The following is a 70,843-nucleotide window of genomic DNA, read 5'->3' as shown; positions in this document are numbered from 1 at the left end:
CCTAACGGCCGTCGTGTGTGCTCTCGTTCGGCTTCTCCTGTTGAGACACTGGAATCCGTTGCCCGGTACGTAGTTGCTGGGACACCGGTCTCTTTAAGTCAGAAGCGTAAGCCTGGCTCCTCTCCTTCCTCTTCCCCGGCGGGTAAGAAGGCTTCGCTTTCTTCCTCAGCTCCTCCTTCTGGCTCTGTTGCTCCTTCCCCTCCCGTTTCAGTGCTTGCGCCCCCTGTTCCTGCTATGGAGGTTTCTTTGGCCCCTGCTTCCCTTTCGGTTGCTGCTCTTGCTGGGGTGCGCTCCTCTCTTTCTACTCCCCCTCTTCCTGCTGCTGTCCTTGACTGCTCCTCTCCGTTGTCTCCTCCTCCTCCTCCTCCTCCTCCGGACCCTGCCCGCCCACCTCTGATCTGTTCTCCCGTTTCCTTCCCTCCGTCTTTGCTCAGTTTACCCATGCCCCCTAACCCTGACTTTGCTGACCCTGATCCCGACCCTGATATTCTTTAACGTGCTCTGTTGGTCTTTCGCCTTTGTTTCTTCCTTGTTCTCTGTTTTTGTCCTTTCTCTTCTCGTCGTTGTCCATTCTTCAATGGAACGTTCGAGGTTATTACGCCAATTTCCTCGAACTCCAACTTCTGGTTTCGCGGTTTTCGCCCCTTTGTGTCTGTCTCCAGGAGCCGATGCTTGGTGCTCGTCCTGGTCGTTTTCGTGGCTATTCCTTTCTCTCCCCCCCCCCCAGCCATTGCTGGGGCTTCTAATTCTTCTGCTCTCTTGATTCGGGCTGATGTTCCCTTTGTTCCTTTACTTTTTCCTTCGCCTCTCCATTGTTCTGCTGCTCGTATCTTTGTGGGGAAATGGTACACAGTTTGTTCCATTTATCTCCCCCCGAGTGTCCCGCTCTCTCTTCCTGTTTTGAAACACCTCCTAGACTCCTTGCCGGAGCCTGTGCTCCTGCTGGGTGACTTCAATTGTCGTCATTCTCTTTGGGGTGACGTTCTGACGAATACCCGGGGTCGCCTCCTTGAGCCGTTTCTCCTCTCTTCTTCCCTGTCTCTTCTGAATTCTGGTGAGCCCACTCATTTGGACTCTCGAACTCGCACCCTTTCTTGTCTTGATCTTTCTCTCTGCTCTTCTTCTCTTTACTTAGATTTCACATGGCAGGTTCTTGATGACCTCCATGGAAGTGATCATTTCCCCATCCTTGTTTCCTTTTTCTCTTTTCGCCCTTCCCTCTCTTTCCCTAGGTGGCAGTTTGCTAAGGCGGACTTGACCCTATTTTCCCTCAGTGCTACTCTCTCTGACCTCTCCCTTCTGCCCCTCTCTCGCGCTCTCCTCCTTTTTCATGACACTGTCTTCGACGCTGCCCTCCGCTCTATTCCTCGCTCTTCCTCTCGGGGTCCACGGAAGTGCGTTCCCTGGTGGAATGCGGACTGTGCTCGGGCTGTCCGCTGTAAGCGTGCAGCCTGGAAGAAGCACCGCCATAGGCAGACGACCGATTCTTTTCTTTTCTTTCGGAAAGCGAGTGCGGTGGCCCGTAGGGCCATCCGTACGGCTAAACGTGAATGTTGGGCATCTTATGTCTCGACAATTACGTCCGAAACCCCTCTGGCCCAGATCTGGAAGCGTATCCGCAAGATAGCGGGTAAGTTCGTTCCCGATGTTTCACCGGTCCTTCACCTCCATGATACTCTTGTGGCGGACCCGTTGCAGGTCGCTTCCGAACTGGGTTCCCACTTTTCTTCTGTTAGCTCTGGTCTTCATCTTCCCCAATCTTTCCTTCTTCGTAAACCTGTCCTTGAGTCTCGTCCTTTAGATTTCTGCACTCATCTTCAGCTTCCCTATAATGATCCCTTCTCTCTCTCTGAACTTCGTTCTGCCCTGGCCCTCTGCGGTTCTACGGCGGCGGGCTCCGATGGTATTCATTATGAGATGCTTCGCCATCTCCCTCCGAGCACGTCTCAGTATTTACTGAGTCTGTATAATCGGATCTGGGAGTCGTCGTCAGTCCCTGAGGACTGGCTCGATGCCGTTGTCCTCCCTGTTCGCAAACCGGGGTCTCTGGGTACTTCCCCTAAGGACTTTCGCCCTATTGCTCTCACAAGTTGTGTCTGCAAACTCTTTGAACGTATGGTTAACGTTCGTCTGATGTGGTTCCTGGAACACCATCACCTCCTCTCCCCTTCTCAATTTGGTTTCCGCAAGTGCCGCAGCACGACAGATGTCCTGGTGAACTTGGAGGTCTATATTCGTACTGCTTTTGCTGCGAAGACCTCCGTTGTTGCCGTCCTTTTTGACCTAGAAAAGGCTTACGACACCACTTGGCGTTATCATATCCTATCTCAACTTCATTCTTTTGGCCTTCGTGGTCATCTCCCTCTCTTTCTCCGCAGCTTCCTCTCTCGTCGTTCCTTTCGGGTGCGCCTTGGTACCGCTCTGTCTCCCTCTTTTCAGCAATACGAAGGTGTGCCCCAGGGTAGTGTTCTGAGCACTACTCTTTTTCTGGTTGCCCTCAATGGTCTTCTTTCCTCTCTTCCTTCTGGTGTCTTCTCCGCTCTCTATGTCGATGATCTTACCCTTTGTTGTCAGGGTGATGATTCGCCTCTCCTTCAACGCCGGCTTCAACTTGCGATTGATGCCGTGTCGTCTTGGGCCACAGGTCATGGCTTCAAGTTTTCTACTTCTAAGACTTGTGCCATGACTTTTACGCGGAAACGGGTTGTTCTTCGTCCCTCTTTGTCACTTTATGGTCATCCCCTTGAATACAAAGATTCCGCGAAGCTTTTGGGGTTATTCCTTGACACTCGTTTGTCTTGGTCTCCCCATATCTCTTACCTCCGTGTTGAGTGCTCTAAGTCCCTTACCCTCCTTCGGGTCTTGTCCCATACTTCTTGGGGGGCAGATAGGCGCACTCTCCTTGCTTTACATTCCTCTCTCGTCCTGTCTAAGCTCGATTATGGTTGCCCTGCTTACTCGTCTGCTTCTCCTTCTACTCTTCGCCGTCTTGATGCTTTGCACCATACTGGGTTGCGCCTCAGTTCTGGTGCCTTTCGTTCGACTCCCGTCCTTAGCTTGTATGTTGACACTGGCTTCCTGTCTCTCCAGGACCGCCGTGATCGCTACTGGCTTCGCTATCTTGCGCGGTCCTTGCAACATCCTTCCTCTCGCCTCTGTCGTGCTTTAACTTTTACCCCTCCTGCGGTTCCTGTTCCTCTTCCCCACCTCCCTCTTTCTGTCCGGTTATCTCGCCTCCAGGATTCTCTTTCCATTCGTATTTCTGATGTTTCTCCTCGTGTTGTTCCTTCTTTGCCCCCGTGGAGGGTCCCTCTTCCGCGGTTTTGTACATCCTTGACTCGTATCACTAAAGCTTTTACCCCTCCTACAGTTCTAAAACGCCTTTTCCTCGAGCACTTTTCTTCTCACTCCCGCTCCGTTTCTGTCTTCACCGATGGGTCTAAGTCAGCGGACGGTGTTGGCTACTCTGTTGTTTTTCCTGATCGCACTTATATGTGTCGCTTGCCTCCGGAGACTAGCATCTTTACAGCAGAACTTTATGCTATTCTCTATGCTCTTCGTCTCCTGCTTTCTCGTTGTCAGTCTTCCTTTGTGGTTGTTGTTGACTCTCGTAGTGCCCTCATGGCTCTCGGGTGCTTTAATCCAGTTCATCCGGTAGTTGTCGAGATCCAGCATTGGCTGTTTCTCGTTCACAGTAAATTTAAGTCGGTTGAGTTTTGTTGGGTTCCCAGCCATATTGGCGTGTCTTTAAATGAGCGTGCGGATGCTGCCGCTAAGGAAGCTGTCCGCTCTTGTCCCATCTCTCGTAAAGGCATTCCGTATTCCGACTTTTACCCGGTTATCCATTCCTCAGTCCTTACCCGTTGGCAGGCTTCTTGGTTGTCTGTTACTGGTAACAAGCTACGTACTCTTAAATGTTGTGTTTCCTCGTGGCCGTCCTCCTTCCACCGTAACCGGCGGTGGGAAACAGCTCTGGCGAGGTTGCGTATTGGCCATACTCGCTTAACCCATGGTCACTTGATGGAGCGCCGCCCTGCTCCTTATTGTCCTAGTTGCATTGTCCCTCTTACGGTCGTGCATGTCCTTCTTGAATGTCCTGACTTCCAGGACGAGCGTGTGTCTTGCTTTCCGACCGCCCCTCGCGGTCACCTGTCCCTCGATAGAATTCTTGGTGACTCGGATACTTTTGATATCGTTCGCCTTATGCGTTTTTGTTCTCGTATTGGCATCCTTGGTGATATTTAGCGCCCTCTGATTATTTTGCGTATTTGATGGTGCTACATAGCCTTCCCGGTTTGGTGCCTTCTTTTGATAATTACTTACTTACTTCTCCTGAGGTCTCTTAACGCGTTAGTTTTCCAATTTCCAATGATTTTTGTAATCCTCATTTTGCAATTTATCATTTTGAATATTACTTCTTTATCCAATTTGTCAATTGCTCTTAAAATATTTGATGTACGCCGTGCTGCTGGTTTCCTCAGGTAGTCGTGTGGTCGGTACAGTTCACAGAGCGTTTTGCTGTACAGTAATTAATATCTTCTTGTCACCAACACAGGTGCACTAAGCATCATTGCCACTATAGAGGAGTTTACACTAATCCATTTGCAAGCACAAAAGGTGCTGTTGTGGCTCTATTGCTTGCTAGGAAAATATAAAGTTGTTCATTTCTGCAGTGTTTCCCGCTTGTGTGGACAACCAGGGGCATGAGCCTGAAGAGAAGCAACACAAGCCACAAAATAGGTCACTGTGCTAGTCTTTGAGAATGTAATAAGCATTACGAAACGCTTTCAGGCGTCAGACCAAAAAATAAAAACGATTTTTGGAGAGTTAATTTTTCAATTACAGTACCTTCGACAGTGAAGAAAAACGTAAGAAATATTGAGAAGATTCGTGTTAGAATTATTAATCTTACCCTTTCGGTCATATTGAACAACAAATGTTTACAAGAAAGATTGCTACTAAAATATAAAAATATATTACATATATACTGTAATTATATAATTGTGTGTGTGTGTGTGTAAATCTCGAAAATTAACACGATGAAAAATGTTAGTGTCAGACCATAAAGGAAGGATTGAAACAGGAATTTCCTTAAGTTCGTATTCATTAATACATCTTCAGAACGATGGATTTACAGATTGACTGATAAAGATTAAGCCCCACACAAGAGGTGGCACGGCCATGAATCCGGATTTACAGATCAGTAGGTTGGATATATAGGCAGGAAAGAGGTGAAGTGAGGTGAGGTACAATGTCTTTAATGAGAGAGTGGATATTAATAGGGTATTAATGAGATGGTGGATATTAATGAGATGTTGAATTAATGATTTTGTAATCTGTATTAAAGCAGATACAGGTGTGTTCCTATTGAAATTAATTTTACAATTCGTTATTGAAGAAGCCATCTCCCAATCAATTTGGTGAGAATTTTTGACAAATGAACAAAGCATTAGACAATTATCCGTGTCTTACAGAGTATTTATGTTGCAAAATTCTAAATCTTAAGATGTCTGCCCTACGTAGAACCTATTACAGTCTTTACAAGGTAGTTTTTTTAAAAGACACAATTATCATTACGAGGCCTGTAGTGATAACATCCGACTCATGTAGGCTCCTACACACTCGCTTCTTTCTGCTGAGATCTTCTCTGCTCTTCTTCCATTGACATGGACCTGACAGGGACGTCTGGCATTACATTAGTGACTTGATTCCCCATCAACATTTCCCTCTCTTCCTTCCGCCCTCCTCTCTCCTTCCCTCAGTCGGAGTTTGATTAGGCGGACCAGAATCTTTTTCACTCTCCACGCTGCCTTCCCTGTCCGATGTGTGTTCCTCAGCCAATACTGACTGTTTCTTATCTCTGGCAGATATGTAGTCAAATGTTGTTGGGTTCCCAGCTATATTTGGAGTTACTTCCAATGAACTTTAGGACACTGCCTCTTAGGATGCCATTAGTATGGCATCCTAAGTATGGGGTATGTATGGCGCCACAAACTACTGGTCACAGGATTAGTATGGGGGCCACGAACTACTGTTCACAGGATTAGTATGGGGCCACAAACTACTGTTCACAGGATTAGTATGGGGGCCACAAACTACTGTTCACAGGATTAGTATGGGGGCCACGAACTACTGTTCACAGGATTAGTATGGGGGCCACAAACTACTGTTCTCAGGATTAGTACGGGGCCACAAACTACTGTTCACAGGATTAGTATGGGGGCCACAAACTACTGTTCACAGGATTAGTATGGGGGCCACAAACTACTGTTCACAGGATTAGTATGGAGGCCACAAGCTACTGTTCACAGGATTAGTATGGAGGCCACAAGCTACTGTTCACAGGATTAGTACGGGGCCACAAACTACTGTTCACAGGATTAGTATGGGGGCCATAAACTACTGTTCACAGGATTAGTATGGGGGCCACAAACTACTGTTCACAGGATTAGTATGGAGGCCACAAGCTACTGTTCACAGGATTAGTATGGGGGCCACAAGCTACTGTTCTCAGGATTAGTATGGGGGCCACAAGCTACTGTTCTCAGGATTAGTATGGGGGCCACAAGCTACTGTTCTCAGAATTAGTATGGGGGCCACAAGCTACTGTTCACAGGATTAGTATGGGGGCTACAAGCTACTGTTCTCAGAATTAGTATGGGGGCCACAAGCTACTGTTCACAGGATTAGTATGGGGGCCACAAGCTACTGTTCTCAGAATTAGTATGGGGGCCACAAGCTACTGTTCTCAGAATTAGTATGGGGGCCACAAGCTACTGTTCACAGGATTAGTATGGGGGCCACAAGCTACTGTTCTCAGAATTAGTATGGGGGCCACAAGCTACTGTTCACAGGATTAGTATGGGGGCCACAAGCTACTGTTCTCAGAATTAGTATGGGGGCCACAAGCTACTGTTCTCAGAATTAGTATGGGGGTCACAAGCTACTGTTCACAGGATTAGTATGGGGGCCACAAACTACTGTTCTCAGAATTAGTATGGGGGCCACGAACTACTGTTCACAGGATTAGTATGGGGGCCACGAACTACTGTTCACAGGATTAGTATGGGGGCCACGAACTACTGTTCACAGGATTAGTATGGGGGCCACAAACTACTGTTCACAGGATTAGTATGGGGGCCACAAACTACTGTTCACAGGATTAGTATGGGGGCCACAAACTACTGTTCACAGGATTAGTATGGGGGCCACAAACTACTGTTCACAGGATTAGTATGGGGGCCACAAACTACTGTTCACAGGATTAGTATGGGGGCCACGAACTACTGTTCTCAGGATTAGTATGGGGGCCACAAGCTACTGTTCTCAGAATTAGTATGGGGGCCACAAGCTACTGTTCTCAGAATTAGTATGGAGGCCACAAGCTACTGTTCTCAGAATTAGTATGGGGGCCACAAGCTACTGTTCTCAGGATTAGTATGGAGGCCACAAGCTACTGTTCTCAGAATTAGTATGGGGGCCACAAGCTACTGTTCTCAGAATTAGTATGGGGGCCACAAGCTACTGTTCACAGGATTAGTATGGGGGCCACAAGCTACTGTTCACAGGATTAGTATGGGGGCCACAAGCTACTGTTCTCAGAATTAGTATGGGGGCCACAAGCTACTGTTCACAGGATTAGTATGGGGGCCACAAGCTACTGTTCTCAGAATTAGTATGGGGGCCACAAGCTACTGTTCTCAGGATTAGTATGGGGGCCACAAGCTACTGTTCTCAGAATTAGTATGGGGGCCACAAACTACTGTTCACAGGATTAGTATGGGGGCCACAAACTACTGTTCTCAGGATTAGTATGGGGGCCACGAACTACTGTTCACAGGATTAGTATGGGGGCCACAAACTACTGTTCTCAGGATTAGTATGTTGTCCACAAACTACTGTTCACAGGATTAGTATGGGGGCCACGAACTACTGTTCACAGGATAAGTATGGGGGCCACAAACTACTGTTCACAGGATAAGTATGGGGGCCACAAACTACTGTTCACAGGATTAGTATGGGGGCCACAAGCTACTGTTCTCAGAATTAGTATGGGGGCCACAAACTACTGTTCACAGGATTAGTATGGGGGCCACAAACTACTGTTCTCAGGATTAGTATGGGGTCCACAAACTACTGTTCACAGGATTAGTATGGGGGCCACGAACTACTGTTCTCAGGATTAGTATGGGGGCCACGAACTACTGTTCACAGGATTAGTATGGGGGCCACAAACTACTGTTCACAGGATTAGTATGGGGGCCACGAACTACTGTTCTCAGGATTAGTATGGGGGCCACGAACTACTGTTCACAGGATTAGTATGGGGGCCACGAACTACTGTTCTCAGGATTAGTATGGGGGCCACGAACTACTGTTCTCAGGATTAGTATGGGGGCCACAAACTACTGTTCTCAGGATTAGTATGGGGTCCACAAACTACTGTTCACAGGATTAGTATGGGGGCCACGAACTACTGTTCACAGGATAAGTATGGGGGCCACAAACTAGTGTTCACAGGATAAGTATGGGGGCCACAAACTACTGTTCACAGGATTAGTATGGGGGCCACGAACTACTGTTCACAGGTTTAGTATGGGGGCCACAAGCTACTGTTCACAGGATTAGTATGGGGGCCACAAGCTACTGTTCACAGGATTAGTATGGGGGCCACAAACTACTGTTCACAGGATTAGTATGGGGGCCACAAACTACTGTTCACAGGATAAGTATGGGGGCCACAAACTACTGTTCACAGGATTAGTATGGGGGCCACAAACTACTGTTCACAGGATTAGTATGGGGCCACAAGCTACTGTTCACAGGATTAGTATGGGGTGCATAAACAGTAGGCTTGACACGCGATGAGAGATACTGTTCCCTACATGGAAGTTCTTTTAGAAGAGTGACACTGCCAGGATCAACATGCCGGAACAGTCACTCAGACTCAAAATGTTCTTTGTGGCAAATAAGGAATAACAAAGTTAGACTAAAATACAAACATTCATACTTCTGCGGATTGGAAGAAAACGCTCACAGAGTGGGACTTAATTTATTTTTATAATAATAAATAATAATTAATTATTTATTAAATACAAATAATTAATTAATAATCATAAGTGATTAAGTAATTGATAATCCTTAAATGAAGAAGCATACTAGTTCATTATAACGAATAAATAGATAATTAAAGTGGATCATTAATTATGGTGACTAATAATGATTAGTGAATAACCATAAATTATTATACTGAAATAATATTAATGGATAGCCGTTATAATGATGATTCATACTTACCGAGTGTCCTTGTTATGATGAACATTATATAACAGCAGGATAACAAAAATGTAATAGGTGCTAGCGAGTGATTTGGCCGGGGAGGATTGACTGGGCGCCATGCAATCCGTAACTGTAGCCTGTGTTCACCCAGCAGTAAATATAAGTACCTGGTTGTTAAATCATTTAATGGGTCGTATTGCAAGGGAAATTAAGATTAAGGACTTGTCAGAAAGGCTATACGTGGTAGAGGCTTTACATGAATGTAAGAACTTTTGTATATATAAATCAAAAAATCTATTTCTCCGAGGTGGTGGCGGGTATTCGTGATGGGAAGTGTCGCACCTGACCACACCAACCTTCCCACATTGTGTGTGAGAGAGAGAGAGAGAGAGACATCTGGGGGTTGATATCACACCGAATCTGTCCCCAGAGGCACACGTCAAAAGGATATCATCAGCGGCGTATGCTAGACTGGCCAACATAAGAATTGTATTTAGAAGTTTGTGTAAGGAATCGTTCAGGACCTTGTATACCACTTATGTCACACCAATCCTGGAATATGCAGCTCCAGTCTGGAGTCCGTACCTAGTTGAACACAAGACATAGTTAAAAAAAGATTCAGCGGTATGCCACCAGACTGGTCCCGGAAATGAGAGACATGAGCTATGATGAAACCACCACTTTACAAAATTCTCAGAAGAATTGACAGGGTGGACAAAGACAAACTCTTTAACACGGGTGGAACACGAACAAGGGGACACAGGTGGAAACTGAGTACCCACATGAGCCACAGAGACGTTAGAAGGAACTTTTTCAGTGTCAGAGTGGTTAACGGATGGAATGCATTAGGCAGTGATGTGGTGGAGGCTGACTCCATACACAGTTTTAATTGTAGATATGATAGAGTCCAATAGGCTCAGGAACCTGTACACCAGTTGATTGACAGTTGAGAGGCGGGACCAAAGAGCCAGAGCTCAACCCCCGCAACCACAACTAGGTGAGTACAACTGGTACTCACCTAATTGAGTACAGCATAATAAAGTTGGCCTTCAATCCTCTTTATTGTTAATGGATAATTTAGGTTTTCTTTCTTGCATATCTAAATTTTCAGAATTCTAATAGCTAGAATGCACCACTTGGCTTAGTAAGTAAGGTCCGGTTTACCTAACAAGCCGAGTTTCCTAAAATTATTTCTTTGTCTAATCTTCTTCTTATGGAATGATAAAGCTTTCTATTATATTATATAGGATTTTATTACGCCTTGTCTAGCCAAATTTATTAAATTAATTTAAATGACCTTCCTTAGTTTACCTGAGAACCACCTTCTATTTAGTGGCCACGACGAGGACAGGAAGCCGGCGGCTTGTGAAAGGTTCCTCATTTTTTTTATATTTTTTTTCCAATTGTATTTTGAACTGAAGTAATGTTTTAACATTTATGGCTTGAGCGGGTAGGCGGTTCCATGGGTTTATAACCCTGTGTGTGTGTAGAAGCATCTCGTACAGTGTGACCCATTTGTTGATGAAATTGTATCTGTTGCCTTTCTTACGTCTCACAAGTGACCTTTAAAGAACTGGTCTGGATTAATATCTTCAATTTGGTTCAGTATTTTATAAGTTTGTGCGACACAAACTTTGTGTTTGTGCCCTTGTTACCTAGTTTCTTTCACCCTGATGCCCTGTTACCTAGCAGTAAAATAGGTACCTGGGAGTTAGTCAGCTGTCACGGGCTGCTTCCTGGGGGTGAAGGTCTGGTCGAGGACCGGGCCGCGGGGACACTAAAGCCCCGAAATTATCTCAAGATAACGTCAAGATGGTCGAGGACCGGGCCGCGGGGACACTAAAAAGCCCCGAAATCATCTCAAGATAACCTCAAGATGGTCGAGGACCGGGCCGCGGGGACGCTAAAGCCCCGAAATCATCTCAAGATGACCTCAAGATGGTCGAGGACCGGGCCGCGGGGACACTAAAAGCTCCGAAATCATCTCAAGATAACCTCAAGATGGTCGAGGACCGGGCCGCGGGGACACTAAAAGCTCCGAAATCATCTCAAGATAACCTCAAGAAGACTGACACCCGCCCTGTTATGTCCCATGTGTAGTGTTGTTATCCTTGTGGCACGTGACAGTGGGACCTGACTTAGTTCTGGGAGGAGTTTTGTTGCTCTGCGTTGTGCTTGATCTAAGGCGGGATATGTCCTCTTGAAGATGAGGTCTCCATCTTGAGGTTATCTTGAGATGATTTTGGGGCTTTAGTGTCCCCGCGGCCCGGTCCTCGACCATCTTGAGGTTATCTTGAGATGATTTTGGGGCTTTAGTGTCCCCGCGGCCCGGTCCTCGACCATCTTGAGGTTATCTTGAGATGATTTCGGGGCTTTAGTGTCCCCGCGGCCCGGTCCTCGACCATCTTGAGGTTATCTTGAGATGATTTCGGGGCTTTAGTGTCCCCGCGGCCCGGTCCTCGACCATCTTGAGGTTATCTTGAGATGATTTTGGGGCTTTACTGTCCCCGCGGCCCGGTCCTCGACCAGGCCTCCACGCCCAAGAAGCAGCCCGTGACAGCTGACTAACACCCAGGTACCTATTTTACTGCTAGGTAACAGGAGCATCGGGGTGAAAGAAACTCTGCCCATTGTTTCTCCCCGGCGCCTGGGATAGAACCCGGGACCACATGATCACGCGTCCAGTGTGCTGTCCGCTCAGCCACCGGCTCCTCAAAGTCTCCTTAGTCCTCTGTCTCCATGCTGAGATACAGTACACTAATAAGGGAAGAGAGGCACACCAGAGTACAGTGGAATCAGTGATACAATGGTACAGTGGTACAGTGGAGTACAGTGGTACAATGGAATGAATACAGAGTACAGTAGAATCCCCTCTTCTTCTCCTTGGAGTCAAAGGTTCGCTTGACTATTTCTAGGGTTTGGTTGGCTTTTATTTTCACTGGAGCTCCCACTTGTTGTGCAACGTCTAATGTATGACTCCCGGGTCCTTCTCTTCTGCAATGTGTTGCATGGCAGTGTTGATGATTTTATAGTTGTGATGCATATTGTTATGCCTTACATGCAACGTCTTGCATTTATCAATAGGCGCAATATATCCGCCTCTCTGTGTAGTGTATAACATCGGTATGTAGGTCCTGTCTCCGGATGGTGTGGCCCCCAAGCTGCCTTCACACTATCATGCTAGATTCCTTCGCCTGCGTCCTTCCGCGGCTTTGTCAGTTCTTCCCCTGCTTTGTCGACCCTTCCTCTAGGCTCCCTCGGTGTGTGCCTGCTGCTCGACCCTTCCTCTAGGCTCCCTCGGTGCGTGCCTGCTGCTCGACGCTTCCTCTAGGCTCCCTCGGTGTGTGCCTGCTGCTCGACGCTTCCTCTAGGCTCCCTCGGTGCGTGCCTGCTGCTCGACCCTTCCTCTAGGCTCCCACGGTGTGTGCCTGCTGCTCGACCCTTCCTCTAGGCTCCCACGGTGTGTGCCTGCTGCTCGACCCTTCCTCTAGGCTCCCTCGGTGTGTGCCTGCTGTTCGACCCTTCCTCTAGGCTCCCTCGGTGTGTGCCTGCTGCTCGACCCTTCCTCTAGGCTCCCTCGGTGCGTGCCTGCTGCTCGACCCTTCCTCTAGGCTCCCTCGGTGCGTGCCTGCTGCTCGACCCTTCCTCTAGACTCCCTCGGTGCGTGCCTGCTGCTCGACCCTTCCTCTAGGCTCCCTCGGTGTGTGCCTGCTGCTCGACCCTTCCTCTAGACTCCCTCGGTGCGTGCCTGCTGCTCGACCCTTCCTCTAGACTCCCTCGGTGCGTGCCTGCTGCTCGACCCTTCCTCTAGACTCCCTCGGTGTGTGCCTGCTGCTCGACCCTTCCTCTAGACTCCCTCGGTGCGTGCCTGCTGCTCGACCCTTCCTCTAGGCTCCCTCGGTGTGTGCCTGCTGCTCGACCCTTCCTCTAGGCTCCCTCGGTGCGTGCCTGCTGCTCGACCCTTCCTCTAGGCTCCCTCGGTGTGTGCCTGCTGCTCGACCCTTCCTCTAGGCTCCCTCGGTGCGTGCCTGCTGCTCGACCCTTCCTCTAGGCTCCCTCGGTGTGTGCCTGCTGCTCGACCCTTCCTCTAGACTCCCTCGGTGCGTGCCTGCTGCTCGACCCTTCCTCTAGGCTCCCTCGGTGCGTGCCTGCTGCTCGACCCTTCCTCTAGGCTCCCTCGGTGCGTGCCTGCTGCTCGACCCTTCCTCTAGGCTCCCTCGGTGTGTGCCTGCTGCTCGACCCTTCCTCTAGACTCCCTCGGTGCGTGCCTGCTGCTCGACCCTTCCTCTAGTCTCCCTCGGTGCGTGCCTGCTGCTCGACCCTTCCTCTAGGCTCCCTCGGTGTGTGCCTGCTGCTCGACCCTTCCTCTAGACTCCCTCGGTGCGTGCCTGCTGCTCGACCCTTCCTCTAGGCTCCCTCGGTGTGTGCCTGCTGCTCGACCTTTCCCCAGCTTCCTCGGCACTCACCCGTTGTTAAAACTGTCTAAAGACTGCTCCACTGTCCTGCTCCGCCAGTTGCAGCGCCGCACAGGTTTCTACAAGGAGACTGGTGTTGCAGGCCGCCATCTGGTAAGGAACGTCTGCTTCTACACGAGTGCTTGTGTAGGTCGGCTGGGACAGGCTGTGTGCACAACCGAGCCCTCTCTCAGGTGCTAGGCGAGTGGACAAATAATTAAACATTAAGGCGTGTGGAAACTGGTGGAAGTGCGTGGTCGGGCAGGGCGGGGCACGGGGGCACGGCTGGCCGGGGCGCCCAGTCCTCAGTCACCATCTTGGTCTTGTAAGGAGCTGGTTGGGTCCTTTCCTTCTCGGTTACTGAGGTCAGGCTCGTCCCTACGGCCACCAGTGAGTACTACATCTACACACATGTTATGGTAGTCGTCGTGTTCGCTCACTAGCGGTGCAGGAGCTCACCTGCTGCCGGACTTAACATTCTTGTGAATTAATTCTTGTTTATACCATCCCGCCCCTCGGTGATGCCACCCAGATGGGTTTGTAATTTTGTTGGAAGAGCTTTAAACAAGGCTTAGTCAGTTGAGGTGACGTGAGTCTGGACACTTAGAGCCAACACTTCATATCACACTTTGTTAAGGCAGGATATGTATGTTTGTATCGTGAGAGAAGGGGGTGTGTGTGTGTGGGTGTAGTGGGGGGGGGGGGGTGAGGGTGTGGGTGAGGGAGGGTGAGTGGGTGTGGTGGGCATGTGGAGCAGTCCGTCCTCCTCAGGTTTCCCTGCGTTAAGAAAAGTTAATGTAAAAAAGTGCCCTTATCCTAACCTACCAGAGGACCCCAAAACAGAAAACGGGACAGTACGTCACTTTCGCCAGCCGCTTTCATTTCCCAGTACGACAATTTTTGGCCGTATGTAACGCATACGTGCGAAAAGCGACGTTCTTTGTAGGAGGAGAAGTTGGAGAAAATGAGGTATAGGGTTTAAGACATCAGCCAGTCCAACGGGGGGTGACCTAGTCTAGCTTATCGTGCCCTAACCTAACACATGTAAGATATATAATGTTGTGTATATGGACATGTGTGTGAGGTCACGGCGCAGGTCACGGCGCAGGTCACGGCGCAGGTCACAGCGCAGGTGGTGGACACCAGGGCATGAACCACCACCTGTGTCCACACATGTTGCTTCTACACACATGTGCCCACACACATGTTGCCTCTACACACGTGTGTCCACACATGTTGCCTCTACACACGTGTGTCCACACATGTTGCCTCTACACACGTGTGTCCACACATGTTGCCTCTACACACCTGACAACACTGCATAACATGTGTTTAAGGTGTCAATCTCAAACAACAAAATTGTCTCTCATTATTCTCAAGGTGAGAAAAAGTCGTCACTAAGAAGAAACGAACAAAGAACCACTTAGGTACTAACACTCACCTAGTTGTGCTTACGCGGGTTGACCTTCAGCTCTTTGGTCCCGCCTGGAGTGTAAGTGCACCGCTCTGCCCACCTGGGAATTTAAGGCCTAAAATGTTCTATTTCACTACCCAAATGTGATATATTTTAATTAATCCTAAGCCAATGATGTGCAAACATCATTCAGGAACACCTTGAGTGTTGGAGGAACGCCTTGAGTGTTGGAGGAACACCTTGAGTGTTGGAGGAACACCTTGAGTGTTGGAGGAACGCCTTGAGTGTTGGAGGAACACCTTGAGTGTTGGAGGAACGCCTTGAGTGTTGGAGGAACGCCTTGAGTGTTGGAGGAACGCCTTGAGTGTTGGAGGAACACCTTGAGTGTTGGAGGAACGCCTTGAGTGTTGGAGGAACGCCTTGAGTGTTGGAGGAACGCCTTGAGTGTTGGAGGAACGCCTTGAGTGTTGGAGGAACGCCTTGAGTGTTGGAGGAACGCCTTGAGTGTTGGAGGAACACCTTGAGTGTTGGAGGAACGCCTTGAGTGTTGGAGGAACGCCTTGAGTGTTGGAGGAACGCCTTGAGTGTTGGAGGAACACCTTGAGTGTTGGAGGAACGCCTTGAGTGTTGGAGGAACGCCTTGAGTGTTGGAGGAACGCCTTGAGTGTTGGAGGAACGCCTTGAGTGTTGGAGGAACGCCTTGAGTGTTGGAGGAACGCCTTGAGTGTTGGAGGAACGCCTTGAGTGTTGGAGGAACGCCTTGAGTGTTGGAGGAACGCCTTGAGTGTTGGAGGAACACCTTGAGTGTTGGAGGAACGCCTTGAGTGTTGGAGGAACACCTTGAGTGTTGGAGGAACGCCTTGAGTGTTGGAGGAACGCCTTGAGTGTTGGAGGAACACCTTGAGTGTTGGAGGAACGCCTTGAGTGTTGCAGGAACGCCTTGAGTGTTGGAGGAACGCCTTGAGTGTTGGAGGAACGCCTTGAGTGTTGGAGGAACGCCTTGAGTGTTGGAGGAACGCCTTGAGTGTTGGAGGAACGCCTTGAGTGTTGGAGGAACACCTTGAGTGTTGGAGGAACGCCTTGAGTGTTGGAGGAACGCCTTGAGTGTTGGAGGAACACCTTGAGTGTTGGAGGAACGCCTTGAGTGTTGGAGGAACACCTTGAGTGTTGGAGGAACGCCTTGAGTGTTGGAGGAACGCCTTGAGTGTTGGAGGAACACCTTGAGTGTTGGAGGAACGCCTTGAGTGTTGGAGGAACACCTTGAGTGTTGGAGGAACACCTTGAGTGTTGGAGGAACGCCTTGAGTGTTGGAGGAACACCTTGAGTGTTGGAGGAACGCCTTGAGTGTTGGAGGAACACCTTGAGTGTTGGAGGAACGCCTTGAGTGTTGGAGGAACGCCTTGAGTGTTGGAGGAACGCCTTGAGTGTTGGAGGAACGCCTTGAGTGTTGGAGGAACGCCTTGAGTGTTGGAGGAACGCCTTGAGTGTTGGAGGAACGCCTTGAGTGTTGGAGGAACGCCTTGAGTGTTGGAGGAACGCCTTGAGTGTTGGAGGAACGCCTTGAGTGTTGGAGGAACACCTTGAGTGTTGGAGGAACACCTTGAGTGTTGGAGGAACACCTTGAGTGTTGGAGGAACGCCTTGAGTGTTGGAGGAACACCTTGAGTGTTGGAGGAACGCCTTGAGTGTTGGAGGAACGCCTTGAGTGTTGGAGGAACACCCTGAACATGAGGGGAACACCCTGAACATGAGGGGAACACCCTGAACATGAGAGGAACACCCTGAACATGGGAGGAACACCCTGAACATGAGGGGAACACCCTGAACATGGGAGGAACACCCTGAACATGAGAGGAACACCCTGAACATGGGAGGAACACCCTGAACATGAGAGGAACACCATGAACATGGGAGGAACACCCTGAACATGGGAGGAACACCCTGAACATGGGAGGAACACCCTGAACATGAGAGGAACACCCTGAACATGGGAGGAACACCCTGAACATGGGAGGAACACCATGAACATGAGGGGAACACCATGAACATGAGGGGAACACCCTGAACATGGGAGGAACACCCTGAACATGAGAGGAACACCCTGAACATGAGGGGAACACCATGAACATGAGGGGAACACCCTGAACATGAGGGGAACACCCTGAACATGAGAGGAACACCCTGAACATGGGAGGAACACCCTGAACATGGGAGGAACACCCTGAACATGGGAGGAACACCCTGAACATGAGAGGAACACCATGAACATGAGAGGAACACCCTGAACATGGGAGGAACACCCTGAACATGAGAGGAACACCCTGAACATGAGAGGAACACCCTGAACATGAGAGGAACACCCTGAACATGAGGGGAACACCCTGAACATGAGAGGAACACCATGAACATGAGAGGAACACCATGAACATGAGAGGAACACCATGAACATGAGAGGAACACCATGAACATGAGAGGAACACCCTGAACATGAGAGGAACACCATGAACATGAGAGGAACACCATGAACATGAGAGGAACACCCTGAACAAATATCAGACTGATCAGCATTGATACATACAACATGTCTGGGTGTGTCGTGAAGATGTGTCCAGTGAAGATGTGTCCAGGACACACATTAGTGGCTCACGATACTGGTCCCCGACACATGGCTGGACACATATTTGTTATTGTTTTGTTTCCAGGGGCGTTACTATGTGTCCCTCGACCAGTGTCCAGTGGACTAAATATGTGTACTCCCTTGACACCACGTGTCAACGTACCAAATAAAAACATGTGTCCTCACAGCCCATAATAATATATGTAAATATGTGAAAGTTCTTCATGGTGTGGCCTGGTGGCCTGGTGGGCGGGTGGGTGTGGCCCTGGTGGGCGGGTGGGTGTGGCCCTGGTGGGCGGGTGGGTGGCCTGGTGGGCGGGTGGGCGGGTGGGTGGCCTGGTGGGCGGGTGAGCGGGTGGGAGGCCTGGTGGGCGGGTGGGTGTGGCCCTGGAGCACACCCTGGTTATGTAACCCTTCTTATTACACCCTGTCTGGCTCCCTCCTCACCCTCTCTCTCTCACACACTCTCCCTCCCTCACCTCTCACACTGGTAGGTTGACGTGAGGTGTCAGCTGGACGTGGGGGTCAGTTGGACGTGAGTGTCAGCTGGACTTGAGTGTCAGCTGGACGTGGGGGTTAGTTGGACGTGAGTGTCAGCTGGACTTGAGTGTCAGCTGGACGTGAGTGTCAGCTGGACTTGAGTGTCAGCTGGACTTGAGTGTCAGCTGGACGTGGGGGTCAGTTGGACGTGAGTGTCAGCTGGACTTGAGTGTCAGCTGGACTTGAGTGTCAGCTGGACTTGAGTGTCAGCTGGACGTGGGGGTCAGCTGGACGTGAGTGTCAGCTGGACTTGAGTGTCAGCAGGACTTGAGTGTCAGCTGGACGTGAGTGTCAGCTGGACTTGAGTGTCAGCAGGACTTGAGTGTCAGCAGGACGTGGGGGTCAGCTGGACGTGGGGGTTAGTTGGACGTGAGTGTCAGCTGGACTTGAGTGTCAGCTGGACTTGAGTGTCAGCTGGACGTGTCAGCTGGACTTGAGTGTCAGCTGGACGTGAGTGTCAGCTGGACGTGTCAGCTGGACTTGAGTGTCAGCTGGACTTGAGTGTCAGCTGGACGTGTCAGCTGGACGTGAGTGTCAGCTGGACTTGAGTGTCAGCTGGACGTGAGTGTCAGCTGGACTTGAGTGTCAGCTGGACGTGAGTGTCAGCTGGACTTGAGTGTCAGCTGGACGTGAGTGTCAGCTGGACGTGAGTGTCAGCTGGACTTGAGTGTCAGCTGGACTTGAGTGTCAGCTGGACGTGAGTGTCAGCTGGACTTGAGTGTCAGCTGGACTTGAGTGTCAGCTGGACGTGAGTGTCAGTTGGACGTGAGTGTCAGCTGGACGTGAGTGTCAGCTGGACTTGAGTGTCAGCTGGACGTGAGTGTCAGCTGGACTTGAGTGTCAGCTGGACGTGAGTGTCAGCTGGACTTGAGTGTCAGCTGGACGTGAGTGTCAGCTGGACGTAAGGAACATGTATACTAAAGTGAAAGGCAACATCTAAAAATATTAATGACTCAGCTGGTTGGCAACACTGGCGGTGACCTCATTGGTGTCGGGTGTAAACAGTTTACACTGTCCTGACACTGGTGGTGTAAACAGTTTACACTGTCCTGACACTGGTGGTGTAAACAGTTTACACTGTCCTGACACTGGTGGTGTAAACAGTTTACACTGTCCTGACACTGTTGGTGTGAACAGTTTACACTGTCCTGACACTGGTGGTGTAAACAGTTTACACTGTCATGACACTGGTGGTGTAAACAGTTTACACTGTCATGACACTGGTGGTGTAAACAGTTTACACTGTCATGACACTGGTGGTGTAAACAGTTTACACTGTCCTGACACTGGTGGTGTAAACAGTTTACACTGTCATGATACTGGTGGTGTAAACAGTTTACACTGTCCTGACACTGGTGGTGTAAACAGTTTACACTGGCCTGACACTGGTGGTGTGAACAGTTTACACTGGCCTGACACTGGTGGTGTAAACAGTTTACACTGTCCTGACACTGGTGGTGTAAACAGTTTATACTGTCATGACACTGGTGGTGTAAACAGTTTACACTGTCATGACACTGGTGGTGTAAACAGTTTACACTGGCCTGACACTGGTGGTGTAAACAGTTTACACTGTCGTGACATTGGTGGTGTAAACAGTTTACACTGTCATGACACTGGTGGTGTAAACAGTTTACACTGTCCTGACACTGGTGGTGTAAACAGTTTACACTGTCCTGACACTGGTGGTGTAAACAGTTTACACTGTCCTGACACTGGTGGTGTAAACAGTTTACACTGTCATGACACTGGTGGTGTAAACAGTTTACACTGTCCTGACACTGGTGGTATAAACAGTTTACACTGGCCTGACACTGGTGGTGTAAACAGTTTACACTGACCTGACACTGGTGGTGTAAACAGTTTACACTGTCCTGACACTGGTGGTGTAAACAGTTTACACTGTCCTGACACTGTTGGTGTGAACAGTTTACACTGACCTGACACTGGTGGTGTAAACAGTTTACACTGTCCTGACACTGGTGGTGTAAACAGTTTACACTGTCCTGACACTGGTGGTGTAAACAGTTTACACTGTCCTGACACTGCCCACAGGTGTCCACAGGTGCCCACAGGTACCCACAGGTGCCCACAGGTACCCACAAGTGCCCACAGGTGTTCACAGGTGTCCACAGGTACCCACAGGTGCCCACAGGTGCCCACAGGTGCCCACAGGTGTTCACAGGTGTTCACAGGTGTCCACAGGTACCCACAGGTGCCCACAGGTGCCCACAGGTGTCCACAGGTACCCACAGGTGCCCACAGGTGTTCACAGTTGTCCACAGGTGCCCACAGGTGTTCACAGGTGCCCACAGGTGTCCACAGGTACCCACAGGTGCCCACAGGTGTCCACAGGTGCCCACAGGTGTTCACAGGTGTCCACAGGTGCCCACAGGTGCCCACAGGTGTCCACAGGTACCCACAGGTGCCCACAAGTAGCCACAGGTGTCCACAGGCACTGGACCCAGCGAGTTTGACCTCTAACGAGAGCGGGCAATATGAGCAGCACTGTGATGCCCCGAGGGCCGCCCTCTGGCTCCCTAACAAGCAGTACAGCGTTGTTAGAGGCAGCTCCAGGAAACAGCCAATTAGCCCTCAGGAGGCAGTACATTAGGTCAGGTCACCCTCGAGGTCAAGGGTCAAGTGGTTATGTCGTCACAATCACGTGACCTCCAATGACTCCATACTGCCCCATTAGACCTAGATATAAATAGTAGCCAATCGCTGATTGGCCAATTGTGCAATTGGATTGGCCATTCCTAGAGCATAGGACCATTGGTGTAGTGGTTACAGTGCCTCGTGTGTCAGAGGGTGACTCATCGGCGGGGGTTCGAATCCTGGTCGGGTCAAAATAGTTCTTATGTATATGATTAATGTCTCTCTCTCTCTCTCTCTCTCTCTCTCTCTCTCTCTCTCTCTCTCTCTCTCTCTCTCTCTCTCTCTCTCTCTCTCTCTCTCTCTCTCTCTCTCTCTCTCTGTGTCTCTCTCTCTCTCTGTGTCTCTCTCTCTCTCTGTGTCTCTCTCTCTCTCTGTGTCTCTCTCTCTCTCTCTCTGTGTCTCTCTCTCTCTCTCTCTCTCTCTCTCTCTCTCTCTCTCTCTCTCTCTCTCTCTCTCTCTCTCTCTCTGTGTCTCTCTCTCTCTCTCTCTCTCTCTGTGTCTCTCTCTCTCTCTCTCTGTGTCTCTCTCTCTGTGTGTGTGTCTCTCTCTCTCTCTCTCTCTCTCTCTCTCTCTCTCTCTCTCTCTCTCTCTCTCTCTCTCTCTCTCTCTCTCTGTGTCTCTCTCTCTCTCTCTCTGTGTGTCTCTCTCTCTCTCTCTCTCTCTCTCTCTCTCTCTCTCTCTCTCTCTCTCTCTCTCTCTCTCTCTCTGTGTCTCTCTCTCTCTCTCTCTCTGTGTCTCTCTCTCTGTGTGTCTCTCTCTCTCTCTCTCTCTCTCTCTCTCTCTCTCTCTCTCTCTCTCTCTCTCTCTCTCTCTCTCTCTCTCTCTCTCTCTCTCTCTCTCTGTGTCTCTCTCTCTCTCTCCTCTGTGTCTCTCTCTCTCTCTCTCTGTGTCTCTCTCTCTCTCTCTGTGTCTCTCTCTCTCTCTCTCTCTCTGTGTCTCTCTCTCTCTCTCTCTGTGTCTCTCTCTCTCTCTCTCTCTGTCTCTCTCTCTCTCTCTCTCTGTGTCTCTCTCTCTCTCTCTCTGTGTCTCTCTCTCTCTCTCTCTGTGTCTCTCTCTCTCTCTCTCTCTCTCTCTCTCTCTCTCTCTCTCTCTCTCTCTGTGTCTCTCTCTCTCTCTCTCTCTCTCTCTCTCTCTCTCTCTCTCTCTCTCTCTCTCTCCTCTCTCTCTCTCTCTCTCTCTCTCTCTCTCTCTCTGTGTCTCTCTCTCTCTCTCTCTCTCTCTCTCTCTCTCTCTCTCTCTCTCTCTCTCTCTCTCTCTCTCTCCAGAAGCTTAGGGAAAGCCTCACCCAACTCTTCAAGACTACACATGGGTGTGTGTGGGAGTGACATAGGCCAGGGACGGTTGCAGCGTCGCCCGTGACGGAATATTGGCTCTTATGACGCCGCTGATGTTCTCATGAACACTTTATCTGGGAAGTGTTGGCCACAGAGGCCTTTTGTTGGTAATGTTTTGACCTCTTATGACTGAGAAAGGGGGGGGGGGGGGGAGAGACCCGGGAACAGCCGGGTGTAGTCTCACCATGTGGAATATGAGTGCTTGCGGGGGTTGAGCTCTGGCTCTTTGGTCCCGCCTCTCAACTGTCAATCAACAGGTGTACAGGTTCCTGAGCCTATTGGGCTCTATCATATCTACATTTGAAACTGTGTATGGAGTCAGCCTCCACCACATCACTGCCTAATGCATTCCACCTGTTAACTACTCTGACACTGAAAAAGTTCCTTCTAACGTCTCTGTGGCTCATGTGGGTACTCAGTCTCCACCTGTGTCCCCTTGTTCGCGTCCCACCAGTGTTGAATAGTTTATCTTTGTTTACCCTGTCGATTCCTCTGAGGATTTTGTAGCTTCTGAATGATTCCTTACACAGGTTCCTGAACGCTGTTCTGATGTTAGCCAGCCTCGCATATGCCGCAGACGTTATTCTCTTTATGTGGGCTTCAGGAGACAGGTTTGGTGTGATATCAACTCCTAGATCTTTCTCTCTGTCCGTTTCATGAAGTACTTCATCTCCTATTCTGTATCCTGTGTTTGGCCTCCTATTTCCACCACCTAGTTTCATTACTTTGCATTTACTCGGGTTGAACTTCAACAGCCTTTTGTTGGACCATTCACTCAGTCTGTCTAGGTCATCTTGTAGCCTCCTACTATCGTCCTCTGTTTCAATCCTCCTCATAATTTTTGCATCATCAGCTAACAATGTGGCGTGGGAGCAGTGGGGGTGTGTGTGGGTGTCGGCATTATTAACATCCTGTGATGTGTGGGAGATGTGACTGTCACCCCGTCCTCCCCTACCTCCCCATGTTGGGGGTTGAGGAGGGCGGGGGCCCCATGGTGGGGGTTGAGGGGGGTGGGGGGCACCATGGTGGGGGTTGAGGAGGGTGGGGGGCATCATGGTGGGGGTTGAGGAGGGTGGGGGCACCATGGTGGGGGTTGAGGAGGGTGGGGGGCACCATGGTGGGGGTTGAGGAGGGTGGGGGGCTCCATGGTGGGGGTTGAGGAGGGTGGGGGGCACCATGGTGGGGGTTGAGGAGGGTGGGGGGCACCATGGTGGGGGTTGAGGGGGGTGGGGGCCCCATGGTGGGGGTTGAGGAGGGTGGGGGCACCATGGTGGGGGTTGAGGAGGGTGGGGGGCACCATGGTGGGGGTTGAGGAGGGTGGGGGGCCCCATGGTGGGGGTTGAGGAGGGTGGGGGGCACCATGGTGGGGGTTGAGGAGGGTGGGGGGCACCATGGTGGGGGCTGAGGAGGGTGGGGGGCACCATGGTGGGGGTTGAGGAGGGTGGGGGCCCCATGGTGGGGGTTGAGGAGGGTGGGGGCCCCATGGTGGGGGTTGAGGGGGGTGGGGGCACCATGGTGGGGGATGAGGGGGGTGGGGGCACCATGGTGGGGGTTGAGGGGGGTGGGGGTCCCCATGGTGGGGGTTGAGGAGGGTGGGGGGCACCATGGTGGGGGTTGAGGTGGGTGGGGGGCCCCATGGTGGGGGTTAAGGGCGCCACAGCTGCGGTCAGCGCCCTGATGACGTCACAAAACATAACAACATCACCTTCCGTGTTGACACAAATCCGTTGCTCCCAAGACAATGTTTACACTCTGTTCTGACCACAAATGATCTTGAAAGCTAATGAGTTTGTTTATATTTTACATATTGTAATAATTGTGTGTGTGTCGGGGTGACGTCATAGGTGCCACGCTGGCACTCACTGCTGCTGCCATCTTCAGGCGCCCTCCTTAAGTCTCCGCTCATGTGGCTCCTCCTGCTGTCTTCGTGTGTGTGTGTGTGTGTGTGTGTGTGTGTGTGTGTGTGTGTGTGTGTGTGTGTGTGTGTGTGTGTGTGTGTGCGTGTGTGTGTGTGTGTGTGTGGCTCCCAGGCACGCCCTCCGTGTCCGGCTCCCTGGCACGCCCTCCGTGTCGGGCTCCCAGGCACGCCCTCCGTGTCGGGCTCCCAGGCACGCCCTCCGTGTCCGGCTCCCTGGCACGCCCTCCGTGTCGGGCTCCCAGGCACGCCCTCCGTGTTCGGCTCCCTGGCACGCCCTCCGTGTCGGGCTCCCAGGCACGCCCTCCGTGTCGGGCTCCCAGACACGCCCTCCGTGTCGGGCTCCCAGGCACGCCCTCCGTGTCGGGCTCCCAGGCACGCCCTCCGTGTCGGGCTCCCAGGCACGCCCTCCGTGTCGGGCTCCCAGGCACGCCCTCCGTGTCGGGCTCCCAGGCACGCCCTCCGTGTCGGGCTCCCAGGCACGCCCTCCGTGTCGGGCTCCCAGGCACGCCCTCCGTGTCGGGCTCCCAGGCACGCCCTCCGTGTCGGGCTCCCAGGCACGCCCTCCGTGTCGGGCTCCCAGGCACGCCCTCCGTGTCGGGCTCCCAGGCACGCCCTCCGTGTCGGGCTCCCAGGCACGCCCTCCGTGTCGGGCTCCCAGGCACGCCCTCCGTGTCGGGCTCCCAGGCTGATGACAAATTGGCTTAGCTAAATGATTCAATTCTGATTGGTTCAATTTCTGAGGCTATTGCGGCTCAGGAATTGATATTAATGTTGTGGATATATATAAATATATCGAGTCATGTGTGACAGAGCTGTAAGGACGTGGGTGATGGCGATATACTTCACAGACATGTTTAGAGGGGCGGGCGGGGCCGGCGGGTGGGTGGAAGTGTCTGGTCCGCACATCAACACACGTTTTTATGGCTCTCTGTCGCACACTCGCTCTAGTTGGCGTGTTGAGCCATAACTACGGCAACCACAGGATGATGAACAACCCAGCGGGGTTTTCTTCCTATTGGGGAGTGTTGTACATGCTGCTATGCCGGTGTGCATGCATGAGCCCCTGGAAACACAAACCGAAACTGTTTCTATTTTCCGCTTGTTACAACTTGTAATAAAGTTGTTACATCTTGGCTTACCGTGTTTATGACGTATTAGAAAGTTGTTACAACTTGCTATATTGGTTGTTATAACTGGTTATAGGAGGTGGTCATACTTGTTCGAACGTTGTACCAACGTAGTAGTTTCGGTGTGTGTTTGGCGGTGTGTCCACTCGCAGGATGAGTGACGCTGCCTAATAAACTCGTCCCTCGGGGCAGAATTAATTTTTTTTATTCTTTCATTACTATGAGGTTAATTTTTAGTGATGATAAAACATATAATTACTCGTATGCCATTGTATATACATGACAGAAAATACCAGGTCAGAGCCTTTTGTTGTAAGCACTGGGATGAGACCTCTGAACTGTCCCAGGGCAGAATCACGAAGCAGTTACGCAAACACTTACGAACCTGTACATCTTTTCTCAATCTTTGGCGGTTTTGTTTACAATTATTAAACAGTTAATGAGCTCGGAAGCACCAGGAGGCTGTTTATAACCATAACAACAGTTGATTGGCAAGTTTTCATGCTTGTAAACTGTTTAATAAATGTAAACAAAGCCGGCAAAGATTGAGAAAAGATGCACACGTTCGTAAGTTCTTGCGTAACTGCTTCGTGAATCTGGCCCCTGAAGATTGCTGAAGGAATGGTCTTCTTTAAAATAACTGGATCAGTTCCACTGGGGCTGGATGAGGACTCTTAAGGTAGATAGATGCTCAGTAAAAGTATCTTACTGTCTGGCGTTGCTCATTAATGAAGGACTATGAATCCTCTCTAGAAATTGTCCCAAGTGTCCTGGAGGAATCTTGACCAGTTTGCTGGATGTAACTTATGACATATTCACACACACACGCACCAAAATACTGTCGGGCAGAGAGCAAAGTCAGACACCTTGCGGAGGACTGTGACGTCTCGAGGCACCCCATGGCCAACCTCTCCTTCTACAAAGAACGTCGCTTTTCGCACGTATGCGTTACTTACGGCCAAATATTATCGTGCTAGAAAATGGCAGCGGCTGGCGCAAGTGACTTACTGTCCCGTTTTCCTGTTTAAGGTCCTCTGGAAGGTTTGGAGAGGACACTAAATTGACCGTTTTTTTGACGTTGGGAAACCTGAGGAGGACGGACTGCCATGGCAGCTTATAAATGGTTGTTGGGTTGATGGTTGAGGCGTCTGGTAGAACACATCTTGAGTCATTCATGACTGGATGGTTTGATGGAATTATTTAACAATTGGGAAGGTTGATGACCAGGGGCCAGATTCACGAAGCAGTTACGCAAGCACTTACGAACCTATACATCTATTCTCAATCTTTGGCGGCTTTGTTTACAATTATTAAACAATTAATGAGCTCGGAAGCACCAGGAGGCTGTTTATAACAATAACAACAGTTGATTGGCAAGTTTTCATGCTTGTAAACTGTTTAATAAATGTAACCAAAGCCGTCAAAGATTGAGGAAAGATGTGTACACGTTCGTAAGTGCTTGCGTAACTGCTTCGTGAATCTGGCTCCAGCCTCGTCTGTTAATTTAACAGTTTCAGTTCTATTAGCCGGAATTCCCCGAGATTGTGGCACTGCATGCACCAAATTGTAATGTTTTACTTATTGAATTTGTTGTATGTCTTGGTTTAATGTTATTACCATTTTGATGTGTTTATAAAGCAAAGTACAAATCATCATTCTGTTATGTTTGTGATTATCTCACCGAGTTACATCTCAATTAGAACTATTATACAGTAATTTTTTATGTGATATTTACATTAAATAATGGAGTAAATTAAATAATTCTAGGGGAGCGATGCTAGCTGCCCCCAAGCCCCGTTATAGGGCACATGCAGGATTAATATCCCTGCCATACACACACCGTAACTACGACGTTGGTACAACGTTCGAACAAGTTTTAACACCTCCTATAACCAGTTATAACAACCAATATAGCAAGTTGTAACAACGGTCTAATACGTCATAGATACGTTAAGCCAAGATGTAACAACTTTATTACAGGTTGTAACAAGCGGAAAATAGAGACAGTTTTCGGTTTGTGTTTCCAGGGATATATTGGCTTCATATCCTGAGAGCGTGCTCTTCTATAGCCAGAGTAACACGTGCTGAAACAATTTCCTGTTATAAAACAGTCTAATGCATTCATATATAAACTTGAAAATTTAACTTTGCTCAAAGTTAAGTTTAAAACCAAAAGTAATATACAAGATGAAGAACTAGATCCTTATCACACATAAGTCTATGTTACGTGATAAAATGACACAGAACTTTGTATGTTTTCATATGTAAAAATAATTTGATGTAGGAAGAAGTTAGTTACGGACGTATTAATTATTTGTGCAACTTTTGTGATATAGTTAACTAAATGTTATATTTCTTTGCAGACATGAAGGTGTGGGCAGCTGTGGTGGTGTTGATGGTGGCGGCCACCTGGGCCAGCACTGAAGCGAAGGTACTTCTGATTGACATTATTTGTAGAATTGTAGGCTTATCTTCTTGTTCTGTAACGTTAACATTAGCTTATTACAACTTTCATGTCTCGTGTTTTATCTAGGCTAGGTTTCACCTAGTCTAGCCTTATCTAGCCTAGGTTTCACCTAGCCTAGCCTTATCTAGCCTAGGTTTCACCTAGCCTAGCCTTATCTAGCCTAGGTTTCACCTAGCCTAGCCTTATCTAGCCTAGGTTTCACCTAGCCTAGCCTTATCTAGCCTAGGTTTCACCTAGGCTATTTATGTAGCCTAGGTGGGAATATTTTACACCTGTTTGAGGATGCACATTAAGTGTATACATTATCTTCACCTAATTGGAATGTAAAGAATGGGCTTCAGTTTGTTAGACATGGAAGTACTGGTCTGTACAATATGTATTATAATGCCCTTCTTCCGGTGTATTCCTTGCTGCTCTGGTCTCCATATATGTGCTTCGGGTTTTCACCTTCTCAGGTTTCTTAGAGTTTCTTTCGGGTCATAATTTATACTTGGTCTCATTTGAGTTGTTTTCTGCTCCAGCAGTTAAAAGACTTGGTTTGTGACTCATTGGGTCTCCGGGCTGCATCTTGGGGCATTTTGGGTTTCCTGGTGTTGAAGGCTGTTTGGACTCTTTGGTCAACCATGGGGCTCTTTGGTCTTTTGGTTGGTCTATGGCACTTGGGACATTCTCTGGTTAGATGGGGGGGGGGGAGGCTGAGGCTGAGTTTTGTGTTTTGGGCTCCCGCGTTTTTGCCTGCCCTCGAAGACTGTCTGGTTTGGGCACCTAGCTGGTTGGTTTGTCTGCTAGCCAGGGTTCAAGGCTTTATCCAGGTTGTCTTGCTTGAACCTGGTCTGGGCCGCTAGTAAGGTGTTCCTTCCATGCTGCTGCTGGTCTTGGCTGGTGTATCATTTCTCTTTTGTAAGGGGCGCCCGGTCTCCTCATTGCCTTGCCGAGTGGTTGTGTGACGGACTGCTTTGGCTGTATGGCCTTTATTCCCCGTTTCTCTGAGGACCCTTTGGGCACTGTCCCTGTTTGTGGTTCTGTTGACCAGACCACACACTAGAAGGTGAAGGGACGACGACGTTTCGGTCCGTCCTGGACCATTCTCACAATCGACTTGAGAATTGTGCAGGACGGACCGAAACGTCGTCGTCCTTTCACCTTCTAGTGTGTGGTCTGGTCAACATACTTTAGCCACGTTATTGTGACTCATCGCCTATGGTTCTATTATCGCCGCTGCTCTCAACAGTATTCAGGGTTTGTTCCTCTTGTGGTTCAGAGTCTGGCACCCATATTTTACTTGCGTGGTGTGTCGATTGTACTCATGGCTGGTCCGTTCTTGTGTAGGCATCTTTGATGGGGTGGATGGTCATTCATGCATCCTTGCATATATTTTTTAAACTATTCGGTCATCCGCAGGTGTTCTTCTTTATTTCATTGTCGCCTCTTCATATGGCACAGTGACTATAGATTTGACTTTTTCGTCTGGTCGATACCTGGTTGAACAGGTATCTGTCTCCGGATACCCATCCGGATATCCGTCTCCGGATACCCGTCCGGATATCCGTCTCCAGATACCTGTCCGGATATCCGTCTCCGAAACAGTTATTTTCCTGAGCTTTCTTGTTCTAATCTGTCCTCCTGAAGTAATCACTTCAATGCCACTACAGAATTAGTGCAATTATTTTCTCCTTATCCATGGTATGGTTAGGTTCAGTTCAAGTTAAGATTAAGATAGTTTAGATTTTGTTAAGTTTTGTTACATTTAATATGGTGTTGTTGTTGTTTTTTGATTTAACTACTCAGAACGAAGTGTCCATGTAGCACGGGCTATGGTGAGCCCGTAACAATATGGTGTACTATTCCCAAACATGTGAAATATGAAAATCAAAAACTATTTGAGTATGCCCTAGAATTTTAATTACAGAAAATTATATTCTTCAAGCCATTTCAGAGAAAATGAGTTAAGCATACACTTAAACAAAAAAATCCAAAGATATATATGTGACTAAACTTGTGTGTGGTGCAGTAGATTATTAGTATCGCTGATTATCTTATGAATTATAAATATTACAATACATGAAAATTACAGTATATTTGATTATTTATTTATATACAATAATAAAAACAATAAATATATATACATTTATATTTATATACAATAAATATATATTTATTTATATACAATAATATTTATATTTATATACAATAAAAAACATGACCTTGAGATATATTTATATACAATAAAAAACATGACCTTGAGAAGAAGTATAGGTTAGGAATTGTCTCCAAAGAATTCTCAAAGAATTACTCATTATTGCTGTCTAAGATAATTAGACGAGCCAAAACTAAATACTATGAAGATAAATTTACCCAAATAAAGAGCAACATTAAACAAACTTGGAGCACAATTTCTCAAATATTGGGATCAAAGAAGTCTTTAAATAACAAACCGACTCTCCTGTCTAATAACGATGGTCAGCTTTCAGCCTCTGATTCTGCTACTGAGTTCAATAGGTTCTTCTCTTCCATTGGTTCATCCCTTGCAAATGATATTCCATCTTCCAGTACAGACATTAATGACTATCTTTCAGGTAACTATCCACAGTCTCTGTACCTAAAGCCTATTAATTCCACTGACGTCAATGAGATAATCCTTTCCCTTCAAACCAAGTCTGGTGCCCTTGAGGAGATACCAACTTTAATTTACAAAAAAGCCTCCAGATCTTTAGCCCCTGCTATTGCTTTGCTCTTCAACAAGTCACTTGAACTCCAAACCTTCCCAGATATTCTAAAAAAAGCGAGAGTAACGCCTGTCCACAAATGTGGTAATCTCACAGATGTTAACAACTACAGACCTATATCTATCCTGCCAAACTTGTCAAAAATTTTTGAAAAACTAATCTATAAGCAGCTTTACTCATATCTAGCCAAACTCAATATACTTAGCCCTTGCCAATATGGCTTCAGACCCCAAAAAAGCACTAACGATGCACTTATTAGTATGCTTAACTCGATTCATACAGCTCTTGATAAAAATGAGTTCTCTGTTGGGTTGTTTGTGGACCTGCGTAAAGCTTTTGACACTGTCAACCACCAAAACCTTCTTCTTAAATTACATCATTATGGAGTCAGAGGACACTCCCTACAATACCTCAAATCCTACCTTACTGACAGGCTCCAATATGTTTCTGTGAATAATACAATTTCTCCCACCCTACCCATCAACATTGGTGTTCCCCAGGGCAGCATACTTGGCCCTCTCCTCTTTCTCATCTACATTAATGACCTTCCAAATGCCTCCCAACACCTCAAACCAATTCTATTTGCTGACGACACAACCTTCATTTACTCCAGTCCTGATCCCCTTGCTCTAAATGCCACAGTAAATACTGAGCTAAATAAAGTCCATCTGTGGCTAACTGCCAACAAACTCACCCTTAACATTGACAAAACCTTTTATATTCTGTTTGGCAATAAATCCTCTAATCAAATAAATCTCAAAATAAACAATACCCAAATTTGTAACAAATTAGATGGCAAATTCCTTGGCATTCTCATTGACCACAAGTTTAATTTCCAGGGACACATTCTAAACATATCAAAAAAAGTTTCAAAAACTGTGGGCATTCTTTCTAAGATCAGATATTATGTACCACGCCCTGCCCTGGTGACTCTCTATTACTCCCTTATCTATCCATATCTCAACTATGGTATTTGTGCTTGGGGCTCTACTACCCAAAATCACTTACGTCCTCTAATTACTCAACACAAAGCTGCTATTAGGACAATATCCAATTCTGGCCCCAGACACCACTCGGTACCCCTACTTAAATCTCTGAATATGTTAGACATTAAGTCACTGCACATTCTCTCATGTGTATTATACATATATAAAACGCTAAACTATAATGCCAATCCTGATCTCAAAAGCTTCATAGAAGGTTGTATCAGAACCCATGAGCATCACACCAGAAATAAATACAGTTTTGATATTCCTAGAGTACGACTTAATCAAACTAGAAATGCTCTACAAATCAAGGGGCCCAGAATGTGGAATGACCTTCCCAACCATGTTAAAGACTGTACCTCTCAACCAGTTTAAGTTAAAAGCGAAGCTATACCTAATAAATTCCCTGTAACCTACCTTACCCTTCTATTGTCAACCAATGTCTGTTTTTTTCTTTAAAGAGCGCTGTTTGTCGACATAATTGTATTTGTGCTGCTTTTTCATCTATGTTTTCATTTCTTGTTTTCATTCTACTCATTATGCTCATTTAGTATTAAGCTTGTCATTTAAGTTTATCATGCCCGAAACGCTTTGCGTAATAGTGGCTTTAGGCATTGTATGTACTAGCTATACCTATAAGTCAACCAATCCTTGTAAATATTTATTGTATGTATGTACCTTACCTAAATAAAATTGTATTGTATTGTATTGTATTGTATTGTATACAAGAAGGTACATGGGTTTGTGAGAGTACAGACTACAGAACATTGTTACTCTTATATTCTTGGATATAAGCCGGACCAACTGGGCTGTGGTGGGTGTGTGGGCCTGCGGGCCGCTCCAAGCAACAGCCTGGTGGACCAAACTCTCACAAGTCAAGCCTGGCCTCGGGCCGGGCTTGGGCAGTAGAAGAACTCCCAGAACCCCATCAACCAGGTATATGTGGGCCTGCGGGCCGCTCCAAGCAACAGCCTGGTGGACCAAACTCTCACAAGTCAAGCCTGGCCTCGGGCCGGGCTTGGGCAGTAGAAGAACTCCCAGAACCCCATCAACCAGGTATATGTGGGCCTGCGGACCGCTCCAAGCAACAGCCTGGTGGACCAAACTCTCACAAGTCAAGCCTGGCCTCGGGCCGGGCTTGGGCAGTAGAAGAACTCCCAGAACCCCATCAACCAGGTATATGTGGGCCTGCGGGCCGCTCCAAGCAACAGCCTGGTGGACCAAACTCTCACAAGTCAAGCCTGGCCTCGGGCCGGGCTTGGGGAGTAGAAGAACTCCCAGAACCCCATCAACCAGGTATATGTGGGCCTGCGGGCCGCTCCAAGCAACAGCCAGGTGGACCAAACTCTCACAAGTCAAGCCTGGCCTCGGGCCGGGCTTGGGGAGTAGAAGAACTCCCAGAACCCCATCAACCAGGTATATGTGGGCCTGCGGGCCGCTCCAAGCAACAGCCTGGTGGACCAAACTCTCACAAGTCAAGCCTGGCCTCGGGCCGGGCTTGGGGAGTAGAAGAACTCCCAGAACCCCATCAACCAGGTATATGTGGGCCTGCGGGCCGCTCCAAGCAACAGCCTGGTGGACCAAACTCTCACAAGTCAAGCCTGGCCTCGGGCCGGGCTTGGGCAGTAGAAGAACTCCCAGAACCCCATCAACCAGGTATATGTGGGCCTGCGGGCCGCTCCAAGCAACAGCCTGGTGGACCAAACTCTCACAAGTCAAGCCTGGCCTCGGGCCGGGCTTGGGCAGTAGAAGAACTCCCAGAACCCCATCAACCAGGTATATGTGGGCCTGCGGGCCGCTCCAAGCAACAGCCTGGTGGACCAAACTCTCACAAGTCAAGCCTGGCCTCGGGCCGGGCTTGGGGAGTAGAAGAACTCCCAGAACCCCATCAACCAGGTATATGTGGGCCTGCGGGCCGCTCCAAGCAACAGCCTGGTGGACCAAACTCTCACAAGTCAAGCCTGGCCTCGGGCCGGGCTTGGGCAGTAGAACAACTCCCAGAACCCCATCAACCAGGTATATGTGGGCCTGCGGGCCGCTCCAAGCAACAGCCTGGTGGACCAAACTCTCACAAGTCAAGCCTGGCCTCGGGCCGGGCTTGGGCAGTAGAACAACTCCCAGAACCCCATCAACCAGGTATATGTGGGCCTGCGGGCCGCTCCAAGCAACAGCCTGGTGGACCAAACTCTCACAAGTCCAGCCTGGCCTCGGGCCGGGCTTGGGCAGTAGAACAACTCCCAGAACCCCATCAACCAGGTATATGTGGGCCTGCGGGCCGCTCCAAGCAACAGCCTGGTGGACCAAACTCTCACAAGTCAAGCCTGGCCTCGGGCCAGGCTTGGGCAGTAGAACAACTCCCAGAACCCCATCAACCAGGTATATGTGGGCCTGCGGGCCGCTCCAAGCAACAGCCTGGTGGACCAAACTCTCACAAGTCAAGCCTGGCCTCGGGCCGGGCTTGGGCAGTAGAAGAACTCCCAGAACCCCATCAACCAGGTATATGTGGGCCTGCGGGCCGCTCCAAGCAACAGCCTGGTGGACCAAACTCTCACAAGTCAAGCCTGGCCTCGGGCCGGGCTTGGGGAGTAGAAGAACTCCCAGAACCCCATCAACCAGGTATATGTGGGCCTGCGGGCCGCTCCAAGCAACAGCCTGGTGGACCAAACTCTCACAAGTCAAGCCTGGCCTCGGGCCGGGCTTGGGCAGTAGAACAACTCCCAGAACCCCATCAACCAGGTATATGTGGGCCTGCGGGCCGCTCCAAGCAACAGCCTGGTGGACCAAACTCTCACAAGTCAAGCCTGGCCTCGGGCCGGGCTTGGGCAGTAGAACAACTCCCAGAACCCCATCAACCAGGTATATGTGGGCCTGCGGGCCGCTCCAAGCAACAGCCTGGTGGACCAAACTCTCACAAGTCCAGCCTGGCCTCGGGCCGGGCTTGGGCAGTAGAACAACTCCCAGAACCCCATCAACCAGGTATATGTGGGCCTGCGGGCCGCTCCAAGCAACAGCCTGGTGGACCAAACTCTCACAAGTCAAGCCTGGCCTCGGGCCGGGCTTGGGCAGTAGAACAACTCCCAGAACCCCATCAACCAGGTATATGTGGGCCTGCGGGCCGCTCCAAGCAACAGCCTGGTGGACCAAACTCTCACAAGTCAAGCCTGGCCTCGGGCCGGGCTTGGGCAGTAGAACAACTCCATGCACCCCATCAACCAGGTATATGTGGGCCTGCGGGCCGCTCCAAGCAACAGCCTGGTGGACCAAACTCTCACAAGTCAAGCCTGGCCTCGGGCCGGGCTTGGGCAGTAGAACAACTCCCAGAACCCCATCAACCAGGTATATGTGGGCCTGCGGGCCGCTCCAAGCAACAGCCTGGTGGACCAAACTCTCACAAGTCAAGCCTGGCCTCGGGCCGGGCTTGGGCAGTAGAACAACTCCCAGAACCCCATCAACCAGGTATATGTGGGCCTGCGGGCCGCTCCAAGCAAGAGCCTGGTGGACCAAACTCTCACAAGTCAAGCCTGGCCTCGGGCCGGGCTTGGGCAGTAGAAGAACTCCCAGAACCCCATCAACCAGGTATATGTGGGCCTGCGGGCCGCTCCAAGCAACAGCCTGGTGGACCAAACTCTCACAAGTCAAGCCTGGCCTCGGGCCGGGCTTGGGCAGTAGAACAACTCCATGCACCCCATCAACCAGGTATATGTGGGCCTGCGGGCCGCTCCAAGCAACAGCCTGGTGGACCAAACTCTCACAAGTCAAGCCTGGCCTCGGGCCGGGCTTGGGAAGTAGAACAACTCCCAGAACCCCATCAACCAGGTATATGTGGGCCTGCGGGCCGCTCCAAGCAACAGCCTGGTGGACCAAACTCTCACAAGTCAAGCCTGGCCTCGGGCCGGGCTTGGGCAGTAGAACAACTCCCAGAACCCCATCAACCAGGTATATGTGGGCCTGCGGGCCGCTCCAAGCAAGAGCCTGGTGGACCAAACTCTCACAAGTCAAGCCTGGCCTCGGGCCGGGCTTGGGCAGTAGAAGAACTCCCAGAACCCCATCAACCAGGTATATGTGGGCCTGCGGGCCGCTCCAAGCAACAGCCTGGTGGACCAAACTCTCACAAGTCAAGCCTGGCCTCGGGCCGGGCTTGGGCAGTAGAACAACTCCATGCACCCCATCAACCAGGTATCAACCAGGTATCAAAGCTGTATCAAAGCCTGGAGACTTCATCCTCAGAAGCATAGCTGCTCTAGAGAGAGTGCAACACCAGACAACAAAAATCATGCCAGAGGTAAGTCAACTGTGGCACCAGGAGCGGCTGAGGGCCACAGGGCTAACAACACTGTTAACCAGGCATGAGATGGGAGATCTCATTGAAACTTATAGAATACTGAACAATTTGCTGAATGTTGACCCGGAGAATGTCTTCAAAAGGTTAGATGTAACACTAACAAGGAGCAGCAGTTACAAGCTCAACAAGCCACAATCTTGGACTGAGAACACCAGATGCTTTTCCACACACAGGCTTATTAACCCATGGAACCGCCTACCCGCCACAGCCTTAAATGCCGAGACTGTTGAATTTCAAAATCCAACTTGAAAATATTAAAAAGGCAAATAGGGGCACCTTCAACAAGCCGCCGGCTTCCTGTCCTTGTCAAAGCCACTAGTAATAGTGGCCCTCAGGTAAATTCAGGCAATTCTTGCAAAACCACTAACAAGCACTCTGGTTCGGCCAGGTACGGTATGATAACTGAAATGCTTTGCGTAATACTGTAATGTATTCATTAATACAGTATATGTAACTCTTGTTCCTACAATTGTACATTACTCTTATGTTCCTTGTACACACATTATTTTAAAAAAAGATTATTATTAATAATATGAGTAACAATACAGAATTTAAATGATTATTTTTCCACAGGAGCATCTGCACAAGAAAGCTCATTCTGACCCACAGAAGAAACATATTGTCCAGATTGAGGAAAAGCTTCAACAGTTGCTTGAACTAGAAGCAGAGGTAGGTACAAAAAAGAATAATATATATACAGTATTGAGCTTATGAAATTCCATTTTATACCTTGAGAAGTCCAGATGTGACCCAGGAGATAATTGCTGTTTGTAGCAGGGGAAGGTGGCCAGGTAGCAGGGGAAGGTGGCCAGGTAGCAGGGGAAGGTGGCCAGGTAGCAGGGGAAGGTGGCCAGGTAGCAGGGGAAGGTGGCCAGGTAGCAGGGGAAGGTGGCCAGGTAGCAGGGGAAGGTGGCCAGGTAGCAGGGGAAGGTGGCCAGGTAGCAGGGGAAGGTGGCCAGGTAGCAGGGGAAGGTGGCCAGGTAGCAGGGGAAGGTGGCCAGGTAGCAGGGGAAGGTGGCCAGGTAGCAGGGGAAGGTGGCCAGGTAGCAGGGGAAGGTGGCCAGGCAGCAGGGGAAGGTGGCCAGGCAGCAGGGGATGGTGGCCAGACAGCAGGGGGAAGGTGGCCAGGTAGCAGGGGAAGGTGGCCAGGTAGCAGAGGAAGGTGGCCAGGTAGCAGGGGAAGGTGGCCAGGTAGCAGGGGAAGGTGGCCAGGTAGCAGGGGAAGGTGGCCAGGCAGCAGGGGAAGGTGGCCAGGTAGCAGGGGAAGGTGGCCAGGTAGCAGGGGAAGGTGGCCAGGTAGCAGGGGAAGGTGGCCAGGCAGCAGGGGAAGGTGGCCAGGCAGCAGGAGGAGGTGGCCAGGCAGCAGGTAAAGGTGGTTAGGCAGCAGGGGAAGGTGGCCAGGCAGCAGGAAGAAGGTGGCCAGGGAGCAGGGGAAGGTGGCCAGGCAGCAGGGGAAGGTGGCCAGGCAGCAGGGGAGGTGGCCAGGCAGCAGGGGAGGTGGCCAGGCAGCAGGGGCAGGTGGCCAGGTAGCAGGGGAAGGTGGCCAGGTAGCAGGGCAAGGTGGCCAGGCAGCAGGGGAGGTGGCCAGGCAGCAGGGGAGGTGGCCAGGCAGCAGGGGAGGTGGCCAGGCAGCAGGGGAAGGTGGCCAGGTAGCAGGGGAAGGTGGCCAGGCAGCATGGGAAGGTGGCCAGGTAGCAGGGGAAAGGTGGCCAGGCAGCAGGGGAAGGTGGCCAGGCAGCAGGGGAAGGTGGCCAGGCAGCAGGGGGAGGTGGCCAGGCAGCAGGGGGAGGTGGCCAGGCAGCAGGGGGAAGGTGGCCAGGCAGCAGGGGAAGGTGGCCAGGCAGCAGGGGAAGGTGGCCAGGCAGCAGGGGAAGGTGGCCAGGCAGCAGGGGGAGGTGGCCAGGTAGCAGAGGAAGGTGGCCAGGCAGCAGGGGGAAGGTGGCCAGGCAGCAGGGGAAGGTGGCCAGGCAGCAGGGGAAGGTGGCCAGGCAGCAGGGGAAGGTGGCCAGGTAGCAGGGGGAAGGTGGCCAGGCAGCAGGGGGAAGGTGGCCAGGCAGCAGGGGGAAGGTGGCCAGGCAGCAGGGGAAGGTGGCCAGGTAGCAGGGGAAGGTGGCCAGGCAGCAGGGGGAAGGTGGCCAGGCAGCAGGGGAAGGTGGCCAGGCAGCAGGGGAAGGTGGCCAGGCAGCAGGGGGAAGGTGGCCAGGCAGCAGGGGAGGTGGCCAGGCAGCAGGGGAGGTGGCCAGGCAGCAGGGGAAGGTGGCCAGGTAGCAGGGGAAGGTGGTTAGGCAGCAGGGGAAAGTGGCCAGGTAGCAGGGGAAGGTGGCCAGGCAGCAGGGGGAAGGTGGCCAGGCAGCAGGGGGAGGTGGCCAGGCAGCAGGGGAAGGTGGCCAGGTAGCAGGGGAAGGTGGCCAGGCAGCAGGGGAAGGTGGCCAGGCAGCAGGGGAAGGTGGCCAGGCAGCAGGGAAAGGTGGCCAGGTAGCAGGGGGAGGTGGCCCTATCACGGGGTAGGTGGCCAGGCAGCAGGGGGAAGGTGGCCAGGCAGCAGGGGGAGGTGGCCAGGCAGCAGGGGGAGGTGGCCAGGCAGCAGGGGAAGGTGGCCAGGCAGCAGGGGAAGGTGGCCAGGAAGCAGGGGGAAGGTGGCCAGGCAGCAGGGGGAGGTGGCCAGGCAGCAGGGGAAGGTGGCCAGGAAGCAGGGGAAGGTGGCCAGCAAGCAGGAAGTGGTGATATTTAAGACTTTTGATGAAACTATCTTGCTGAGGTTTTTAATAATATCTCTTATCATCAGCTAAAGTCGGAAATTGCTGAAGTTGCCGAGGCAGTGGAGGAGGACGAGGAAGGTTCTGAGGAGAATGAAATAGAGGAGGAAGAGGAAGGGGAGCCAGCAGAGGATGAACCTGTAGAGGTTGATGAACCTGTAGAGGAAGATGGAGATGAACCTGTAGAGGAAGATGGAGATGAACCTTTAGTTGAAGAGAATCCCTTAGAAGAGACAGATGAAGAAGTAAATGCATTCTATGGAGGTAATGCTACTATACATATTTTTATTGTAATAAAGAAGTGCTCTGAAATAGGTAATTTTGGGATAGCTTAGTAATTCCCCTAGTGTGAGCTGTGTACCTGCAGAAGTTTTGGATTGTTCTCTATACCTAAAAATGCCATATAGCAGTCAATGCACCACTTGTCAACAGACTTATGGCAGTTTGTGTCCTGCATGGGTTAAACATCTGCAGGAATTTTAGCTACGTTGTACAAACAATGTCTGCACATTTCCCCAGAATAAAAAAATCAACCACTGAGCAGTGTTGGTTCAAAGCAAGCCTGGTGGATGCAGATACAAAGCAGTCCTTGTGGCACTAGTAAAACACTCGCCCGACGCTTTGCAAGCATTTTGGCCTGGGTTCGTATCCTGGCTGGGGAGGATTGACCAGGCGCCAGTCCTTAACTGTAGCCTCTGTTCACCCAGCAGTGAATGGGTACCTGGATGTTAAATGATTTGGCGGGTTGTATTCCAGGGAAAAATTAGGATTAAGGACCTGCTCGAAATGCTATGCATGCTAGTATCTTTACAAGAATGAAAACACTCTTGTATGGTATATATATATAAAAAGCAAAAACAAATAAGGTTATCTGACCACAGCATCAGAGTTCTCAACACAGCTCAGCTCTCTTTGCCTCTGTAAACCAAACCGAACTGTATCTAATGTGACCCATTATAATGGGGCAATCTTAGTAAAGCTTTTTTGCTAAGATTAAAAAAGATATTAAAACTTTCTTCGTATCTCTTTATTCAGGATATTTCTGATTTCTGAAATTATTTTGTCATTGTTTTCTGTACATGTTGTCTGCATAATCTAAGTGGGTCCTAACAAGAGCAAGATATAGTTGCAGAATAACATTAGATGTCTTATTGCTGACACTTCTGGGTAGAATCTCAATATGTCTTATCTTGTTATTTTGTATTGACAGATCCTTGTGCAGATATGTACTGCGGTGCTGGTCGCACGTGTGTTATAAATGATGCCGGTGAAGGCGAGTGCCGATGTGTTAATGTGTGCAGCGATGAGACTGATCCACGAAGAAGGGTGAGTTCTGAGTTGTGATCTCACAGGAGTGGTGAGTAATGAATCACAGTTTGCAAGTATATATTTGAGGTACTTGATAAATATATAGCGTGGAAACCATATTTTAAAAATTTCTTGTGGAACTATCCATCCTTGAGGGAATGTTTTTATATAAGAATTTCAGGCTATATTCAAGAGTTAAGGAAATTCTTGAAATAACTATTAATAAAGTGTGTCAATTTTGTTATTGTGTAATTAAGCCAAATGTCTGAGGGTCGCAATGAGGAAATAATTTGTGGGAAGACTGAGAGTAGAAAACAAGGCAGCACAATTAAGAGAAACACAAACTTAAAAACAATGAGAGGTTTTATCTTGTATTTAGTAATAACCTTATTTATGGGATTTACTCTCATTAATGCATAATTTTGCTAATGTCTGTCAAGTTGTACACCTCAACGTCGTGTAGCACCATTCATACTGTATTGTGACTCCACTGCTATTTTAGTGATACCATCTATCCTCACAAACTTTCATTACATATCTCTATACTTGTGTTGTTCTTGGAGTGGCCTCAGATACTGGGTTCAGTATTCTGCAAATTTCACTTCACCTGCTATAAGTGCCATTACCCAAGGGTTTGCATAAGCAGAAATATTAGGGTCTCAGAGAAATTCCTCATCCGGTCACTGGCAATAAGTCACAGGGACCCTCCCCTTTAAACAATTGAAACAATTGATTGGCAAGATTAGTTACTGCTTTTTCCTTTACCCAAATCTGCCTTTATTGCTTTTATATGCACCTTGAATTATATATTAAGCTGCAATTCAGGAGATTTACCAGTGGTAGCATGACTAGTTTTCTGTTGATTATAAAAAATCTACAAAAGTTTTGTGTTAATAGAACCTCTTGTAAACTAATGTAGCCCTTCGTTTAAGGATCTTACTGCTCTCTCAGCAGGCCTATTGTAGGAGGATTATATGGAGCAGGTGTTACATGTTTTATTCCATTTCCCTAAACAATGACTCTATTTCACCAGACACAAAATAAAGAATTATTCTAAGAAGAAGAAAGAAGTCTGGCAATCTAAAATTACAGAATATTCTCCTTAACAATTCACTTGCTACAGATGATGCTGAACATCCCAAAATTTAGTTTATGAATCTGCAGTCACTAAATAATGTTTATTATCCGTAGGTCCAGCCTAATCTACAGGAACCTAACATAAGTACAGTAAAACTAAATGCCACAAATCACACTAAACCCTAACTCCTCTCAGTTTGCATTAACCAGATTCAGACCAAGTCATAGTTATATTTCTATAGATTAAAAGTAATTACATAAAAATATGTAAGTCATAGTTACAGGTGTTTTAACAACTGGTGATTTATGAAAAACTAAATATTGTCTCCTTATAGGTGTGCAGTAATCACAATGAGACCTGGATGTCCGATTGTGAGCTCTACCGCCAACGTTGTCTCTGCCAAGAGGGTGATGAAAGCTGTCGCAAACCAGAATATACCCACGCTCACATTAACTATTATGGAGAATGTCAAGACCTTCCTGTAAGTATTTGTGCATTTATAATTTAATAAAGTTTAGACATTTGTAGCAGAGAGCAAAGTTGTGAGCGAGATAATGGTTATTGCTATAGATATGAGTACCCTTTGCATATATTGTATAGTACGCTCATACCCCATTTAATGTGACAGATGAATTCCTTGATACTAGTGTGTTAAATGAATTAGCACTACACTGGGTCGTTATTGCATAGTCCCATTGGAGGTGCCTTACCCACATCATAATTTATTATTAACACCTAAAATATTTGGTGTTTATTGAATTGGGAGAGATGAGAGTTACTAGAGGGAAGATGGGCCAAGTTGTGACCCATTATGAAAAACATGAACCAAGTTCACAATTTTGCCCAGAGTAGTTTTTTGTAGCAGGAGATTGTATAAATAACAGTTCTCTTCATTTCAATGCTGTGGTCAAAATCTGAGTAATTTCAGTAAATAGATCCAGGGGTATCAATGATTTTATTGATGTCTTTTGTCGAAACTCTGATGGAAAGTGTTTTTTTTGGTACATGTTCGTTTTTAGAGTTAGTTTAGTTCATTTATTATGCACCCCATACCCATCTTGTGGGCGGTAGTGGAAAGGGTTACAGAGGCACATAATGGGCTCAGGGACTGAACCCCACAATTCATTTAGCTAAGCAAGTTACAATCTTGATGAGCTAGTTACAAAATTTAATATAAGTCATCACATCAACAATGGGTTCGAGATCGACCACAAGTACAGGTTCTAAATTAAGCAACTGACATATGTGGAGAGCTAGTGTCACAATTGATATGTTTGTCCTGCACACCGCCCCCCCATCCAGTGGGCAGCGGTGGATAGGTTACAATCACTTAGTTACTACCTACAGTTAGCAAACTGGGGATATTTGGCTAAAATTTCTGGTAGCAGATCATTTTGAATGAAATATTGACACATCGCTGGAACATTGGTTATAGAATTGTCTCTAAATTCACGTATCTTTTCGCACTCCATCACATAGTGACGGAGGGTGTGCGAATAATTTTGTTGACACAGTTTACATTTGCTCAGGTCTACATCAGCAGATAATGAGAATTCCCAGAGATACTTGTAACCGAGTCTAAGCCGAGCAGTAGTAACATCTAGATGTCTGCTGATTTTTAGAGTCATTACCATATTCAGTGAAATGCTGCTGCTCAAGCTCTACCTTCATTGGTAAGAATGATGTAGTTCCTGCACATTATCTATCATAATGTGCTTCTCACAGTTCCAACTTGAAAATGGCCCATGGATCAACTCTTGATTCCCAGCACCGCCTTGAGTCATGCAGGAGTACCGACATCACGGAGCTTCTTGAGACCTCCTGTCAAATTCCAGTTTACTAAATCTTCCTCCTAGAAGTTGTCCAGTAGCTCCTCTACATTGTCTCTCAAGTACTGCTTTGAGTAATGTCCCTTCTGGTGGCTTAAAACACACCAATATAGGACCAATATGTGACATGACCTGTCACGTCTTTCCCTAGGTGGCTAGTGACAGCAGGCAGAGTTTCTGCCATACAGCTCGGGCACCGACTAAGTCATGCCATGGGCACTCTTGGTTGGTCAAACTGGACACACCACAGCATCCGACCAATCAGAATTTCCAAAACCAGGAGACATCATGTCACCATTGCATTGTTCTTGTGGTCCAGTATTCACATTAAACATTGTGGCCTATGGTCCAATGTTCACAATACACACACTGTTGCAATTGGCACAGTGTTTGCATCAGGCAATGTGGCCAGTAGTTCAGTGTTCACATTACACATTCTGGCCAGAGTCAAAATGTTCATATTAAGCATTATGGCTAGTGTCCAGCATTCATATTAGGCATTGTGGCCACTGGCACAATGTTCACATTAAGCATTGTGGCCATGGTCTAGTGTTCACATTATCGCTTGTTGGCCATTGTTCACATTAGGCATTGTGGCCAGTGGTCCAGTGTTCACTTTAGGCACTTGTGTAGTAATTGGATCAGCAGTAATTTACTAATGTGTGTTTGTGTCTTGGGAATAAAATTGGGAATTAAAGTCAGGCTGCATTCACTGCTTATTTATTTTTCCGTAGGGCACGGTTTTGCTGCATATCACAATGAATTAGACAAAATGTCTGCTTTGTAAATATTGAACACATTATTATTTTTCTTTAGCCAGTGTCTTCTTGTTTATTTGGTAGGCATGTGAAGAATCAGAGCTGGAAGACTTCCCTCGGCGCATGAGTGAGTGGCTCTTCAACATCATGCGTGACATGGCCGACCGCGAAACTCTAAGTGAACACTACATTCGTTTAGAGCGGGAGGCTGAAGAGGATGCCACTAAGCAGTGGACATATGCAGTGGTGTGGAAATGGTGCGAGCTGGATTCTCATCCAAAGGACAGGTGAGAAATATTGATGTGAACCTAGTATTAATATACTATATTGGCCAGGTGAATACATTGATAAAACTATTGCATAAAGATTATATTTGTAACTTAAAATAATCTAAACTAGAGGATTTACACCATTGTCATCAGTAGAATTCTGGTCATGCTCTTTTGTCAGTTAGTTGTCTAGTTTGGCCTGGAAGGTCAAACTGGACAAGGTTGTGACGAGAGTTTATGCATCAACCATCAACCAGGTATCAATAATGCCTCACGCTGCTCCCAACAGAGTGGTTTGCAAAGACACCCTTGCACTACACAAGATTGGTTACATACCAAGTACAGGAAAGCAAGCAAAAGGTGTACATGAGTTTGTTGTCTTCAAGCACATATAAAGAAGAGATTGTCAGTGAAAATCTGTGTGTTTCTGGTGTGTTGAATGCAAAGTTGCCTTGTGCTTTGTGGTAATCACTGCTTCAGTGAGTATCACACATTCGTGAAGTGTCTTGTTCCCAGTTCCAGAAGCCCAGTTGTCTTAGGTTGTGTGGAAGAAGGTTAGGTTTAGCCAGTGTGCGATCTATCCACAGGCCCTCGTGTCAGCAAGTTTGCACCTCTGTATTGTTTGCTACTATATTTTGGGCAGATATTCAGACTCCTGACTTTTTGCATCCTAATTAAGTGCTTGAAGCATGTCATGTAGAAAACATTCCTCACCAATGCTGAGCTTAGGTTACAGTGGATCAGTTGATCCAGCACTGATTCCCTTCAGGGTTACTGGCTGAGCCTTCTCTTCTCTGGTAAGTCATTCTTACGTTCCCTGTGATTAATTAGCTTGGGGAAGCCACCAGAGGAAGCCTTCCCAGAAATCCAGAATTGAATGTAGTGTAATACATAATTGTGGGTGGTCCCCCTCTTTGTGTCTACCCATTCCTACACAAACATCTTCCCAGAGTCTTTGGGGGTTGTTTTGTGCAGCACAAGTCTGACTAGTGCCATCGACCTGGAACCCAGGAGTTGCTGGGACTGTCATCTGGCGAGCGAGTGATGCTAACCCAGCAATTGGTTTTGGACGAGTACATACTGTAGTTAGTATCAGGGTTACCAATATGTTCCATGCCATTGCTTGCTTTGGGGCACCTCTACCTTTCTGGTGGGTTATGTTTCTGTATGGATTCACGTATGTATACCCCAGACTCCCCATGCCTCCATTGAGGGGGCCAGATTCAGGTACTGGTCTCCAGTAGGCACTCATGATTCATAAGAGCCTTGTGGGGCACATAAGGCTTGGGGTATTTAGGTGGGTAGTTTGGGGATCCACTGAAGGGAGCCCCTCTCAGAAAAAAACATAATGTGAGGCCCTTAGCTATGACTTTCTTGATGTGTCTAAATTTGGAGCCACTTGATGAGAGTAAGGCATCCATAGGTCTATCATACATTATGTGTGTGTGTATGTCTATCTATCTATATGTCTATCTATAATATTATATTTCTTTTTCTTGATTTACTTATTACATATTGTAAGACTGCCTGAAGACTTGTTGTCTATTACAACTAATTAATTACTGTATTAGCCTTTTTTGTTTAAACATAAAAGATTAACTTAAGAAGAAAAATCATTCCCAAGTTAAAGGATTAATTGAAGAACAAAAACTAGGATGAGAGACCTGAATACTTTTAAAAGTTAAATGCTTATATATATATATATATATTTGTCTTTATGTATTTAGCTTTGTCTCGCGTCACGAACTGTTCCCCATCCGAGCCCCGCTTGTCACTCTGGAGCACTGCATTAGCCAGTTCCTAGACTCATGTGATCCAGATGATGACCACCGCATCACCTTTAAGGAATGGGCTAACTGTACAAAGCTCTCTGAGGTAAGAAACATTTTAATGTTGTATGGGCAGTGTTATTTATTTTTAGACAAAATGCTTCCTGTAATGTTTTATAGGGATAGATTGCATCCTGCCACCTGGTGGGTTGTTCATTTTTAGCCAAGGTAAAATGCCGAGGGAGCCGGTCGGCCGAGCGGACAGTACACTGGACTTGTGATCCTGTGGTTCCGGGTTCAATCCTGGGCGCCGGCAAGATAGAATGGGCAGAGTTTCTTTCACCCTATGCCCCTGTTACCTAGCAGTAAAATAGGTACCTGGGTGTTAGTCAACTGTCACGGGCTGCTTCCTGGGGGGTGGAGGCCTGGTCGAGGACCGGGCTGCGGGGACACTAAAGCCCCTAAATCATCTCAAGATAACCTCAAGATAACTTTGCTAACCTCTGTTTTGTCATACTGCATCTGGAAAGGCTTTTGAGTTTATGACTCTCAAAATTTTAGATGGGATTAAGTATTATTCACTGTCTCTTCAAGGACAGTTTGAAAAGTTCCCACTGTACTGGAGTGGACTGTTGATCTGCTCTGACTGTGCTAGATTTTAACCAGAGTTGAAAAGTATCTTAGGCCTTAGGAAACATCATAGTGGGATAGCTTAGACATCACAGGAAAGATGTTAATGTTGAAAGCTTAAGATTGGTGTAAGAGCAGACTTTATTACTGAAGTTATGTAATATATTAAGAGATGAGGTAAGAAAGATTATGGCAAGCAGTGAATGTAATGCTGTAAACTTAGTGTTGGAAGAGACTGAAAGTTAAGGAGGTTGCTTATAAGATGGATAGATTTTAGCCCTAAACAATTGTTGTGCATGTGTTCATATACAGTATTAAACACTTTAACTTTTAAAATGAACAAATCCACAAGGGCCGTGACGAGGATTTGAACCTGCGTTCGAGAGCATCCCAGACACTGCCTTAATCGACTTGAGCAACGACATAGTCAACTCCTCCTTCAGTTTCAACTCCTTTTGACCATGTCGTAGCTCAGTCGATTAAGGCAGCGTCTGGGATGCCCTCGGACGCAGGTTCGAATCCTCGTTACGGCCCTTGTGGATTTCTTAATTTTAATAACTTCTTTATAATAACTTTAATAACTTTTTATACTACAATTGACTTTGGTCTTTTATACTCGCAGGAGGACTTTGAGAAGCTTGAGGACATGTGTGAGAACATCCGTGATGACTAACATGTTAATCGTGGTGTCAGAAAGACTTCTGTTGTTGGAGTCTATGAAAACGTTAACATAATGCTTTAATCCATATGTAACAGATGCAATTAAGAAACCAAGTGACTGATTGTATTTAAATGCCTCAATAAAATTTAAGCGATATAAGAAGCATAGTTTTCAGTTGATATTTAGCTCTGTGCAATTGAAGTAAACATGTGAATGACAGTTGAGGTGGTGATGATGTGACTGGTTTGATATTAACTGAAATTTGTCACTAATTGTTTGATTAGCATAATATTTTTAATGTAAGGAAATAATAAAGGGTCACTTAACTATGTAAAACAATTTGTTTCAAAAATGTAATATAAAATAGGAAATTCTTTTCTATCAATCTTATTGGATGCATTTTTCTGTGTTCTTTTCCGAGATAATTTAGATTTATGCTTCAGTATAAGTTAGGAATTATATCATGAGTACAGATACGTAGAAATATCGTAAGTAAAGCCTACTGCAAAGTATGTAAAGTTATTTTTTTTTTATAATACTGTACTCTTACTGTATTACTTAGATTATACTACTTAATAATAAAGCAACTTTGTACAAAGTTGCTACACACTGCCATATGTTGTACATGACTGTATGTTATACTGCCAGGTAACGGGCCAGTATGATGCTTTATATTTAATGATTTTCTACTTCACTGAAATCTTTGGCTAGTTTTTATTGAATTTATTTTTATGTTGTAGCTCAGTTCTTGTGCTGAAATAAAATGAATAAATAGGCAATTTTCATATGGTAACTGTTACCCTATGAAGAATATAAATTTATATATTTAACATCTTTGATATATTATTTTCCTTTTAACTTAAAGTAAAATGCCTGACAATCTATGTGGCATTCAGAAATGATTACGAAACTGCTTTGTTTGAACTTATTACCTGTCTTGTCATTAAGTAATACTGAAGCTGTACATAAGACAATACATGAATCTATAAAATGTTCTTAGGAGAATTGAGCTGGGGACACGTCTTCTTAATTAAACTCCTTAGTGAAGGGCACAATTGGTCTCAATCGAGGGGGACCTATTGACTGCTACCATCTCCACTGGCCTCATGGAAACTTCTTGTTAAATTATCCCCATTATTCTTGAGGATTTTTTCCAAATGAAGTTTAAACTGAAGTACAGTATATCCCAGAATTAGCTATCTATTTCTATGAAATTAGATGACTATTAAAAACCTACATAGTTTCATGATTTTACCCAAATATGACAAATTTTGTACACCTTGCTGCTCGATTTGGATAATACATTTAGGTCCAGCATTTAGAGCATGCTGGATCTGACTGTGATGAGCTTTTTTCATCAGAATTCAAGAATCTATGAACTGTTGGCTTTGATATGTTGAGTTTTTGACTGGCTTCCCTAACTGACACTGTTGGTTTATCCTCTAACCAATGTTGTTCTTCTTCTATGCTCTAACATTGTTCTTGAGCATCCTTTACCCATGCCGTCATCCCCATGGGTAGAGGGTAGAGATCCTCTACCCATGGGTAGAGATCCAGTTGTTTTACATTTGTTCACAAGTTCATGAATTGCTTTATAGGATTGATTCTATGAAAGTTCATGAATTGCTTTATAGGATTGATTCTATGAAATTTCCTTGTAAATCTTTCTCTGATTTCATTAAATTGCAATCCTCTGATACGAGACGTCACAACAAAGGTGCGCTTTGTGTATTCATTTTTAGGGTTAGGTTTTGAAGAGATGAAATAATTTACAAATGTTTAGTTATAACACATTAAACATGATAAACGTCAATAAACCAAGTTTTTAACAAATTCGTGATTGAATTTTAATAGGTAATTCTTGGACACCCTGTATAGTATTTTCTTGGCATTTATGGCTTCAAAGGGTAGGTAATTCCATGGGTTAATTACCCTATGAGTGAAAAGTATCTCCTGTTTTCAACCTTCATTGTAGCTTGTTGAGCTTGAAGCTGTTGCCCCTTGTGTGAGTTACACTTGACCTTTCAAAGCAGAAATCTGGATTAATTTCTTCCAGTTTGTTCAATATTTTTAAGGTCTCCAAGAAGATCAGTGCTGTACTGTCATGTCTGATTTCTAGTGTTTAGTGTCCTGAAACCTTCAACTTTTCCTGGTATGGGAATTTACTTAATTCTTGGATATTTTTGTTTCACTTCATTTAACTTTTTCCAAGGAAGTTAGTTAATAGATGACAAGTGAAGATGAAATTTAAAAGTTTTGGAAGCAGGAGCAGTGTGAACCAGATTATTACAGTGTGTGTTGATTTGTCAGAAGAAGAGTTTTATGTCAAGAGGACACAGGGTCCAGGGTCCAGGGACCCTGGTCCATGGTCCAGGGACCATAGGATTAAGGACTTGCCCGAAACGCTACGCGTACTAGTGGCTGTACAAGAATGTAACAACTCTTGTATATATCTCAAAAAAAAAAAAAAAAAGGGTATTAGTGAGATTATTGAGACTAATGCTAGCATTAGCATGTCATTGAGATGTAAGTCTCATCCTAACCACATACTCAGACTTTTTTTTTTTTGAGATATATACAAGAGTTGTTACATTCTTGTACAGCCACTAGTACGCGTAGCGTTTCGGGCAAGTCCTTAATCCTATGGTCCCTGGAATACGATCCCCTGCCGCGAAGAATCGTTTTTTCATCCAAGTACACATTTTACTGTTGCGTTAAACAGAGGCTACAGTTAAGGAATTGCGCCCAGTAAATCCTCCCCGGCCAGGATACGAACCCATGACATAGCGCTCGTGGAACGCCAGGCGAGTGTCTTACCACTACACCACGGAGACTGCTAAAGCAGTCTCCGTGGTGTAGTGGTAAGCAAAGCACCCAGGAAAGTGCGAAAGACTTTGAGTAAATCTTTACATAAATTTCACAAATGTAGTACATAAGTGTGGATTTTTATCCTATGTTATTATTATATCTGTGAAAAGGACATTACCATTACTTATTATTGTTAAATTTCCTAAATAATAATAATAATAATAATAATAATAATATTTTATTTAGGTAAGGTACTGTACATACATACAAGTATAAAGATCTCAAAGTTAAATTGAATAGTGTTATTCAAATTCACATACTGTACTGTATTTAACTTCATTAAATTTATAACCGTATACATTAACTTAATGAAAAATGAATAAGTCCAAAAAAATTTAATATTCATTAACTTTTATTATATGTTTACAGTCATCTCGTTAGCCTCCTTCGTTTGGCTATGTCCACCATACCTCACCAACAGCCAGTTAAAGATGCTACTAAATTTATAGCAAAATATCTAGAAAATCAAATAGTACATGAAAAGATGGCATAGCCACACCCATATGTTAAGTGTCATTAGTGTTGAATTGAAATTGAAATAAGTTTATTGAGGTAAAATCCACACAAAGGGATGAGGTTGCTCTAAGCTATTCTCACCCCGTTCAGTACATCGTGTTAATACATACATAGACACACATCACAAACAATAAACATATTACCAAACATTCTGAGAGATAAACATCTACATTTGCTTCATTTTTTTTTTTTTATTATTTTCTACCACAGACGTGGCCACACATTTACAATGCTAATCGGCATATATACATTTTTTTCTGTTCTCCATGGACAGGGTTAGAGAAGTGTTAAACATATAGTTCAAGGGTTTATTGAACACTCAACCACAGAAGGTGATTCGGTGCTTTTCATAAAATTTAGTGTTGGACAAGCTGCTTCAGAGCGCGACCTTGAGACTAACTGCCGATGGCACCGCCACCAGCCTAGCGTCTCCCAGCACTACGCATGTTGCTCAGGCCCTGTGACCCCAGGAGAGTGTTAAGAAGTTCAGAGTTGCGCTTCTGGGCAGTTCCTGTGGTTGTCTGGTGGTAGTTTGAGGGCAGAGGCAGCAGCACCAATGACACAGAACCCTCCTCCGGCTGCTGTAACATACAGTATGCACAATTTATAAATAAATAAATAAATAAATGTTTATTTAGGTAAGGTACATACATACAAGAGATTTTACAAAGTTTGTTGGATTAATAGATAGAGCTAGTACATACAATGCCTAAAGCCACTATTACACAAAGCGTTTCGGGCAGGAAAACGATTTACTTTCAAACACAGTACATAGTTACAAAGTAAGGCTTGAGGAATTGCAAGAAAGCTATCCATCAGATGAGATTAGGCAAGTTGCATTCAGTTCAGTTGTATTCAGGCAAACAACTCTGCAAATAATTAATTCTAAATAAACAGTTCACTTAAAATTAAAACTAGCTCAAACCCCCTTGGCAAATGCATCCCGTTCTCATTAACAAATGCCAAATGCTCCCTAATCCAGCCTCCAAACCTCGTTTATGAATGAATAACAGTTTACACACGACTCACAACTGATGACATTCAACCACTTCCGGAACAAGTGCTTCACTGACGACTGGTGTTCGAACCCCAACGCTGTAAATGCTTCACCCACGTACTACAAACACAAATAATCACCAAAGAGAACCTAAACACCTAACCTAACCTATGCCTATATATGCACAATATACTAACATATTATAATGATAATTTATATTCAACATTCCCGTTTTAAATGAACAGCATGTAAAAATTTATGACTGCGTCTGTGGGGTCGACCGCTGGATGTAATGGACTTGAGTCATAGACGGGTTGAATACCAATAATTGCTAACAGAATCTAGTTACTTAACCTAAGTTATGTTTAACTGTTCAACACATTCTAGCATATAATATTACCTTATAGCATTCTAGCATATAATATATATATACTTTCTATACATTATATATATATATATATATATATATATATATATATATATATATATATATATATATATATATATATATATATATATATATATATATATATATATATATATATATATATATATATATATATATATATATTCTATACATTATATATAATATATATATACTTTCTATACACCTTATATACATTCTAGCATATAATATTACCTTATAGCTGAGACAAAAAAAAATTGAATATGAAGCACTTTACGTTAAAATTGACAAATGTGTCTTTAGGTTGGGCCGCCGCCTGGATGAACCTAGCCTGAGGACAGCTTGTGTAGTTGCAACCCGTTCTCGCACTTTCTTACAGTCAATATTGACTTATTTTAAATACGGGTACATGTGGCATACTAAACATACTAGTTTACCTTGAAAAGCTTCATAGAAAACACCGACCTTCCTGAGGTCGGTGTTTTCTATGAAGCTTTTCAAGGGAAACTAGTATGTTTAGTATGTCACATGTGCACGTATTTAATAAGCCAATATTGACTATACGAAAGTGCGAGAACGGGTTGCTATATGGCTGCCAAATGTTTTACGGGCTATTCATGCCCATGCTACCTCCTGTGTGGCTTAGTCAATCTGCCAACAGTTGGTGTCACGGCTCTCCTGATTACCAGCTACTTAGCGCGCAAGTTAATCTGGCGCTGATAAACCACCAACCAACGAAAATGGTAGAGGGGAAGTTATTAATGGTGTAGATGAGCTACTATGGGGCTCTACCAGCAAGGGGCATGTCATTACATTCAAGGCTGGTTCTCTAGGGAAGCCCTTGGTGGCTTCCTGAAGCTAACAAACTTGACTTCTCGAATAATCCATTGCATTTGACATCAAAATCTCCGACGGACAGATAAAAGGTTACTCTAAATTATAGTGGCTTGCAGACATTCACGTTTTCTTTGTGTGTAGGTCGTTAGGTTGGGATATTACCTTAAATTAGTTATATGTTCGAACGTTTTAGAACACCGTTTTCTCCCTACGATCCCCTGCCGCGAAGAATCGTTTTTTCATCCAAGTACACATTTTACTGTTGCGTTAAACAGAGGCTACAGTTAAGGAATTGCGCCCAGTAAATCCTCCCCGGCCAGGATACGAACCCATGACATAGCGCTCGCGGAACGCCAGGCTAGTGTCTTACCACTACACCACGGAGACTGCATAAAGGAAATGGGTTTATTTAACAACCTTGAGGTTACCTTGAGATTTCGGGGCTTAGCATCCCCGCGGCCCGGTCCTCGACAACAAGGAAGATGGAAAACATTGGGCAAACCTGAGTGGAAGTGAATGGTAACTACAGGTGTCCTCAGGACCAAGGGACCTCCATCACCCCCCAAGCCTCAGTTCAACCCGTCCTCTTAAAAATAACGTCACTTTCCGCTCGTATGTGCGCTATGGCCAAATTTGGACGTAATTTAAAATGAAATCGACTCAGAAAAGTGACGTACTACTGTCCCGTTTTCTGTTTGAGTCGTCCGGCTTACTCGGTAAGGTTAGGAGAGGAAACTTTCTGTAACACTGTAAAAGTGTTTGAGTTAGTTTATTTAAAATATATATAGAGTACATGAGTCACAGACAAGGATCTGAGAGGCGCCAGTTGTCTGCCTGAGATCTCACACCTCAAAGCGTTAATGACCTCAAGTGACCTGAGGTCAGATCATGAGAATTTCACCTTGCTTCCGCTAAGCTCTTAATTGTAGTCTGGTAGCCTTCAAACAAGCCGACGTTTAAGGAGTGGCTTGGTAGTGCCGGAGGCTATCTACTTGTGGGCGGAGTTAGCTACTAGGTTCCCCAATATAAACTCGGAGAGCTATCCACCAGGAAGCATTAACAGACAGAACAGCAGACGAGAGCAGAGACGTCCCTATCAGGGAGGCTGTCGGCCGGCAAGGGCGGGAGTCTCTGTCAACTACAGACCCCCCCCCCTTCTCTATTCAACTTAGACTCAGTCCTCGGTGAGTGAACATTAAGGTGACTTGGTCGTGTTTACGTATGTTGTGTGATGATCAGGGGCAGTCAAGTTGTAGGGTTCTCGAATTCTTGGATAATGACTCTCTTTAACATTTTAATTGAATTGCTACATTATGATACTTCATGTGAAATATAATTATGAATTTATTATTTAAATTGTGTTTAACTTTGTTCCCTAGAGCTTTGAGTTGAGGTGAGAAAGCCTCGGTGGTTACTAGATTCAAGATATTAATGAGTACTTGTTTGGAGTTGATACATGGTACAGAGGGAACATACTAATAATGAACTCATGATAACATCCTTGGAGAATTTTGTGATACAGGCAAGTTCCATTCCTTGTCTTGTATGTAATGATCATGAATGGATGGTGGCAGCATTTCGTCTTCTACTATCTACTCTTCTACTTCTACTATCTACTCTTCTCCTTCTACCTATCTACACCTCTCCCTCCACCCTTCTCTAAACTCTCACTTTCAGCTAATGACCCTCTTCGCTCCTCCCACCTCCCTACCTCTTACCCCAAACCCTCACTAATTACTTCACTATTCATTTCTTTCCTTTCGTTTTCTCTTATACGTTTGTGGCAATGATTCTGTATTCTAGAGTTCTCTCTAAAGTTCCGGGTAGCTGATCCAGTTACGGCACCTTGTAGTCTTAGCACCTAGGTAGTCAAATACCTAGGTTACAAGGTGTTGAACGAGAGAGGTTGCCTTAGGAACTCTGGAGGTGCTCTAGAATAGTTAGCTAACTGGGGACGGGATAACGGACTAGAGAGAGCTGTTTCCCCCGGCCTCGTTAGTTAACTGGGGGGTGGAATAATGGACAAGATAGAGCTATTTCCCCTACCCCCCGTTACAATGGTGGCAGCGGTGGGATGCAATGTTTAAGGTATTGGTGTTCTTTTGAACATTGTTCAGTCCCACGTGTCTTTTTGCCGCTCAGGCGCTATCAGGGAGATCTTGACAGGTGTTTTACTTTCGCGATTTAGCGAGTTTTTTCAGGCTAGGAGATAGTGATTCTCTAGTGTTGTGGTTTAGTGATTTTGTGAGTTTTGTGGTGTTCAGGGAATGTTCACCAGAACTTGCGTGTATAGTGATTTATGTTAGTAATAAGATTTGGCGATTTGGGAACTTAGCGGTGTTGGTAGTGCAGGTCAGCTGAGTGTGACAGGTGACCTCGCATGTCCCACGGGGACACCCAGCCACCGCTGGTCTCCAGGTCAGTGGGGGAGTGGCAGGTGTAGTTTTTAAGTGGTGGTTCTGCTCAGATTATTGCGATCGACTGTTTTACTCCATTTGAACGCAATAACCCGAGGTGTACTGGTATTGTACAGCATGCTAGGGGGAGGCTTAGTATGTCAGTAGACTTCACGTTGGGGACGCTCGACGTTAGATAGTCTGGTCACAGGGGTGGCAACAGTTTGGAGTTGTTGACCGGCGGAGAAGCTAGGAAAACACTCTGGGTCACGTAGGTGGCTGTAGGTTAAGGGTGGGAGTAACGGTTAATTATGTACTTAAGATTAGGAAAGGTACAGTTAAGTGAGGCTAGTGTTTGTCTATTAGTATTGATTTTTTTGTGTGTGACAAGTTAAAAGTAGTGATGCCCTTATTCTCTCTTCTCTAACTTTACTCTGTTACTGTTTTATGTTCCACCAAGTCAATCATTCAGAGTTAATTGGATTATTAAAAAAAAAAAAAATTGAAGTGTAGTTGTTGCCAGGAGGAGAGCGTTATGATATAACTGTGTAACCCTATACAAACTACAGGGTCACACAACAGCATGGAACACGGGTATTGTCGCCTTTATGTTCAATTCACAGGTGGGAGCCAGAGGAGAGGCGCGACGCATATACAGAAGAGGGAGACGGCTGCTGTGTACCACACTCAGGGGCGTTTATCACCACCACCACGACCAGCCCACTACCTGGAGGTCATGGCTCCACCACCATCACCACCCCAGGGGACCCCAAGATGCAGCCCTCTCGGTCGGTCAACATTGGTCTACCCATTGGACCCCAAGACGGACGGACCCCAGTGGACCCCAAGACTAACGGACCCCCAGTGGACCCCAGGTCGTTCTGCAGACGACCCCAGACGACCCAGTAAAGATGGAAGAGGAGCAACAACGACTCCAGTCTGTCCCACCAACATCGGTCTACCCAGGACGGACCCCAATGTACCCCAGGTCGCTTGTCAAAGACCCATGGGAGGAGGAAGAGAAGAAAGAAGAGAGAAGAAGGAAGAGAGAAGAAAGAAGAAAGAAGAAAGAAGAAGAAGAACATAAGACAAGCTGAGTGAGACACGATGCCTCGTGTCCCTTGCTGGTGTCAGCATCATTGCATGGAGCGTAATTGCAAGACAGGATCGTTTGCCTTAACTGGCCGCCCCTCCTGCAAGCAGGTAGCTCTGTTGAGTGATTCTTCCTGTGTCATGCGGACTTGATGTGGCTGTCAGAAGTAGCTCTCTGAAGGAGGCGTGCTGGAGCAACAGGGAGGAAGAAGAGTAGGATGGGATTTCTACTGTTGGCAACTATATGAAGGTCTCGAAACTTGTAGTCCCTATAGCTGTGAAGAACCCCAATATACGTCTCTCATGGTGACTGACGTAGGGCCAATTACAGATCAGCTGGGACAACCGAATTCCACGGTCCTGTGCGCAGTTCAAGTAGTAACGGCTTTCGGGTTGACCAAGTGTTGTTGTGCGTTAACGACGGAGAAGCGACGGAGGCAGTTGTGTTGAAGAAATGTGGTACAGGATTATCTACAAGACCAAGCAGTGACGTCGCCCAGCCAGAGACAATGGACGTCTGTCTACATATTTCATTTTTTTAGAGTAGGATGATGTATATTTGTTTAGCTAGGATGTATTTTTTTTTTTCGTTAATAAAGTTGTTGCACACAGCTAGCTTGCTTTAGCAGTGTTGCAAAAACTTTATTTCGGGGAGAAGGGGAGATGTAACACTGTAAAAGTGTTTGAGTTAGTTTATTTAAAATATATATAGAGTACATGAGTCACAGACAAGGATCTGAGAGGCGCCAGTTGTCTGCCTGAGATCTCACACCTCAAAGCGTTAATGACCTCAAGTGACCTGAGGTCAGATCATGAGAATTTCACCTTGCTTCCGCTAAGCTCTTAATTGTAGTCTGGTAGCCTTCAAACAAGCCGACGTTTAAGGAGTGGCTTGGTAGTGCCGGAGGCTATCTACTTGTGGGCGGAGTTAGCTACTAGGTTCCCCAATATAAACTCGGAGAGCTATCCACCAGGAAGCATTAACAGACAGAACAGCAGACGAGAGCAGAGACGTCCCTATCAGGGAGGCTGTCGGCCGGCAAGGGCGGGAGTCTCTGTCAACTACAGACCCCCCCCCCTTCTCTATTCAACTTAGACTCAGTCCTCGGTGAGTGAACATTAAGGTGACTTGGTCGTGTTTACGTATGTTGTGTGATGATCAGGGGCAGTCAAGTTGTAGGGTTCTCGAATTCTTGGATAATGACTCTCTTTAACATTTTAATTGAATTGCTACATTATGATACTTCATGTGAAATATAATTATGAATTTATTATTTAAATTGTGTTTAACTTTGTTCCCTAGAGCTTTGAGTTGAGGTGAGAAAGCCTCGGTGGTTACTAGATTCAAGATATTAATGAGTACTTGTTTGGAGTTGATACATGGTACAGAGGGAACATACTAATAATGAACTCATGATAACATCCTTGGAGAATTTTGTGATACAGGCAAGTTCCATTCCTTGTCTTGTATGTAATGATCATGAATGGATGGTGGCAGCATTTCGTCTTCTACTATCTACTCTTCTACTTCTACTATCTACTCTTCTCCTTCTACCTATCTACACCTCTCCCTCCACCCTTCTCTAAACTCTCACTTTCAGCTAATGACCCTCTTCGCTCCTCCCACCTCCCTACCTCTTACCCCAAACCCTCACTAATTACTTCACTATTCATTTCTTTCCTTTCGTTTTCTCTTATACGTTTGTGGCAATGATTCTGTATTCTAGAGTTCTCTCTAAAGTTCCGGGTAGCTGATCCAGTTACGGCACCTTGTAGTCTTAGCACCTAGGTAGTCAAATACCTAGGTTACAAGGTGTTGAACGAGAGAGGTTGCCTTAGGAACTCTGGAGGTGCTCTAGAATAGTTAGCTAACTGGGGACGGGATAACGGACTAGAGAGAGCTGTTTCCCCCGGCCTCGTTAGTTAACTGGGGGGTGGAATAATGGACAAGATAGAGCTATTTCCCCTACCCCCCGTTACATTTCAATTAACATTTTGAAACTTTATGAGAATTTCCTGCCCACCAGAGGACCCTTAACTTACTGTTGGAAAAAAAATCCCAAATTTATTTTCAAATTACATCCATTTTCGGCCATTCTGGTAAACGGCCAAAAGCGACGTTGTTTTTAAGAGGACAGGTTTAACCCCGTGACAAGCAGCCCAAGACAGTAACTAAAGCCATGAACATTTCCACGACCCCCCCCTCCCCCCCAGCAGTCCCCGTGGCGTAGTGGTCAGACTCTCGCCTGGCGTTTCGTGAGCGCTTTGTCCTGGGTTCAGATTCAGATTCAGATTCAGATGTTTATTCAGGTAAGGTATATACATACAAGTGATGTTACATTAATGGATTGATATATAGATAGAGCTAGTACATACAATGCCTAAAGCCACTATTACGCAATGCGTTTCGGGCAAGGGTTCGTATCCTGGCCGGGGAGGATTAAATGTAGCCTGTTTACCCAACAGGACCTGAGGACCCAACATAACCTAAGGACCTGCCCGAAACGCTGCGCGTACTAGTGGCTTTACAAGATTGTAAATACTGTACTATTCAATGTATTCTCACAAACCCAATGTACCTTCTTGTATATATATATATAAAAAAATAAATAAAATAACAGTAAAATGGGTTAAACGACTTGGCGGGTCGTATTCCAGGGAACATAGGATTTAGGACTTGCCTGAAACCAGACATGACAGGGCGGATCTCATCGTAATTTAAAGTATTAAATAATTTGGAGGATATTAATCCAGATAATTTCTTTAAAAGGTCAGATTTAACACAAACAAGGAGCAACGGTTTCAAGCTCATCAAGCCACAAATTAGGACGAAAAACAGATGTTTTTTAACCCACAAGGTGAAAAAGCTATGGAACTGCTTACCCGCCGACGCCATAAATGCTAAGACATTACTGCAGTTCAAAATTAATCTGCATAAAATCATCAGCAAAAATGGTGGGGTGGGGGAAGGACTTTAACAAACCGCCGGCTTCCTGCCCCTATCGAGGCCACTAGAGAGATGGTGACTAATGTAAATTCAGGCAAATATTTCATTCAAAAGTCCAAGAATGAAGTAGGTAATTTTTTTACCACCTCTCCCAGTACTTTACTATCTTCAAGTACAACTATATCAATAACATGTCTTAATATCACTACTTTATATTAATACAGTAATGACATACACGGACATTTTGTCATTATTTACTTGTCAATACACTTATTTCTTGTTCAAGACTGAATGCATCAACTGTACCTTAAAATTCACTGCCAATTGTGTTTAAGACTTGACCGAAACATTGACTTTAGTCATTATATATACTAACTCTATCTATAAATCTATCAATTTTTGTATAGCCTCTTGTATGTATGTACTTTACCTGAATAAACATTTATTTATTGAGTATTATTTATTACTTGTGTCGCTTGTGTTAGTGAAGAGAATGTACGGGCCCACAGCGGCTTGTAATGCTGTACATAACACAGCTGTTGTTACAACATCAATTACAAAATGCTTGTAAACCAATACAATAAATACAAATAAAAGTGACACCTACTGAAACATAGTTAACTTTAACATAGTTAATAATTAATAATTAATTAATTAAGGTATAAGGACTCGCAGAGCAACTTCCCAACATTTACAAGGGGTTCCGGGAAGCCTATTACTTTCAAAAATCCGTAAACGCTATATGCGTGCTAGAGGCTTTACAAGCTGTAAAATAATCATCATTTCTATATACTCTCTTAACCCACAATGTACCTTATTGTATATAAATAAATAAATAAATACGTCACCTCTTCCAGCCAGAGTGGGTGCGCTGACGCCATGGTCGCCAGCAGCAGAGTCGCCACCATCAAGGAACGAACACTCACGGAGCACATTCTTGCTGGCTGTCGGAAGAACAACATTGATCACTTCTGCGACATTCCTCTCATTATTGTGTTGAAAGAAAGTGGCTGCTATCTTGTGTTTCTCTTACTCTATGTGCACGTGTATTAATAAGTATAAAGTCGCTATATTTCAAGACGTTATCAAATAGTATCTTTAACACTACTGCCCACAACATGGGTATGGGGTGCATAATAAATGAACCGAGTAAAATATAAAGAAATTTACAAAGTACAGAGATATGGAACGGGGCTCGTCCCCCCCCTCCCCAGAGAGCCATGTAGGATGGTGTGTGTGTGTGTGTGTGTGTGGGTGTGTGTGTGTGTGTGTGTGTGTGTGTGTGTGTGTGTGTGTGTGTGTGTGTGTGTGTGTGGGTGTGTGTGTGTGTGTGTGTGTGTGTGTGTGTGTGTGTGTGTGTGTGTGGGTGTGTGTGTGTGTGTGTGTGTGTGTGTGTGTGTGTGTGTGTGTGTGTGTGTGTGTGTGTGTGTGGGTGTGTGTGTGTGTGTGTGTGTGTGTGTGTGTGTGTGTGTGTGTGTGTGTGTGTGTGTGTGTGTGTGTACTCACCTAGTTGTGCTTGTGGGGGTTGAGCTCTGCTCTTTCGGTCCGCCTCTCAACTGTCAATCAATCAACTGGTACTAACTACTAACTAATATTTTTTCACACACACACGAGAAGCATGCCGTAACAGCTGTCTAGCTCCCAGGTACCTATTTACTACTAGGTAACAGGGGCATCAGGGCGAAAGAAACTTTGCCCATTTGTTTCTGCCATCAGCCGGGATAGAACCTGGACCCTAGGATTACGAGTCCAAAGCGCTGTCCACTCAGCTATCAGGCCCACTCCTAGCGTGTGTGTGTGTGTGTGTCTCAGAACTTTGATACTCGCCTGAGGTTGGTCTGAAATGTGAGAAAAAATTCTATTGCATCTTGCATATATACCCAGAATCTCTCTTAGCCCCACCCACCTGCCTCGCCCTTGTCTGAGGCTATGGCGCGCGCACACACACACACACACACACACACACACACACACACACACACACACACACACACACACACACACACACACACACACACACACACACACCAAAGAGCCAGAGCTCAACCCCCGCAAACACAACTAGGTGAGTACACACACTCACACTCAGGAACCTGTACACCTGTTGATTGACGGTTGAGAGGCGGGACCAAAGAGCCAGAGCTCAACCCCCGCAAGCACAACTAGGTGAGTACACACACACACACACATACATCTTTAAAGAATTCTGATAAAGAAAGAGATCCAGGGGTGGTTCTAGATAGAAAACTATCACCTGAGGACCACATAAAGAATATTGTGCGAGGAGCCTATGCCACGCTTTCTAACTTCAGAATTGCTTTTAAATACATGGATGGCGATATACTAAAGAAATTGTTCACGACTTTTGTTAGGCCAAAGCTAGAATATGCAGCGGTTGTGTGGTGCCCATATCTTAAGAAGCACATCAACAAACTGGAAAAGGTGCAAAGACATGCTACTAAGTGGCTCCCAGAACTGAAGGGCAAGAGCTACGAGGAGAGGTTAGAGACATTAAATATGCCAAAACTAGAAGACAGAAGAAAAAGAGGTGATATGATCACTACATACAAAATAGTAACAGGAATTGATAAAATCGATAGGGAAGATTTCCTGAGACCTGGAACTTTAAGAACAAGAGGTCATAGACTTAAACTAACTTAACAAAGATGCCGAAGAAATATAAGAAAATTCACTTTCGCAAACAGAGTGGTAGACGGTTGGAACAAGTTAGGTGAGAAGGTGGTGGAGGCCAAGACCGTCAGTAGTTTCAAAGCGTTATATGACAAAGAGTGCTGGGAAGACGGGACACCACGAGCGTAGCTCTCATCCTGTAACTACACTTAGGTAATTACCTGTTGATTGACAGTTGAGAGGCGGGATCAAAGAGCCAGAGCTCTTTGTTGTGAGTCATGTGTTATTTACGTATCATCAACATAGCTCAATAGACCCAACAATAACAATGAACCAGGAAGAGAATGGACATGAGTAAACACTTTAACAAAGAAATACAAGAAATTATATGACAATCAATTCAAAAAGTACATAATATTCTGTAAATAGAAAAATTAAGAAAAGAGTAACACAAAAATATCTTATTAAAGCGGAGAATGTGAAAATGTAATTAATGTACTGTAATATTATATAAACTTTCTTAATTATAAATGTACAACCATTTAGGGAATAAAGCTTCTAATTTGACTGTGGTGACAGGTCCGTCGACAGCGCCATCTATTGATTGAGGGCAAAACCAGAAAGTGGCCACGTGACGCAGATCATCACACAGTTTCTTTACCGCTTACTTTAATTGTTGTCCTCGCTGGTGGTCAGCGTTGGTCTGTACACTTCTTCCCGAGAGTACAGTGGAGACACTTGTTGGAGCTCTCTGCCCCTCGCTCATCCTTAGGCTTTTATTCTCCAGCAACCGTTTGAATCCTATTTTAACATGTGTATTTTAGTCCTTCGTAATGGTAAGTTGTTGCTGCTGATATTTATACAAGATGTATGATGTGCTGGGTACAATATACTTCAGTTAACTAGTCAGCCTACATATGTTGCGTACATATGGTTGGTTCCTCAATCGACATACCTTTGTAATTACTCCCTCCTTTCTGGCCCGTTGTCGTCGTGAGGTGGCATGGTGATGCTCCACGGGGTCAGTCTTGTACTTTCTGGAGTCTTGTGCTCCTGCTGCTGTCTTCACCAATATTGCCAAATATCTTTTTTTTCCCCGTTTCATTTCCTCCCTCTTTCTAATTGTCATTTCCTGCCGACCTTTTGCCAGTGATGATGATAATTAACTTCTTGTTTTGACGCCAGATTGTTTGGCGAGGCATTTCCACCTGTAGAACTGGTCCCCAACCTCGCGAGGACGCGTTTGTCAAGACTTCTTTAGTCGCTACCTGATCTTGGTGGACTGACTGTTCTTAAGGTGGCATGAGTATACTCGTGATACACCTCTAAGGGGGGGGGGGGGGGGCAGCCGGCAAGATCGGCAACATGTCTTGTGTCCTGTCCTATAACTGAGGCTCCATGGTTGGTACAGGGACACATTTGTGAACGAAGGTATTACCTCTTGGTTTTCATGTTGCTGAATACTGTGCCGCTTATGACTTCTCAGCCTCGTTGGGTACACGATAAAGGCCCCAAGTTGGACTGTTGGAAGACTGGGCTCTGTAGCCCCGCTACATTGGGCCCAGACCTAGCTCCTCCTGACTGCTCCCCTCCCTCTAGGCTTGGGTCGAGCCACAAGGTTGCTGGGCCCCCTCCCCAGCAGTAACCACCTCGTCCCCTGGCATGGCTCGCTGACTACAGTGCCTTTTTAACCCCTCTGGGGGATGTCGATGCCGTCCTCGCCATGGCCACACTCGCACGATCCCTTCCAATACTAATACATACAGTGCTTTGTTTGGGCCTGCTTCATGGGCTAAATACGTGATCTCCTTAATCTGAAATCTACACCTGAAGATTTCTCCCTCTATAAATACCTTGTTGATTCAGTATATGCCTTACTTTTAACCCCACCTATTTTGGTAAGTGTCGTTACTGCTGCTTCTCGGAATGCAGCTACCTGCTTAACCGCGTTAGACTCCTTCAGGTCTCCAGAAACTTTTTTTTTTTTTTTTTTTAAATGCCAGTGTAGGCACTGTTCTCCCGCACCACGTTGAAATTACTGTTTGGTACCCAACACTACCATGAGGATATTAAACATATCCTCTAAGTCCAAGGCCATACCGTTCTCAAGGGGGACAAGTTTACTGGACCCCTCGTGGTCATAAGCCGCTTGATTGTGAAAATAGTCTTAGATAGTAGGACCCTTCCACCTTTTATTCTTGCTAGTGTTGGGTGCTCCCTTAAAGAGTACATGCATTCTACTAGACATTGTAATAAGTGCTGGAAGTTTGGGCATGGTGCCCTAAAATGTTGAGTCTTGTCTCTGTCCCGCGTGGGGGGAGGGGGCAATGACCACTCAACGACAGATTACTCTTCTCCCCAGGCTTGCTGCCTAAATGGCGTTGAGGCCCACCCTACCTTCTGCACATGTATAGACAAGCTTGAAGCCTTCCTCAATTTGAAACGTCGGGATAGTTTGACTTTTCCTGAAGCGAGATGCTAAGTCCGCCGTCTCCACCCTTTCACTGGCGTATTTTATGCTTACGTGTGGCATTCTACCTCCCCTTTCTTCCCACCTTCCTCAGTCCCGCAACCGTTTCAAAGCCTTGGACCCGGACACTCGACCACCACCTTCCCTGTTCACTTGCCGTGTCCCAAAGGGTCTCCCTCTTGGTTTTCCATCTGGGGTGGGGCCTACCCAGTCTGCCATGTTTCCTATGTCTTTATTGCCAACCCTCCCTCCCCAGTCTCTTGGCCCTTCATGCAGCCTGTCTGTCCATCCTCCCAGCAACCTTCGTTTGCCTCCGTTCTTCTCCTGTTAAGACCATTGAGTCTGTAGCCCAGTACGTTGTTGCTGGAACACCTGTCAGTCGGAAATGTAAGCCTGGCCCATAGGACAAGCCTCGCATACGGATAAACGAGAGTTGAGATTTTCACCATTACATCCAATACTCCTGTCACAGATCTGGAAAAATATCCACAAGATTGCAAAGCTTGTTAAAGATGTCTTGCCGGTTCTCCACCTCCCCTGTACTCTTGTGGCAGACCCAGTGAAGGTCACGACTGAACTGGGTTCCCACTTTTCTGTTGGCTCTGGTTATCATCTTCCTTGATCCTTCTTCATAAACCAGTTCTTGAATATCGTCCCCTAGATTTCCACACTAGTCTCTGCCTTCCCTATAACGATCCCTTCTCTCTGAACTTGTCTGCCCTGGCCCTCTGTGGATCTACGGCAGCAGGCTGTGATGACATTCATGATGCTTTGCCATCTCCCTCCTTGCACATCTCTGTATTTACCGAGTCTGTATAAAAAAAAGGTTAGTCCTCGCCAGTTTCTGAAGACTGGCTCGATGCTGTTGTACTCCCTATTCGGAAACAGAGCTCTCGGGACAGTCCCTAAGGACTTCAGGTCTATTGCCCTCAAGAGTTCAGGCAAGAACTTGTGGTAAATGTTCGCCTGATGTGGTTCTTGGCACCCCATCACCCTCCCCCCCTCTCCTGCTCAATTTGGCTTTCGCAAGTGCCGCAGCAGGACTGATGTCCTGGTGAACTTGGAGGTCTATATTCGTACTGCTTTTGCTGCAAAGACCTCTGTTGTTGCTGTCCTTTTTGACTTGGAAAAGGCTAAAGACTATTTGAAGGTATCGTATTCTGTCCCAACTTCGTTCTTTTGGCCTTCATGGTAATCTCCCTCTTCCTCCAAAGCTCCCTCTCGTTGTTCCTTTAGTCGGGCTTGGTGCCGCTTTCTGCCTCTTCGGGAACACGAAGGTGTACCCAAAGGTAATATTCTGAGAAGTACTTTTTTGTTGCTGCCCTTAATGGTCTTCTTTCCTCCCTTCCTTCTGGCATCTTCTCCGCTCTTTGACTATCTTGCTCTTTGTTATCGAGGTGGTGATTTGCCTCTTCAACGGCATCTTCAACTAGATTGATGCCATGTCATCTTGGCCACCAGTCATGGCTTAAAGGTCTCTGCAATTAAGACTTGTTCTATGACTTTTACAAAGAAGCGTGTCGTTCTTCGTCCTTCTTTGTCGCCGAATGGTCATCACCTTGTGTACAGCTTCCACGAAGCTATTGGTTTATCTTTGACACTAGTTTGTCTCGGTCGCCCCCCATATCTATTACCTTAGTTAAATGCTTTGAGGCTCTTAACCTACTTTAGATTGTCCACTATTTGAGTGGATAGGCACATGCTCCTCTTTGCATTCCTCTCGTCCTGTCTAAACTAGAGTATGGTTACCCTGCATACTTTTCTACGTTCCCTTCTAATCTTCCCCGTCTTGATCCTTTGCACCATATTGGGTTGTGCCTCGCCTCTAGTGCGTTTCGTTAAAATCCTACCCTCGGCTTGTACGTAGATACTGGCTTCCTGTCTCTCTAGGACAAGAGATAGCGTCCATCTTCACTACCTTGTGCGCTCCTTGAAACGCCCTCACTCTAGACTGTCGTGCTTTGACTTTCCCCCCCCCCTTTTCCTGTAGTTAATGTTCCCTTAATCGCCTCCCTCTTTCTGTCCGGTTGTCTCGCTTGCAACATTCTTTTAGTTAGTACTAATATTTCTCCTCGCTGTTCTGTCCTTACCCCTGTGGAGCGTTCCCCTTCCTCAATTTTGCAAATCCTTTGCCCAAATAGCGAGCTTTTACTTGGTTCTGAAACGCCTTTTCCTTTACCACTCTTCCTCACATTCCCGCTACGTTTCCATCGTCACCGATGGGTCTAAATGTGTACACGGTGTAGGCTTAGTTTTTCATGACCATACCTATGTGTTGCCTGCCCCTGGAGACAATCATCTTCACGGCAGGATTTTCTCTGCTTAGTCTCCTGCTTTCACTGTCGATCCTCCTTTGTGGTTGTAGTTGACTCGGTGCCCTCATGGCTCTAGTCCTTTAATCCAGTCTCTCCAGTGGTAGAAATTAAACATTGGCTGTCTTATATCTAGTAGATTTGTTTTGCTGGGTTCCCAGCCATATTGGCGTCTTCCTTAGCGGCAGCGTACGGACGCTGCTGCTAGGGAAGCTATCCGCACTTGTACCATCTCCCGTAAAGGTATTCCTTGTTCACTTTCATAGTTATTCGTTCCTCCATCCTTGCCCATTGGCAAAGTTGTTGGTCTTGTTACTGGCAACAAACTGCGTACTCTTTAGTCGGTGTCCTTCCTACCACTGTAACCGGCGGTGGGCAACGGCTCTGGCAAGGTTGGGTATTGGACATACGGGCTTAGCTCTCACTCGCTTAATGGAGCACTGTCTTGCTCCTTATTGTCCTCTCTGCATTGTCACGCTTGGTTGTGCCTATGCTTGTTGAATGTCTCGACTTCCAGGACGAGCGTGTCTTTTCTGACTATCTTCCCCCCCCCCCCCCCCCCTTTGCATTTGCTTATCCCTTGTTAGAATTCTTGGTGAACTAGGTTTTTTATTGTTTGCCTTGCGCGTTTGTTCTTGAATTGGCATCCTCGGTGATATTTGGCGCCTCTGATTATCTCGTGCACTTGGTGCTACATGGCCTCCCTGGCTTGGTGCCGCCTTGATAATTACTTGGTAATTACATTAATTCCATCATATTTATTCTATGCAGCCTAAAAGGTTCAGTAGTCAATTAATTTAAAGGGGAATGTTGGTATGTGTATAGATTAAGTGCGGGGTATGAGGGAGCGATTTAATCGCTCCCTCATACCCGGATAATTCGGGGGATAATTCTACAATGTAGAAAAGCTAGATACTGATGATCCAATCTGGTTAAAAGGCTAATGGCACAGATTTGTCTTGATTTCATGTCATGATTGTAATGTTTTTTTTTTTTTTTTTTTTTTTTTAACAGGATCATCCTTGGCTGGTATTCGTGGACTCCTGGAGAGTAAAGTACAAAATCTTTTGCAAAGACAAAGTTCTTTAAACTTCAAAGAGTCTAGGGGATTTTTAGAACCAGACAAGCTACTCCAAACCGGGGAAAATTTTAAAAGTATTGTAAGATTTATTAGTCCTGAACGCATACTGAAAGACGGGAATATTTCAGAGCATTGCCTACAGACGCAAATTGATGAGGTTGAGAATGGTCGTCTCACGACAAAGAATGACTTGAATAAAATTAATCCTGCAGATAATTGCTCCAAATATAAAGCGTGTTCTTCAAGCTCTTGTGTTTGTACAGATAATTTACCAGATCACAAAGATGGTGACCTCGAGGATATAAGTGGCCAGGAGAGACGATACGAGTGCCAGAGTGAGCCAGTACTTGACAAAACTGGGAAAAACGGTGACCAGGTTTGGCAAGATGCAGAGTCGTCTCGGAACGACGCGTCTAGGTGTTGGCTGGAGTCCGTTTCGGGCCTCGACCCTGACGACTGGCATGATGATGACGAAGACGCGTACGGTGAAGTTGAAGTGCGTGATAGTTTGGTTCCTGGACAGAACACGAGCATAAATGTGCTGTTACATACCGGGGCCACTGGACGCCGTGCTGTGAACAGTCCTGGGGCCGCCGGGGGCGGTGCCGGGGGCGGTGCCGGGAGCGGTGCTGGAGGCGGTGCCGGGGGCGGTGCTGGAGGCGGTGCCGGGAGCGGTGCTGGAGGCGGTGCCGGGAGCGGTGCTGGAGGCGGTGCCGGGAGCGGTGCTGGAGGCGGTGCCGGGAGCGGTGCCGGGAGCGGTGCTGGAGGCGGTGCCGGGAGCGGTGCTGGAGGCGGTGCCGGGGGCGGTGCCGGGGGCGGTGCCGGGGGCGGTGCCGGGGGCGGTGCCGGGAGCGGTGCCGGGGGCGGTGCCGGGAGCGGTGCCGGGGGCGGTGCCGGGAGCGGTGCTGGAGGCGGTGCCGGGGGCGGTGCTGGAGGCGGTGCCGGGAGCGGTGCTGGAGGCGGTGCCGGGAGCGGTGCTGGAGGCGGTGCCGGGAGCGGTGCTGGAGGCGGTGCCGGGAGCGGTGCTGGAGGCGGTGCCGGGAGCGGTGCCGGGAGCGGTGCCGGGAGCGGTGCCGGGGGCGGTGCCGGGGGCGGTGCCGGGGGCGGTGCCGGGGGCGGTGCTGGAGGCGGTGCCGGGAGCGGTGCCGGGAGCGGTGCCGGGAGCGGTGCCGGGGGCGGTGCCGGGAGCGGTGCCGGGGGCGGTGCCGGGAGCGGTGCCGGGAGCGGTGCCGGGGCCGCGGACGCCGCCTGGCCTCTCCCTGGGGCCGGGGACGCCGCCGGGCCTGTGGTAGAGAACGGGGACGCCGCCGGGCCTGTGGTAGAGAACGGGGACGCCGCCGGGCCTGTGGTAGAGAACGGGGACGCCGCCGGGCCTCTCCCTGGGGACGCCGCCGGGCCTGTGGTAGAGAACGGGGACGCCGCCGGGCCTGTGGTAGAGAACGGGGACGCCGCCTGGCCTCTCCCTGGGGACGCCGCCGGGCCTCTCCCTGGGGCCGGGGACGCCGCTGGGCCTCTCCCTGGGGCCGGGGACGCCGCTGGGCCTCTGGTAGAGAACGGGGACGCCGCCTGGCCTCTCCCTTGGGACGCCGCCTGGCCTCTCCCTTGGGACGCCTGGCCTCTCCCTGGGGCCGGGGACGCCGCCGGGCTTGTGGTAGAGAACGGGGACGCCGCCTGGCCTGTGGTAGAGAACGGGGACGCCGCCGGGCTTGTGGTAGAGAACGGGGACGCCGCCTGGCCTGTGGTAGAGAACGGGGACGCCGCCTGGCCTCTCCCTGGGGACGCCGCCTGGCCTCTCCCTGGGGACGCCGCCTGGCCTCTCCCTGGGGACGCCGCCTGGCCTCTCCCTGGGGACGCCGCCTGGCCTCTCCCTGGGGACGCCGCCTGGCCTCTCCCTGGGGACGCCGCCTGGCCTGTGGTAGAGAACGGGGACGCCGCCGGGCCTGTGGTAGAGAACGGGGACGCCGCCGGGCCTGTGGTAGAGAATGGGGACGCCGCCGGGCCTGTGGTAGAGAATGGGGACGCCGCCGGGCCTGTGGTAGAGAACGGGGACGCCGCCGGGCCTGTGGTAGAGAACGGGGACGCCGCCGGGCCTCTCCCTGGGGACGCCGCCGGGCCTCTCCCTGGGGACGCCGCCGGGCCTGTGGTAGAGAATGGGGACGCCGCCGGGCCTGTGGTAGAGAACGGGGACGCCGCCGGGCCTGTGGTAGAGAACGGGGACGCCGCCGGGCCTGTGGTAGAGAACGGGGACGCCGCCTGGCCTGTGGTAGAGAACGGGGACGCCGCCTGGCCTGTGGTAGAGAACGGGGACGCCGCCGGGCCGGTGGTAGAGAACGGGGACGCCGCCGGGCCTCTCCCTGGGGACGCCGCCGGGCCTGTGGTAGAGAACGGGGACGCCGCCTGGCCTCTCCCTGGGGACGCCGCCGGGCCTCTCCCTGGGGCCGGGGACGCCGCTGGGCCTGTGGTAGAGAACGGGGACGCCGCCTGGCCTCTCCCTTGGGACGCCGCCTGGCCTCTCCCTGGGGCCGCCGCCTGGCCTCTCCCTGGGGCCGGGGACGCCGCCTGGCCTGTGGTAGAGAACGGGGACGCCGCCTGGCCTGTGGTAGAGAACGGGGACGCCGCCTGGCCTGTGGTAGAGAACGGGGACGCCGCCTGGCCTGTGGTAGAGAACGGGGACGCCGCCGGGGCTCTCCCTTTGGACGCCGCCGGGCCTCCCCCTGGGGACGCCGCCGGGCCTGTGGTAGAGAACGGGGACGCCGCCTGGCCTCTCCCTGGGGACGGGGACGCCGCCGGGCTTCTCCTTGGGGACGGGGACGGGGACGCAACAGAGCCTATAAATGGGGACGCCAGTTGGTCTGCGGACGGGGACGCCGCTGGGCCTGGGGACGCCGGTTGGTCTGTGGACGGGGCCTCCGGTTGGTCTGTGGACGGGGCCTCCGGTTGGTCTGTGGCCGGGGCCTCCGGTTGGTCTGTGGCCGGGGACGCTGCCGGTCCTGAGGTGAGAGATCGGTGCCCCTGGATTCCCCCGCCCACAAGAACTCCGAATGTTTCTCCCGCTAGCAGCGTGTGGAGCGGTTCCTCTGGGTCCTATATACCTCGACAAATAATTGATTTAGTAATTCAAGGACTGACTAGACTACCTTCAACTAGTAGCGGAAGTTCCTTCAATGCAGCGGCTACACCACAGGAGCGATTAACGGATGAGACTCTACCTTCGCAAGCCGGTGACTCTTTGCCCATTCAGCAAAGTGGTTTGCACGCACGCCTCATCATCTTGACGCTGTTGATCATCGCAACAGCGGTCCTATTGCACACTGTTCAACAAGAATATTTAGACTTTCAAGATGAAAATTCCGACTACTCTAGTATGGATG

General features: G+C 47.6%; 2 protein-coding genes and 1 long non-coding RNA gene across 4 annotated transcripts in view; 2 read left to right on the top strand and 1 right to left on the bottom strand.

Moving 5' to 3' along the window:
* The first annotated feature begins 13,829 nt into the window (after positions 1–13,829).
* SPARC (secreted protein, acidic, cysteine-rich) lies at positions 13,830–47,751 on the top strand. Of its 2 annotated transcripts, none has more exons than XM_069329851.1 (9): positions 13,830–13,847; positions 27,704–27,771; positions 36,435–36,530; positions 38,647–38,881; positions 39,828–39,943; positions 41,338–41,484; positions 43,675–43,877; positions 45,587–45,734; positions 46,881–47,751. In XM_069329851.1, exons 2-9 carry the CDS (start codon positions 27,706–27,708, stop codon positions 46,929–46,931), a joined length of 1,062 nt encoding a protein of 353 aa, XP_069185952.1. In that variant the 5' UTR covers positions 13,830–13,847; positions 27,704–27,705; the 3' UTR covers positions 46,932–47,751. The 2 variants fall into 2 exon arrangements, with proteins under 2 accessions (XP_069185952.1, XP_045602585.2); XM_045746629.2 differs by lacking the exon at positions 13,830–13,847 and adding an exon at positions 13,981–14,123.
* A 2,902-nt stretch (positions 47,752–50,653) lies between these two features.
* Positions 50,654–60,015, bottom strand: LOC138367859 (uncharacterized). Its single transcript, XR_011229426.1, has 2 exons — positions 59,827–60,015; positions 50,654–50,884 (listed from the first exon to the last, which is right to left on the bottom strand). It is a non-coding gene; the product is annotated as an uncharacterized lncRNA (long non-coding RNA).
* A 2,293-nt stretch (positions 60,016–62,308) lies between these two features.
* Positions 62,309–70,843, top strand: part of LOC123760848 (fibroin heavy chain) — an 11,958-nt gene continuing 3,423 nt past the window's right edge. Inside the window, exons 1-2 of the mRNA XM_069329837.1 lie at positions 62,309–62,445; positions 67,406–70,843. The exon at positions 67,406–70,843 is cut by the window's right edge and continues 136 nt beyond it. Coding sequence (XP_069185938.1) covers positions 62,421–62,445; positions 67,406–70,843 — 3,463 coding nt within the window. The 5' untranslated portion in view covers positions 62,309–62,420. The remainder of the gene's footprint in view (positions 62,446–67,405) is intronic.

The sequence above is a fragment of the Procambarus clarkii genome, chromosome 3 (genome assembly GCF_040958095.1).
Source record: "Procambarus clarkii isolate CNS0578487 chromosome 3, FALCON_Pclarkii_2.0, whole genome shotgun sequence".
In the NCBI taxonomy this organism is placed as follows: Eukaryota; Metazoa; Arthropoda; class Malacostraca; order Decapoda; family Cambaridae; genus Procambarus; species Procambarus clarkii.
Note: the sequence above shows the minus strand (reverse complement) of the source record. Positions and strands in the feature narration are given on the sequence as shown.

What these genes read in the sequence shown, in the direction of transcription:
- SPARC (XM_069329851.1), top strand. Translation starts at nt 27,706, where the DNA reads ATGAAGGTGTGGGCAGCTGTGGTGGTGTTGATGGTGGCGGCCACCTGG. An exon ending in GATTCTCATCCAAAGGACAG is followed by an intron (nt 43,878 to 45,586) that starts GTGAGAAATATT and finishes TTATGTATTTAG; the next exon opens with CTTTGTCTCGCGTCACGAAC. An exon ending in ACTGTACAAAGCTCTCTGAG is followed by an intron (nt 45,735 to 46,880) that starts GTAAGAAACATT and finishes TTATACTCGCAG; the next exon opens with GAGGACTTTGAGAAGCTTGA.